General features: G+C 37.1%; 4 protein-coding genes across 6 annotated transcripts in view; 3 read left to right on the forward strand and 1 right to left on the reverse strand.

The window, feature by feature from the left end:
* Positions 1-2,785, forward strand: part of LOC135635615 (ubiquitin-conjugating enzyme E2-23 kDa-like) — a 3,806-nt gene extending 1,021 nt beyond the window's left edge. For both annotated transcript variants that reach the window (XM_065146816.1, XM_065146817.1), the window contains exons 3-6: positions 4-118; positions 271-323; positions 458-586; positions 2,553-2,785. In XM_065146816.1, coding sequence (XP_065002888.1) covers positions 4-118; positions 271-323; positions 458-586; positions 2,553-2,683 — 428 coding nt within the window. In that variant the 3' untranslated portion in view covers positions 2,684-2,785. The remainder of the gene's footprint in view (positions 1-3; positions 119-270; positions 324-457; positions 587-2,552) is intronic.
* A 4,180-nt stretch (positions 2,786-6,965) lies between these two features.
* Positions 6,966-9,206, forward strand: LOC103982320 (silicon efflux transporter LSI2-like). The gene is made up of 4 exons (XM_009399330.3): positions 6,966-7,049; positions 7,124-8,303; positions 8,409-8,598; positions 8,680-9,206. Exons 2-4 carry the CDS (start codon positions 7,248-7,250, stop codon positions 8,943-8,945), a joined length of 1,512 nt encoding a protein of 503 aa, XP_009397605.2. The 5' UTR covers positions 6,966-7,049; positions 7,124-7,247; the 3' UTR covers positions 8,946-9,206.
* Positions 9,207-9,568: 362 nt separating this feature from the next.
* Positions 9,569-57,157, reverse strand: LOC135636577 (protein SHOOT GRAVITROPISM 6-like). Of its 2 annotated transcripts, none has more exons than XM_065148369.1 (51): positions 57,018-57,157; positions 56,843-56,933; positions 56,698-56,752; positions 56,459-56,590; positions 54,433-54,504; positions 52,821-52,911; positions 52,623-52,718; positions 52,471-52,549; positions 52,316-52,379; positions 52,024-52,127; positions 51,817-51,922; positions 48,216-48,305; positions 45,547-45,624; positions 43,771-43,838; positions 43,377-43,476; positions 43,077-43,253; positions 42,907-42,996; positions 42,655-42,720; positions 42,320-42,418; positions 42,147-42,221; positions 40,836-40,895; positions 38,569-38,658; positions 38,017-38,138; positions 35,154-35,283; positions 34,993-35,072; positions 32,442-32,574; positions 29,605-29,686; positions 27,232-27,377; positions 27,063-27,143; positions 26,868-26,968; positions 24,785-25,023; positions 24,591-24,700; positions 24,358-24,486; positions 24,201-24,275; positions 23,988-24,121; positions 23,846-23,918; positions 23,591-23,722; positions 21,696-21,877; positions 21,479-21,601; positions 21,327-21,387; positions 21,109-21,204; positions 19,680-19,780; positions 17,730-17,835; positions 17,022-17,135; positions 16,843-16,917; positions 14,053-14,151; positions 10,771-10,842; positions 10,603-10,688; positions 10,420-10,513; positions 10,240-10,347; positions 9,569-10,100 (listed from the first exon to the last, which is right to left on the reverse strand). In XM_065148369.1, exons 1-51 carry the CDS (start codon positions 57,049-57,051, stop codon positions 9,936-9,938), a joined length of 5,166 nt encoding a protein of 1,721 aa, XP_065004441.1. In that variant the 5' UTR covers positions 57,052-57,157; the 3' UTR covers positions 9,569-9,935. The 2 variants fall into 2 exon arrangements, with proteins under 2 accessions (XP_065004441.1, XP_065004440.1); XM_065148368.1 differs by having other exon boundaries at positions 42,907-43,011.
* Positions 57,158-57,309: 152 nt separating this feature from the next.
* On the forward strand, positions 57,310-59,168 carry LOC135636034 (pentatricopeptide repeat-containing protein At2g33760-like). Its single transcript, XM_065147564.1, has one exon. It carries the CDS (start codon positions 57,344-57,346, stop codon positions 59,117-59,119), a length of 1,776 nt encoding a protein of 591 aa, XP_065003636.1. The 5' UTR covers positions 57,310-57,343; the 3' UTR covers positions 59,120-59,168.
* Positions 59,169-60,948: the final 1,780 nt, after the last annotated feature.

The raw sequence follows: 60,948 nt of genomic DNA on the forward strand, positions 1-60,948 counted from the left end.
CAGGCCCTTATCAAGGAGGAGTGTGGAGGATAAGGGTGGAACTACCAGATGGTTATCCTTACCATTCTCCATCGATTGGCTTTGTTAATAAGATGTATCATCCTAATGTTGATGAAATGTGAGTGTTTGGGTGATACTTTCTGTTAGTTCATTATATTGTGGCAGTACTTTTCCATTTTCTTTAGCCTTCTTTTTCAGTGATCTAGATGGTTTAAGCAAACTCCAAATATTGGAATTCATGCCCATGTTTTTCTCCTGCCAACGTTTCAGGTCTGGTTCAATTTGTTTGGATGTTATCAACCAAACTTGGAGCCCCATGTATGGTAATAGAAAGTTGCCCTTATCATTTTTCCTCAAAGAATTTCATCATTGGCAGATAATATGATTAATATGATGTGCTACATCTAATAATTAGACAGGTTCAGTAGATGTTAATTTTCTGCAATTTTTCTGTCAGATCTTGTCAATGTATTTGAAGTTTTCCTTCCACAACTTCTTTTATACCCAAACCCTTTGGATCCATTGAATGGGGAGGCTGCAGCATTGTTGATGCGTGATGAACCTGCTTATGAACAAAAAGTCAAAGGTGATGGAATTTTATTTTATGCTTAATGTGTTTGTTTCTAGATTTGGGACAAAACATGCTTGTTCTATCTATCATCTGTGCATTGTCTTGGATTAATCAAATTATCAATAAAATGAACTTAGTCTGTATTGGCCTCCTAGCAATGTCCTGTTGAAATTTGCTCTGCAAATGACCCTATGGGACATATCTTTGATCCAGAGGAAAACTTCTCGTATGTAGGTTTACATTTGTGCCTAAAGTGAGCACACTAGAGTGTCTAAAAGATCAGGTAGCACATGAGGTTGAAAGGATAAATGAAGAGCAAGGATCAGGATCAAGATCTACAAGAAATAAATTTAGTCATGCATAAATTATACTTCTCGATAAACATGTTCATTCTGATTTGCAATCTTTGCACCAGTATTTTGTTTCTAGTGCTGAGTTTCTAGCTTGGGTAAGTTCTGGTTATGATGATAACACACCTAAATTATGTCTGGACTAATGGGAAGCCAATGACAACAAGAGACCTGCAGTTAAGCTAATTTACTTGGATGTTAAGATACATACGAAAGAGTAGCTGGTTATTGATTTTTGCTTATCAATTGGAAGATATAGGTCTGGACAATTGGGGTATCAGATCTCTCTTACCAACATGTATTCTAGGGACTTAATTGATCTTGTGACCGTGGAAGAATATTCTGATTGGAAGGATCAAACTTTGGAAGAAAATCTTTTTCTCTAGCCTGTGGTAGTTCAACCTTGTATATATTCTACTAGGTCGTTATCTGGAATTTGCACTTGTCTTTTGCTCCTATGGCGGTTGGAGCATTGGGCGCTTTATTGTGCACATTCAAGAAAGAAGTTACTAAGATTAGAAATTTGTTGAATAAGAAACAGATTAAGTTTTTACATCAATCAAAATTTAATGATCACCGTGGTTCTGATTCTTATAACTATTCATATATGATTTCTCTTTTGGTATTTCAGGTACCTTCTTGGTTATCGGTTTAAGCTTAGCTTGTTATTGTCTATCACTAGACATAATTAAATTGCTTGAGTACAGTTTACTATCACCAATAAAGAAAAAGGAGTGCAGTGGTTTTCCATTAGATTAACCTATTGCAACCAATCTCTGAATGGACTATTATCTTCAGTTGCACATTTTGGAAGATGTCTTTTTAGGAGTCTTAAGTTACAAAAGCCACTGATTGATTGTTTCAGATGTATGCTACAAAGGATTTGATTCATCTATCTGATTGATCAATAAATTTATTTTATATTACTTGCCTCCTGTGAGTAATTTGTAGTTATAGCGTAATTCTCTTTTCCTCACAGAGCTACTTATTGAATCAAACATATGATCTATGTTCGGAATCTCTTAATATCAATTGTGTTTACATTTTCTTTCTGTCAGTAGACACTTGACATCCAAATCTTTTAGGATTGTGGGCATTTGTTTTAGACTTTTTGTTATTCCTTTGGTCATTTCTGGCTCAGATTTTAGTTTCACTTTTAATCATAGTTTGTGGTATATCAATTCTGATATACATCAGTGTCGAATTAGTGAACATTAGCTGTTTGTACTTATGCAGCAAATTTAGTTCTTGTATGAGCTACTTCTGTGCATAGCACAGTTGACTTTAAATATTCTGTTAAGAGTATGCACTAGTTCTTGTGTCCGGGAATTTTGAGGCTTTAGAGGTTACTGAAAATGAAGCAATAGTCTTAGTTTTGTTGTCTCAACGCTTTCTCTAGTGTTGATTATAGAAGGGTGATAGCAGGCAGTTTCTTAATGAGAATCCTTTGTTCTACCATTAATTCTTGTATCATATGTTCAATCCTTCAACTTTAGAACCTGTGCAGTTGATTTCTTCTACTTAAACCAATTTATGTTGTCGACAAGACTACATATACTTTGATATTTGTTGATGTTTTTTAATCTGTATTTAGTTTTTTTTATGGTCATTGTTTGTCCCTCTTTATCCAGAATACTGTCTGAAGTATGCAAAGCCGGAAGACATTGGTGCTTCCCCTGAAGAAGAATCCAGTGATGAAGAGCTGAGTGAAAATGAGTGTGATTCAAGCGACGAACAAATGCTGGGAATACCTGACCCTTAATGGGGTTTTGTTTCGTATACATCTTTGTTTGAACTACCGAAAGAAAAAAAAATTCAAACTCTTCATGTCATGTGCCATTGTAAATAAGCATACTAAAATCAAGTTATGTGTATTGTGTGAATTGACTCAGTGCAGCCAGGTGATTTGGCACTCGGTAGTAGATCGAAGACTTGTATCAACTAAAGGTGGCCCTGCGGAGCACTGAATTCAACAGTATAAATATGCATCAGTTATTGATGTGGCCTTGTTGATTGGCCAACAAGCCATGACAAATCTTTTAACACATGAAATCACATCCTTAGTGAGCCATTAGTGGTCTCGAACTTTCTCCTGCAATTCCTAGCAGTTTATGATATGGACATTGAAAGAACATTACATTCCTATTGATCATCCTGATAGATCTTCCCCTTCCATTGCTTCAAGTCCTGATATGGATTGGTAAGATTCTATGCTGCAAGGACTCAGTGTAAGTTCTGCAGTGTATATGATTCTAAATATTGAGAAATTTGTCGAATAAGTGGTGTAAAAATATTATATTCCCAGTATTTGCTTTCAGTTGACATTCATGAGATTAGATATCATATAATCTAAACTCTTTTAATATTAGTAATATTGATCTATCTTTAATAATTTTGATTTCTATTTAACACATGAATATTAGTGATGAAGATCAATTTTGATCTAACAAAGTTTTTACTAATTAGTTATCAACTTAAAAAATATGTAGGATAAGATTTTAAATACACAACATTAAGTAATTATGTCATTTGTTAGCATATATACATGCCCCACAAAAAAAAAAAACTCATATTATTAGTTTATTTTTATAATTCTTTTTTGTTTTTTTCATTCAATGATGAGCAATTTTTTAGGATATAATACATGCTAAAAATCATATTATTAGCCTTCAAGTTTTCTAGATAGCACCCCCTCATTACTAAAGAGTTTTTGTGGATGCCTAACATGACTAAACGGGTGTTGTCGGTTTAATTATTTTTTAATAAATTTATAATATTTTTTTTATTATTGAACTATAATTATATTTTTTTTTAAAAATACTAAAGTAGAATCTTAATTCATTTAAATTCTCAGTAAACATTAATTATTTTCCTGTATTAATTTCATAAACGATTTTATTTGAGAGTTTTTTTTTAGAAAATTTGAATGAAAATTAATACTCTAAAATATTTCAATAGAAAGGATGACATAACCTTAAATTTAGATTTATAATTTTAAAAATCATAATATTTATTTATAATAAACAATTCTCTTCTATAATATTTTTGAATAGATTTACTATGTTTTTTTATCACTGAACAAAAACATTATAACTCTAATAAAAGATATTCTAACTTAGTTTTAATTAATTAAATTTTCACTAACAATAAATATCAATTTTGGAGGTATTGTAAAATTATTAATATGAAACTTTGAATAATTTTGGTTGAAAATTATGAAGATCTTTATATATTTCAAAATAAATCATTTTAAATATAGGAATGAGAAGTGTGATCCTACAAAAACCTAAAACATGAAGAATTTCCATGGAATCGCCTTTCAATGATTATATGAACTCAAATGATGGGAACATATTCCCTAAATTGTCTCATCAGTTTTGGACGGTAGCGTTACTATTTGACAAAGCCATTCCGCTCATCACTTCATTTATGTCCCCATTTGTGTGCTTCACCCCATGAGCAAAGAAAATAGCCCCCAAGGAGATGCTGCTGCGTACGGCCGCGTCCGCTTGCGTCTGGACCGACGTGGATGGTGCTGGACGCGCCACATCGTCCTCAGCAGAAGCGACGAAGCGTGCAAAGCAACGAGTAAAGCAAGTCGCGGCTCACACCACGGGGACGATCTGAGCTGCTATTGCCATTACAGGAGGGAACGGAGGTGCCATGGGACCCATGGTTGCCTCCCTCCTCCAATGGCTGCCCATCCCCGCTCGCTGAACTTTAGAAGAAGAAGAAGAAGAGGTACTGCACTTGCAGCAAAAATTGTTGCAGCGGTCTCCTCCATCCATGCCTCCGTCACATCTCCGCGAACTGTTTCTTCCATGGCCGCCACCCCAAATTTATTTCTCCAAGACAAATACCACGTAAATTGGCGTACTGCTTTGGATCTGCATAGATCTTCCTGTCCTTGATCTCGCGGAATGGAAGTCCTCCGAGGACCATTAGGCTCAGCTCAAACGAAGTTTCACTTCCCACGGACGTGATGATGAAGTCTGTATGATCTGATTGTGATGATGGTCCTCTAACGAATGAAATGGAGTTCGGCATTGCATGGGCGTCTGTTTGATGAGAATGACGACGGGGACTTCACACGATCCTTTTCTTCCCAGGATCGTGACTGTTGCTGGTGACTGTTCAATTCATGAAAGCCTGGTGAAATGAATGCTTCGTCCTCTTCGGCTGTGATGCATCGAAAGAATCAAGGCCCGGAAAAGGTTAAGCAGAAGCTTCTCCATTACAAGCATGCATGTATTGGGAGCAAAAATGGAGATCAACATGCGTTTGATAGATATACACACATGGCTCGTGTTCAAATACAATTACCGAGGAAGAGCAACTTTTTCGTCACCTATTTCCTGCCTCATCCTGAGAACAAACTAATGAGTCCAATGCTGAGTAGCTCACACCAAGTAAAAAGTTTCACCAACCTATCTCGAACATTGAGAATAACAAGGCAAATCCGATCATTGATCGTACCTAAAGCTACAAAACAAGATAGCCATTGTCGTGCGATATCTTCAAACGAATAATGGTGCATTGAATCTCTTCCCTCTCCATAAGACTGCCGGTAGATAAAGCATTTGTGCAATGACTGACTTCCTAATTCTGACGATTGTGTTTCTGTCTGGCATAAGACAAAGTTGATGATGATATATAAGGTCATGAAGAAGACTACAATGTTGATGATGATGATATATAAGGTCATTGATGATGATATATAAGGTCATGAAGAAGACTAAAATGTTGATGATATTTATTGTATAGGGTCATGAAGAAGACTACAATGTTGATGATGATATATACGGTCATGAAGAAGACTCTGTAAATGTAATGGTTTTAGTTAACTGTGACAACGCCAATTAACTAGCTATGATTAACTCGTTTCTAACCAGACAATTACTAGAACATAATTGAGACTAACATAGTTATGACAGGCACATTTCCTTCAAATTTCATGGAGGTGGAGGTTGTCATTCATGTAATTTTCAGTAAGCAACTGTTATCATTTTACTGCCATAAAATTTGTAGCCAACGAGGACATTAATTTCCTCAGCTCTTCTCATGCTAACGAACATGATGAGCTACAGAAGGAGAGCAGGAGAGGTGATAGAGATGGTGAAACTTGAAACAGTCGTCTGCAGTAACTATGACATCCAATGATCGATCCGAAATAATTAGGACAAAAAGGCCCAGATGTTGAATCAGGAGGAGCTCACATAAGGCAGTGGCTCCACGAAGTCAAATTCATACAATGATTATTCATATTTGGCCTACTCAACATCTTGTTTACTTTTGTTTCTTTGTGACTTCTAGCCACCATGCTTATTCAAAAGATAAGTCTAACCATTGTTTATACATTATTTACTACTTCGTCGGAATGTAGAGAAGGGCACTATTCATAACTATATGTCTTCAGTCATAAATTACTGCAGTTAAATTATACAGAGAGAATTAACAATTATGCAGCACAATGGAGAAAAGGCTGTATACAAACATGGATCTACATGTGAAGCAGAACTGCAGACAATTTCTGCATTAATGATTAGCAACCAAGAAATTAATTATTATGATAAATACACAACTATATACAAATAAATGACAAAGACACCATTTTGGCATATTTATAATGGGAGACCATCCATCCATCCATCCATTAGTTTTGACCTTTTTATATTTTGAGCAAGTTTGGAGCTTCAACATCTGCACTGCACTGCACTGCACATCTAATATAATCCAGTGATGCCCTGACACCTATTACTGTACATGGGACGTAAACTAAAAGGAAGTCCACATTTATTGGGTTTGTTTCCATGTGTCCATTAAGCAATAATGGTGAAATCCATGAGGAAATTACCTTCGGCTGTGCCCATCACTGCACTGATCACTGAAGGTCCCCAGCAAGGACTAGTCGTTGGCTGCTGAGGTACCATGATTTTTGGCATCTCCTTTGGAGGACATGAGGATGTCAACAAGCAGAAGAGGAGCCTACAGTAATTTTCTTTTTGGCTCAAGGCATTTGGTTTTAGCTTTCTGGTTATGGAGTTTAAAGCCCTGCCCGAGGTTCTCAAGTTGCAGTGGGTTCTCATCCGAAATGATAGCTGATGTTTGCTTGTTGGCAGGGAAAGAAGGTAACGCAGTTGCTTGCCAAACTTCGTCTGCGATTACTTGCTGTCATCATCTGACATGCTTCTTCCTTCTCCAGGGAAGATGGAGAACGAAGTAGAGCGAGCATTATAGATCACGGTTTCTGTTCTTGCAGAACTTGCAGTGCAGTGCAGTGCTTTGTTTCTGGTTCCCAAGCATTTGGCCCATCAGAGATTGTAACGATGGCAATGGAGGCCCCATTAAAAGTTGCTTTGGGCACAATTGCTTTTGTAGTTTTCTGGGTTTTAGCTGTGTTCCCCGCAGTTCCCTGCTTACCCATTGGAAGGACCGCAGGCTCTCTCCTCGGCGCCTTGCTCATGGTCATCTTCCGAGTCATATCACCCGAGGAGGCCTACAGCGCGATCGACCTCCCAATTCTTGGCCTCCTTTTCGGGACCATGGTCGTCAGTGTCTTCCTCGAGAAGGCCGACATGTTCAAGTACCTGGGCCATTTGCTCTCTTGGAAGAGCCGAGGAGGGAAGGACTTGCTCCTCCGGATCTGTCTCGTTTCTGCAATCGCGAGCGCTCTGTTCACCAACGACACCTGCTGCGTCGTGCTAACGGAGTTCGTCCTCAACGTCGCGAGGAAGAACAATCTGCCACCCAAACCTTTTCTTCTGGCACTGGCGTCCAGTTCCAACATTGGATCCGCAGCTACTCCGATCGGGAACCCGCAGAATCTAGTGATCGCTCTCCAGAGTGGCATGTCCTTCGTCGAATTCCTGTCGGGGATCGTCGTTGCGATGCTCGTGGGAGTAGTCGTGAACGCGGCCATTCTGCTCTGCTACTTCTGGAGGTTGCTCTCGGCCGACAAGGACGAAGACGTGGACTCAGCGGCGGCGGTGGCGGCCGAGGTCGATGTGAACCTGCATCGGTTTTCGCCGGCCACGATGTCGCACCTCAATATCAAGAATTCTCAGGCATCGGCGAGTGATGCTTCGGCACAGAGCTCCATTTCAGGTGCTGCGAACTTGAGATGCAGGACTAGTAGCGCTGACGGTGGTGTAACGGATTCTGCAATGGCGCCGAATCCATCGAGAGATGGAATTTGTGTAAGCGGGGACGACGGTGCATCAACAACTTGGAGGACGCAATTGTGGAAGACATGCGTCTACCTCGTCACCGTTGGAATGCTCATATCGCTCTTGCTGGGGCTGAACATGTCATGGACAGCCATCACAGCGGCTCTTGCGCTCGTCGTCCTCGACTTCAAGGACGCACTCCCTTGCCTTGAAAAGGTAATGCATATATATATATATATATATATAGACATGCATGCATGCTTTCCGAAGGCTTAGCTCTGCTTGGAGAAGTGCTGATCGCAACGCTCGTTGCTGCTTCAGATTTCGTATTCCTTGTTGATATTCTTCAGCGGGATGTTCATTACGGTGAACGGCTTCAACAAGACCGGCATACCGAGTGCCTTGTGGGAGTTCGTGGAACCATACGCACAGATTGATACCGTCGGAGGGGTTGCGTTGCTATCCTTGGTGATTCTTCTGCTCTCCAATGTCGCCTCCAATGTGCCCACCGGTACCTTCTATCTCTTTTTAACTTATTTGAGAGGAAACCAAAAAGAAGAAGTCATTCTACTTCACACTCTGCTTGTTTCAGTTCTGCTGCTGGGAGCGAGGGTTGCGGCATCGGCTGCAATCGTTTCCCTGGCCGAGGAGATGAGGGCGTGGCTGATACTGGCATGGGTCAGCACAGTTGCAGGAAACCTCTCCCTGCTGGGCTCCGCTGCCAACTTGATAGTCTGCGAACAGGCTCGGAAAGCTAAATCTTTTGGATACAACCTCTCCTTCCTCGGCCATCTGGTGTTCGGAATCCCTTCCACGCTCATCGTCACTGCTATTGGCTTGGTCTTCGTCCGAAGTTGATCGAGCGAGCGAGACGAAAGCTATGTGGATCCGACAGGACCAGAAGAAACTGGTTCTAGCCCCACTACTAGTGATTTCGAAATTGTTGCAGAACAAAATAATACTAGAATGTAAATTAGGCCTTCATCGGTTTAAGGACCGGAGATGATTAGCTTATCCTTATCCTAATAAGACTTCATAAATACGCCATTGTGCACTGAATTGTATGAATTTCTATTCTCTCCTCTATAAAATCTTTCGGATCTGATATCTTCCCTACTATTTTCCAATAAAGGTACTAGTGTCGTAAGAGAATGTTCTACAAAGCATTTAGCGTTCCATAGAACATATACTTTTATCATTGTTACTCCCTCGAAACTGTACGAAGATTAAACTGCATTTTCAGAGTGTGTGAGGTGGATTAATCAAAGGCTCCTCCAATGGTCCACTCTGACACAATCACCCTAAACAGCATAGAAGACACGGAACCATGCATCTAACATTATTTCAAAGTAGTTTGCTTAGACATATATAAAGTAGTTAGGCTGCCAAATTAATTAGCGTCCGATATTCAATTGAAAATTGTTACCAGTATTAACAGTATATTATTACCATTACTCTGGATGGTAACCACTTCCGGTTCATGACGGACAGAAAGCACTTGATTGAAAACGCAAGCTTCCGGTGGATCCAATAAAGATACACCGCTAATTCACATACAAGGGTTTTATTTTTTCCACATACACACCCCAAAAAATGAAAAAACAAAAAACAACTATGCAACTGTATATGTACATCGGATGAATAATACAAGGAATATGAAACAGCAACTGTGGTATGCTAAAAGACCGTTTGTGAACTCCAATCACCCTTTAATTTTGATCTGAATGTTGGGCTTGGCAAAAGGGCAAATCGAACATCAATATCTTCTGGTCATTTACTGCACATCATCTTTCTTGAGCCACCATCTTTAGCTCGGTGTGACTTCAAGGAGGTTTAAAATTAAAAAGCTTACTCTGTAATATTACTTCTACCAGAATCTGTCTGATCGATTTGTAATACTGTATGTGCAAGTGGGTTGAAAGCCTTCAACAAAAGACCCAGAGCAAAGGAGCATGATGCTCGAACAACTGCATCTGGTGATCGATTCATTCGGGTTACTAATGCTGCAAACACCTGGTAGAAAAAGGACATTAAGTTTCTCTTAAATAGATCCAGACACCATGGATCAGCAAAAACAAGAATTTTTATATAACCGGCCAAGGTGACAGCAAGCAATGGTGCTAAGTAACCGGCCAAATGCAGAAGTAAAAACCTGCAAACAGTAAGGAGCCAAAGACCGCTGATCTTCTGAAAGTGACAGCAAGCAACTGGAGAAGTAAATTGCATTTGCTTGTATAACCGGCCAAGGTGAATCAAAAGCCTGTGGCAACAATATGCAACGCATAAGTGTTTTACTGTAATCAAATGCAACAAGAATACCTCCCAACTATACCTGGATCAATGGTGCTAAGTAACTATCAACTCTAGAGGCCAGGAGTTGATAGACATGCCTTGATAGATCTCTTATGAAGTCCTCATAATCGCTTCTGATACATAAGGAAAAAATGGCTCACATGATCATTTAGAAGTTGTAGTTCTTGACTTCTTGTACGAGATTGGACAACCTAAAACTGACCTTCTTTCGGAACTGAAAACTTGTTTGTTAAAAAGGGCAGAGAAGCCATCAGCTTCTATCAAGGGTGCAAGCTGTCGAAGGGTATTCTAATCAATTGAAAAGAAAAAGGTCAGCTGATCACTGAAAAGCAAAATAAACATAAAGATGGAAAACTCTATAGCATCATACCCTGCATGCTTGACGAACATTCAGATCATCATCATGAAGATGAAGAATCAGGCGAGGGATAGTGGCATGAACCTAAATGATATAAAGAACAATGAGTGGGAGACAAATGAACTATGACAGCCTCCAAAAATAAAGCTACATTAGCCACTCGTTCTTTCACAGAAAGGACATTTTGCAACAGAGACTAATCAAGCGTATATTCATGCAGTCAGCAGATATTTAAACAAGCAGCAAGAAGTCATAACATCATTCAGTGACACTGAAATCCTTGATAAGCACATTAATAAATTTGTCAATATCATGTTACTAACCCCATACATGAACTTCTAACTAGCTTTAAAAATGGGAACAGTTTGTCTTGCACTATACTTGTTGACTTAGTTGTTCAGCTTCCGAGTTCCAGGTTAAGGAGATTGCAAGCTCATCTATTAATCAGTCAGCCATGGTATCCTAACAACATGCTGCATCAAAGAGAAGCCCCCTCTTTTTTGTTTAGTGGATTAAAGAATGCTATCATTTGGCCTAATTAAATAATACAAGATTTCCTTATAGACTTTATTTTGACAAAAATAATTTTGATGAACACAAAAGGTAGAACACCTACTCATGAAATTTCACAGTACTTTGAAGACGAAAGCAAATCTGCAGGTGTGTTCCAAGAAGATTATCATTTGCTTGTCCACCCTTAACAAACTTATGCTGTCTAGATATTTCTCAAACTCATGAGATCCTTCCGGAAGAATTTGGAACATCCATTTTGCATATGTAAATTCAAGCAGGTATAAGAAAATAACACTTTCTTGAGACATCACAAATACAAAAAACGGATTCAAAATTCAAGAAGATCCTCATACAATGCGTCACCATTTAATGAGCACCCAGACCATGAGTCAACTGAATTATTTTGTATGATATACACAATCTTATAATTCTACTATCAATCAAAACTCAGTTGATCCTAGTACAATGAGTTTTATCCAACAATTGATCCTGGTACAACGAGTCAATCTCATCCGACAATTTTAAACTTAGTACTAGGATCAATCTTTAGATAAAACCAAGGTTTTTAATTTCGAATGACACCACTCGTACCGAGCGATACGTATTGGTCCGCCGACAGACTGGTACGCGGACCGCCCGCTAATGGGCGGTACTGTTGATTGGGGTTGTTTCCGCCCCGTTACCACCCGAAATTGGTCAGTGACGGTCGATTTCGACCGTCGCCACCCGCTACCAGGCGGTATTAGCCGAGGGAGAAGGAAGAAGAAGGAAAAGAAAAGGAAGAACTTGGAGATCCGATGTCGCTCTCCCTCGACGATCCCGATCAGTTGCCGCCCTCCCTTGTCGGACACTATAGATGAGATGTCGCTTCCTCCTCGCCTGAGGCGACGAGGCCTCGGCATCGTCGGCGACTTCTCATTCGGGCGAGGAGAAGAAGCCTCGGCGACATCGTCGAGGCTTCGCGGGGAGAAGAAAATGATGTTTCTTCTCCCCACGTGGGGAGAAGAAACGAGGCGATGTTGCCCCTTTTTTTCTTTATACACACACACACACACACACACACACACACACACACACATATATATATATATATATATATATATACCGCGCAATATGCCAGAGCGTATTGCTCAGTACTCGTACCATACCGTACCGAGTTGAGCTCGATACTCCGGTATAGTACGAAATTACGAACCTTAGATAAAACTCATTGTACTAGGATCAACTATGAGTCAACCTTATCCAATAATGTTTACAACAAAAATATTGGTATGGTAGCAGTGTATCACACACTTAAGGAATTGAAAACTCATTCGACAAATTTTATACCTTTCTCGACATTTTGCTAAAGATCAAGTTTTGTCCATATATACCATTTGAACATCCTAATCGCATGTGATAGTTGTACATCTAGTATACATACCTCACTGAGGATAAATAGTACACCTTGTTTTAATTAACCATCTGCAAAAATTGTGTTGTGGATGAATCTTCACAAGAAAATCTCACTGACTTCACTAATTAGGACATTGCAAGGAGACAAATCTTGGCAACTCTATCTTTTATTTGTATATCGACGTACAAGTCAACTAGGAACTTAATGGGTTATCAATAAATTGTTTTTAGAAAAGGAAAAAAACAACAAAGAAGGAACGCATTGGTAACTCCTCCGGTCTTAAGGTAAGAAGAAACTAGGTTGACAGAAAAACAAAGAGAAATGCACACAAAGATATGTTTCATGTATTACGACAGTGAAAATATGAACTCTCAATCCCAGTATTGCCTTTCAGTGTACTTGCTATCTTTTCTGCCTTGATCTTTAAAGCTAAGTTTTTAAACCTAATGTCATATAAACCAAGGTTCACAATTTCATACCGTACTGGGGTATCGAGCTCAGCTCGGTACGGTACAAGTATACCGAGTGGTATGCTCTGACATATCGCTCGATATATTTATAAATAAATAAATATATATATATATATAATTTAAAAAATAAAGAAAAGGGCGATGTTGCCTTGTTTCTTCTCTCCGCGAAGCCTCGACGACGTCGTTGAGGCTTCTTCTCCCTGCGTGGATGAGGAGAAGTCGCTGATGACACCGAGGCCTTGTTGCCTCATACGAGGAGGCGACAACTCATCTGCGACGTCCAGCGAGGGAGGGCGACGACAGATTGGGATCGTCGAAAGAGAGCGACACCGGATCTCCAGGTTCTCCCTCTTCTTCCTTCTCCCTCGGCTAATACCACCCGATAGCAGGCGGCGACGGTCGAAATCGACCGTCACCGATTGATTTCAGGTGGTAATAAGGCGGAAACAGCCCCAATCAATGGAACCGCCCGGTACGGGCGATATCATTCGAAATTAAAAACCTTGATATAAACCATTCTAAAATGCTGCGATCAATTCCTCTCTCTAGGAGCTGATCATAAAAGAACTAAAAATCAATCTGACTACATATATACTTACACATACTGGTTGAATTGCTTCATATAAACATGTATTTATAACAGCCTGACGAAAGGCCAGTACCATTCCATATTATACCTTGGTACAAGTTGGCATCTATTTCATACTGGATGGTACCTATTGGCATAATTACCGAGAATGCGAATACCATATTGGTCCAACAAAACACAGAACTGGCATCAGACAAATTTTGAACCTGGGTATATCCAAATCCAACGGTGTCTAAGGATTATAGAAGCTAAGACAGGATTAGTAATCATATTGGGAACAAATAAAATATTGCTTTTCAGTTGGTGACAGCATTTGAGTGAAATACCTGCTCAAGAAAAGCCTGATGTTGTGAACCCATTCCAAAGTTGCTTAATGCTCCATAGGCTGCAAAAGCATTCGAACGCATTTTCTCATTCATGGAGATCTGTTCACAAAAAGCAAATATTATCCTGATGTTAGTGTCATGCTTTATGGGTAGATACTTAGCTGACAGGAACATGGACAGAAAGAATGCAAAGTATCTTATGAAATTAAAGAGAAACAGAAATAGGGTTTCCAACACTCATGTTGGCAACACCTGGTCACACATGCACATATTTATCTAGAAGCTAGATCACAATGTTATAATTATTTTAGCATTAATTGGCATGCGACCGTCATGAAGGTAAATTTGCAACTTCTATTCAAACATGAAATGAAGGAATCTCTAAGTTACAAATTTCATGACAGAAAGCCACAAAGCAGAAACTTAATATAATCCTTAATCAATACAATACTCATTTGAAATATTTTCACCTGCAAATGAGCAGTAAACAGAGCACTCACTGTATAGCAATCATTGCAGTATATTTCCAATTGCAAAAAATGCCATTATAAGCACACTTTTCATGTTAAAAATATTAAGATAATAAAAAAAGTAAAAGACAGAAAAGAAGACACTAAGCATAACATTACATATACATAAAGCATAAGCAAGAATGTCTAAACAAATACATGTGGTGCCATGTGACCAATTGTCACAGGTTGGACATGGTGCCTTGCTTAGCTAGGAAGCACGGACACATCATTTTGGTTGGCGTATCCGTGTCGGACATGTATCCGACACGGATACATCACCGACATGGCCTGAAACGTGTCCGACACATACCCTATTTATTCTTTTTTTTTTTTTTGGGACACGGCATATCCGTGTTGGACATCTCCCGTGCCCGTGCCCACGCCCTTCCTTGCTTGACACTTGCGTGTGGTGTTGAGTCGCGTGGCCTTCACATGAGGATGGGGGAAGCTAGAGGAATTTGGGGGATATGGGGAATTTGTGGATTTCTCACCAAACCTGAAGGCGAGGTGTGTGAACACCAGCGGCAAGTGGAATTGCAGCGGAAGCAGATTCAACAAACTTCAGTAGAAGCAACAGAGCACCAGATTGCAGTTGAAGTGACACTGTTGCGTCTTTGCCCTCGTGCCTTAAACTTGCTTTCGCTGTCCCCTATTGCACGATGCACGCCCTCGATGACCCGTCGCTTATCACCATATGCACTCGGTGTCCCTCTCGCCCTCAGGAACCCATTGCCTATCATCAGCACCCTCACTCGTAGGTTTCTCTTGGCATCCCTCTCGTCAATCCGTTGCCAACAACAAGAATCATGGCTTCCCTCAGCGTTCCTATTGCCGACCCATCACTGACCGTGTAGAACGAGCAAGCGATTGTGATTTCAATCCTTCTGTTTGTTTTTAATATTTTTTAATTAATTTATCACCTTTTATATTTGTATTTTCATGTTTTCCCAATTATATATTAGATATAATGTCTTACTATTATAATGTTTGCCTACTATAAAAAGCCTAAATTATGAATAAGATATAATAAATCTACTATAATATCTAAATTATAATGTCAGCTTCTTATTCATTATAACTCAAGTGTATAACAAGAGTAATAGGTTAGGTCTTAGTCTTACTATTATGATTTTTTATTACTGTCTCTTATTACTGCCTCCTATTCATAATAGGTTAGATCTTATTTATTATGCTATATTAGCCATGATATACGTTACATTGTGAATATATAATGATTATTGTAATATAATTTTTTATTTTACTTTTGCTTTTACGAAAACACATATAAAACACATATAAGGCTCATATTAACATGAAAATTCCACTAGAAAATATAATTAGATTTAGATGATTTTAATTAATTAAATTTGTGTGATGATATTTATTTGTTCACATTGTTGAGTCTATAAAATTTAAATATATATGCTATAAAACTCATGCTTTATATTATATTATATATATATATATATATATATATATAATATTAAATATACACATGTCCTCACCGTGTTTGTGTCCATGTCATGTACTTCTTAGTTGCTTAAAGCAAGGTTTATAATTTCGTACCGTACCGACGTTTCAAGCTCAGCTCGGTACGATACGGTATGAGCGTACCGAGCGGTACGCTTTAGTGTACCGATCAGAATATATATATATATATATATATATATATATATATATATATAAGCAACGTCGCCTCGTTTCTTCTCCTTGCTAAGCTTCTCCCCGCGTGGATGAGAAGTCGCCAACAACGCTGAGGCCTTATCACCTCAAACGAGGAGGAGGCGACATCTCATCTGCGACGTCCGACAAGGGAGGGCGGCAACGGATCGGGATCGTCGAGGGAGAGCAACGTCGGATCTCTAGGTTCTCCCTCTTCTTCCTTCTCCCTCGGCTAATAGCACCCGGCAGCGGGTGGCGACGGTCGAAATCGACCATTATCGACCGATTTCGAGCAATAATGGGGCATAAACAGCCCTAATCGACGGTACCACCCGGTACGGGCGGTATCATTGAAAATTAAAATCCATGGCTTAAAGCCAATATCCTACCTTTAATGCAGGTGCTGGTTATCAATAGAGTCAATAGGAATTGTTATGGCTAGACAGTCACTTCCTGCGTGTAGATTAAACAAACTTACAGATAAAAGATTAAAATGGAGATACAATACTGATCGTCCCGCACGGATAGAGGACTTAATACTTTTGAAGTTAGTATTTGGTTGCTTGTGTTTTGGTGTATGTGGTATTAATAGAGGATTCTCAGTAAAGGAGGTTACCTGTAGATTTCTCAGCCGCACAGATAGATTTATTAAAATGGGATCTACAGCCTCTTCAGATGATGAGCTGAGAACCTACAGTCAGATTTAATCCGTATGCATAAGACCATGAAGACTAAGAAATTGTAAATATTTATGTATGCTTCAAGGAAAAAAGTGGTACTACACAAGTATCTTACACTAAGCAAGCATTGTACTGCAGTTAATTGAACTGATTCATCAGGGTCTTCGAGTAAAGCTACAATGACTCCAAGAACTTGTGCGATGTAGTTAGGCATATGACTCTTTGGAATCTGCAATGAGGTAGAAGAATATAAATCAGTTATGGAAAACATTGCTGTAGCTGTTTGTTTTTCAAATAAGATTTCTTGCTAATACATGCAAAAAGTGTGACATATATATAAGAACTAATTACTGCATGAACAGGATTCACAAATAGAAAATATAAATGACAACAGAGACCATAACATGGTAATGACTGATAGGTATTCATAATTTATACTTGTACCAATCCAAGGCATAAAAGATAAGTATGGCAAGTTCCCTTCTGAGATCTGATAACTATAGCTAGAAAAGGTGAATTTGGAGTTTCTCAAACTAAACGAAGATACCCAAGCCATTCAGAAAAGAAGACACAAGAAAACATGAATACAAACAGCAAGAAAAGATTCGAAAATGCATTAGAATTAACATTACACCATATAGACCAAACAAATACTAGTATGCAGAAACAAAAAGTGCAAGCAAAACAATTCAAATTGTAATATTGCATATTTGCATGAACATTGAGTAGCAGAAGTATAACAAATAACAAAGAGTTCAGGATGAGAGAAAAAAAATCTACAAATAACAATTGGATATGGAGGCCAAGCAAATAGAAAATGTACCTGCACAAGACCGCGCAGACAAAGGCTTCTCACAGTTGGTGATTCATCTGAAACATGCAAGCACATTGCCTCTACAATATGTTCCAGCAATGAAGGTAATCCGTCACTGCATGAATCAATGAAATCATAAATTGAATTGTCTCATGAGTAGACATCTATAATTTGATAAAAACAACAGATGCATGAAAAGCAGTGTATATGTTGGTCAGATTTACTAGTAATGTGTAGTGAGAGCTGAAGCACTTTGAACAGAAAAATCTTAGAAGTAATGTGGTCAAATCTGCAAGGACGACAACAAAATTGTTTGAAGGTATATACTTTAGTAGATTGGTACATGGGGAAAAACAAATTAAACATGTTTAATTTAAGAATCATAAGGTACAACAATGTCATTTGGCAGTGCATGGTTTTCCTTTGAAAAATATCTAATACATCTTGATACAGACCAAAGAGTCAAGTTTCCATTGTAGTCTGGTTAGTTCGTATAAAAGTTACATTTTTCTCTTTTAGGAAAATTCAATGTACTCTATTCATATTTAATGCACTTGATTTTGCATTATTGGTCCTGTTATCATTTAATAGGGCATTATCTATTATTTGGTGTAAAAATTGGCCAAACAAGATAACATAACTTTAGGGAGTAAAATTTAGTGGACACTAGGAAAAGATTAGACAAATCCTTATCTTATTCAGTTTTAGTCATGGATTGCCACACCAGCCGAAATAGTATGAAAGGGTGGTACAAATCTGTCCGAGGGCTGATCGAAACCCAAGCCACCCTGTTTCAATCGAGCACTTGATTTGTGAGGCGTACCAATCATATTGCCAGCTGATATATATTGATGTCATCTCAATAGTTTAACTTGCTCAAATCTTAAGAGTTCCAACAACTAATCCAATATCTCAACACTTTTCTTTGTAGGTGATTCAAGATCTAAAGAAGCAATTTTCTACAACAAAGAATCATATGACAGTTCTTCCACGATGGAACTGAAAAAGAAAAGAATTTCAATTTTTGATCCCTATAGCCTAGAAGTTCTATTCATTTATGGCTTAGATATAATTCTTAGTTAATTTTAATTTATATAGCAAGAAATTAGGAGGAAAAAACCTTAAAATAGGTTTTTTTTCTTCTCAGTCTCGACTGATTTTTAGTTTTTTTGCTAATTGTCAACACATACAATCGATCTGGCCAGGGACCGATATGCGTGATCTGTACAAGACAACAATCTATGATTTTAGTGGTAGTTGAGTTATTTTAACTAATCTATATAAAAACATACAAACGAACATATGAATGGCACTATTTTATTATCTTCTTGATTATGTTTTCTTCTGGCTTCTACTCTACTTTCCATCGCTTTGATTGCTCACCTTTTATCCCATTTTGCAATTTTAGTTACCTTTAGTCACTTGTCGCATCAATTTGATGCAGTTGCATCCTTGATGCAATGCAACAGATCAGAACACAAATTTATACTACTGTTATTTCTTATTGTGTCAACTGATATCAAAGAAATTCATAAATCCTTGCAAAAAAGAATAACATTTTCGAGCTATAATTTTCTACCTTGAAATTCTATTCAAATTTTCTACCATTTTTATCCCACTCACAACCATAGATTTAATTCTTGTGTATGTCAGGCATATCGCCAAATTATCACTTAACATCGACTTCCTGACTTGGAATCTAGGAGGGGCATTATGGAATATGCATCATGAATTATTACATGGTTCCGAGAGTTTCAATTATGTAATGGTGCAATTGGAAGAGTTTCAACCAACAACAATGGACCATGCTAAAAGAAAAGTAATGTTTGATCGAATGTTTATAAAATAAACAATGTCTAATAGTAAAGGTAACAACTATCATAATAATCTATCATATTTTTATTAATAACTTCATAGTTAAACAGTGATGGTTGTGAAAGATATAAAGGTGCCAAATACCTATGACGAATGAACTCTGACAAAGCAGAAGCAGCAGCTTCCCTTTGAAACCTTTGATGCCTGTTTAATGCTTTGCTCAAAATCATACTTATCGGCGAAACCTATCAGATAAATCATCAACAGTAATCAAAGAGAACTCAATTAAAAAAAATCTAAAACTGTTAGTTAATATAGCTACTTTATTATCATATGTTTGCACAATTAATGAGACACATCATGCAATGGTGGTTCCATACATGTCAGCACGGAAGCATGCTTTCTCAGAATGTCACTCAAGAATCTATATACAGATGTCTACCATCAACAAGATTTCACTAATACAAATGTGTGAGCAAATTCAGAATTATTAAAAATCAGTTATTATGCTTACTTGGTTAGAAGGGTCAACAGAAAAAGGACTCAGCAACATAATTGAACAATTTGTCATGAAGAAATTCTATAAAAGATGTTGATACATTTTTCTTTTCAAGGCAAAAAGCAGGAGTAGCCACTCAACCTATTTCATTAAGAACACTGCAACTAAGTACAAGAACAATCAATAACATGGAACTTGATATATGAGAAGATATATAAAACCTTAGCATCATCCTTGTCAAATGTTAGACCACAGTACCACACAACTCTCAGGGGGCAAGAAAATGACAAATTTACAAAAGCCAAATGACAGCAAAATCTTTCATGGCTATAAATGGTCCTATAGTTGCAAAAGAAAAAAAAAATCATTTATTGCATATTGACACTTGATAGTAAGGTTCGCCATACCGAGGCGTACCACTCTATATGGATGATACGTACCAGTCCAACGAGGGAGTGATATAAGCGGTACATCAATATGTCCCACTGTATCATGTGTTAGTACGCTCGGTATGGCTCGTTATATACAGTACCAACAGTTAGTCGGTAGACTCAGTACATCGGTATGGACCAATAAGGCGAACCATGCTTGACACAATAGTATCTGATATTGAGAACTAGAATTTCAATTAGAAACTCTCGTTTTTCTTATTTTCTATTAGCTTTCAAATTGCCTCACGTATGCATAATGCACTCTGCAATAGAATACAACGTTTATATTATATACATATATATATACATATATATATATATATACATACATATACATATATATACATATACATATATATATATATATATACATATACATATATATATATATATATATATATATATATATATAATCCTTAACAAGTATTACTTGCTAGATGAATATTAAGTGCATTCTATGTGTTGCAATACATAAGCTTAATATAGTAAATATCATCAATAATTTCAAGGGTAGAGATGCATGAGATAACAAACAGGCTTGGAAATGTCTCTTAAAGCATTATTTTTGTTTTCTTCTCGTGCCTTACTAAAATGATATTTTAGATCAGAAACCAAATCACTGTTAAATATCTTAACTGATTACCTCTTTAGGTCTTTTCATGGAGGTACAGGAAGCAATCTCCTGAATCAGATCAATCAACTTCTCTTTGTCCTTGTGTTCTCCATCTCTAGCCAAAATCTACGAATGAAGAAATATTCACTGTTTCTTTTCACATTTCTCATAACTAGTTGGTAGTAAGTAGTTATAGTGCTCCAATAGTCAAACTGATTCCTGATTAACATGTTAAATAGGAGTTTTACCTTGCCCATCTCAATATCCCCCACACAATCACAGAAAGATTGAAATGCTAATAGCAACAACCTACAAGGAAAAATACAGAATACTCGGGCACCACTGACTTAGCCAACTAAAAGAGATAAAAGCAAGATAAACTTTAGGAAACTTGTAGTACCGTAAAGGTTCAAGTTGCCCCAGGCTGGCCAACCCATGGCAACTTCCAAGCTGCAATGTAAGCGCAGAAAGAACAGTAGAATAACTTTGTTCAACTGCTTTCTTTCCAATTTTACCACCTCCTCTGTCATGAATTTAAATTTTAAAATATATTTGGAAACTTCATACAGATGATACAGAAGGAAGAAAGTTCCAGTGAACATTTACATAACACATACCTGAAAAATGCAGTAATAGCAAGAATAGCTGCTTGCTGAATTTGGTTGTCATTTTGAAATTCAACAGAGTAAGCAACAATTTCTCCCTTGTCTACATCAGTCTTGGGTAGAGGAGTTCGATCAAGAACAGAAACCACATACTCAAGAAACGAAAAAGAAAGCACCGGATGCTGGGAGAATGCCTATCATGAGAAAAATAACAGGTGAATGAAAAAACAAAGTGGAAAAAGGAGAAACATGTTGAAGAGTATGTCAAGTTTTCTGGGTTGATAGAAGTGTCTTCAGGTTGCTGGGACTTTGTATCATAACCTAATAGAAGAATTAGATTTGAATCCAACCAAAAAATTTTGAAGTACTATAAATAAACATTTCTTGCAAAAATCTTCAAAAGTTCAATGTCCTAATCAATACAATTATCATTCATATAACTTGAAAAAATTATTAACAAGAAGGTTGCCTGTAGATCATATTTCCACACCATGATTGCTCATCATAACTGACCATTAAGCCAAAACACAAGATAAAAAAAAAATAAAATCAGTAAGCTTATCTTCCAAGATGGCTGTCTGTTCTATTAGCTTCTCACAAATCATCGAGCAGTTGACTAAAAATAAATAATGCAAAATATAGCAACACTTCCATCACAGGCCTCAATATTTACTTAACCAAGAGCTCATGATATAAGTATCACTTCCAGAGCGCTATCCTTATAATACATGTTTCACCTCACATTCTAATTCATCTTCAAGTCAATGATGTTCAGATAACCAGTTGATCGAATATAACATGCCTGTTCGCTGATTGAATGCACTTGAAACCTATGAGGCATTAATATGGGGATGGGATACCAGTACAACAAGATAATGCTCTGTAAATACGTCTATTTTCGAGAAAGTATGGTATGACACATATACGACAAGTACTTTAGATGTATAACATTATATATAGTATATACACAAACTTAACATTACATCCAAACCTCTTTTTATAGTGCATAGGAGATTCCTGATATCCAAAATTCCATGAGTTATGAGAGTTGATCTACACTTATCATTTAAGGAATACAGAAGGACAATGATGTCATCAGGCAAGATTTTTGATCAGATATGGCTTACAAAAATCTCAATATTGAAATCAAATCATCACTCTTGGTGATGAATGGCAGTCATATGCCCAAATTCTTGCAAGCTTCCTACAGCCTACAGTGTGTACCTCTTTCCTGAGATTGCAAGTGACTATTGGGAAGGTTGGAAGGCCAACAAGGATTTATGCATTCTGAATATAAAAACCAAACTATCATCTAGAAGCTCATTTATGAAAGGCTCCCCAATAATGATCTGCTGACCAAAATATCTTGTATAGTAATTATTCAAAGAAGTTGGAACCTGTTTCAAAATCATTAAAATATTAGTTCAAACATTGATGATGACTGGATCTGTACAAGGCTGACCACAGAAGGACAAAACCTGGAGACCGACTTTTTGAACTTAGTTGAAATCTTTTATCCTAGTCTTGCTCAATAGAAGCACCATATTGTTTTTTAATTATATTGTGAATCATATCAGACGTTTGGAAATGTACAAAGTTAATCAGACCTATAGAGTAACAAAATCACGTGACAAATTGGCTTTGATCATGCTATATCATCTTCAAGCACTTATTTCTGGGAAAACAGCTACAGCTAATTTATGTACCTTACTGGGTGATACAGCAAGAGATTTGTGTTCTGATCTTATCTTTTAATTATTATATTTTCTTAAATCAGAAAAAAGAAATGAGAAAATACCATGTATACAAATGGAAACCAAAATCTCGCGTTTGAATCAAGTTCCATGAGTCAAGATATCAAATGTGTAAGTAAACAAATAAAGAGAAGCAAATGTTAAGATACCCACAAAAAATGCATCCTGCATCGGCCAGCCACCCCGAATCCTGGTAACATCTTTTGTAACTATATCCCGTCCAGCAGCAGCCAAAATTTCATTAAAGACAATGCTTGAGTTGGTATTCTCAGCCAAGCATGATATCTTGTAAAGTAATGGAAAAAACAATAATTTGCAGAAAAACACACCAAGCTAATTTTCTGGCTTGGTATATCAAAAGTTCATATTATTATCAACTAAGAGATATGGACAGTTAAATAAGGATACAGCATTTAGAACTTCCTGACGTGTATGTTTATCAGTAATGGCAATAGTTGCTGAAAGCAAAGACTGGGTTGTCCTAAAGCCATAATATGATTAGATGATATAGTGAAGCTTTAAAAGATAAAGAAATTAATTGAATTCAGACCTTGAAATATCAGCTTCAAGTAACTCATTGCCTCGCTTAGAGATAAACTCAATGACAGCTTGAATAGCACCATCTGCCGACTGTTTGATCTTATCACATATTGCCGACGTGCATGTATGCAATGAGATAATTAGCTGTTCAAAGAATAATGAAGAATGAATTCGAGCAACAAGAACTCAAATTAGCAATCAACAAAAGAATATAGCAAGTCACCTCATCTCTTGTTAGGAGAACACAAACAGATGAAATAACCCTGTTAAAAGTTTCAGACTGGTCTATAGATGCATCCTGAAAAATGCATATGAAAATTTATTACCAAATAAAGATTGCAAGAAAAAGCTACATGACACGAATAGAAGATGATTCCAACCCTTCTTAAAATCGAAATAACATCTTCAAGAGATGACAAGGCACTGTATGAAACTTCAATATCAATATAACTAACGGATGCTGCCAGTTTTGGAAGTGATAAAGCGACGCTGAAGAATTGACCAATAATCTGGAAAAAAACCATGAAAAATAAACAATAAGAAACATCCCCAAATATCATTGTGTGACAGTGATAATAGTTTACAAAGCATCTATTTGTAATAACAAGATCACCTGTGCTGCTAATTTTCGAACTTCAGAGCTTGTATCTGCGCATCGTGGAAGATATGCTATTACCCTTTCTCCCAGGCTCAGAGAGTCCCGGCTTGGTAATACAAAAGCAGCTGAAAAGAATAAGGAAATTGAACACAAGAATGTTATATTCAATGTAAACATGGAAAGAGCTAAAAAGTATTAATCATCATTACATGGTAAATTGGAAAAGTTTCTTTGTGCCACTCTATCGATTTGTTTGCTGTGCATACAACTTGAGTGGCAACCCAGTCCACAAACTCCTCCAGAGAAAAGGGCCCTGAATTTGAGTAACAACTCATATACAGCAACACAACCTCTTCTTCTTTGGTGCTCCACAGAAGATGAAACATATAAATCCACCTGTCTAAGAATATGCAACAGCTGCTCTGCTCGACTTCGTCCATCTTCACCACTGACAAGACATTAGTGTGTAAATGGAAGCACAAAGAAACAGTGAAAAAATATATTAAAGTAAAATTCAAGAATATATGTCGTGTCAGTCCATAACAAGACAAAACAAAGGCAACATAACAGATATAACAGAGGTAATCAAACTAAACATTGAATGATGTGTGTGTGACACATTATCATTCGACTTTGTATGTTATAGGCATGCACAATCCAAACAAATCATCAATTTTAAAAACTTTTTCCTGAACACAAACATGGAATACAAAGTTAAAACAACTTTTGAAAGCAATGAAACTTTAGCATACATAAACTCAAAAATGAAAACAACTTATACTATTACTGGATTTTATTCTATATGTAGAAATACTTGACACTAAGTCTAAACAAACTTCTGGTTCTACTCAAACTTGCATCTAAATGGAATAGATGACTATAATCAAGTGATGGGTGTTTCTCATTAAATTTCATCTCAAACTTATAATATGCATAATCACTTCCTCCATTTTTATACAATTATTAGACACACACACATATAATCTATGGAAAGATTTCAGGTGTTTGTTAGTGGAAATATTTAACAAATGCTACTTAAGTCTGATTTAAACCATATCGAATAAGAAAAAGAACAAAAGTAGAAAAAAAACTAGTACAAGGTCACATGACATTACATGCCAGCTATATCTAGTGATAGGCATGAAATGTTCCACGAGCATGACATGACAAATCATATTTTTGCCATAAAAGTGCTGATGAAATACAAAAAGAAGAAAGAAAGAAGGGATGGTAAAAAAGAGAAGAGAAAAGGAACAAGCTACATTACAGGCCTTCGATTTGGTCTCCTCAAGCCTCTCCCCTCCTGATATCTCTAGCGTATAAGACAACTCAAAAATGACTTCATTCTGTCTTCCAATGAATTATAAAGAGGAAACATGTTACACATTCCTGGTCTAGCATGGGTATCTCTTCTTATCAGGTCATAGAACCATGCCAGCATGGGTTTTTTCTGTTACTGGTATGCCCAAAGAATATAGAAATTACCGAACATGTTATCCCATTAAAGGAACTCTCACAATTTTATGACTAGCCCATCTTGAGAACAGTCATGAATTAAGGTATAATAGGCAAACTTTTGTCTTCTAATGGGTACAGGAGGATTTCTCGGTGGACTCAGAACACGGTGGACTTGTACACTGAGTAAGCCAATTGATTATTTTATGCAAAGGTCAGTTCCACAATTAGGTCAACTTTCCATAGGGAGTAGAACAAGATGTGCCACATGTCTGCAACTGAAAGCTCTCCACAACTAGCAACAAAGGACCATCATCACATGCAACATAACAAGACCTCTTTGTATGTTACATATATTTTCCTTTTTTACATCAGTTCTTCCTCGGTTTCTATCTTTCATCCTGTTTTTCTCCTCTCAACAGCATGCCTATGTTGGCACGATGACATGTCGAACCATACCGACAGTATATATAATGCTAGATGATGGCAGCAAGATGGTTAATCTTAAGGCTAAGCTTATTCAAAATATTTGGAAAGAAGAGAATTCGAAGTCCTAAATTTTGTAAACCACAAAGAAACAGTTCTCTGTGAAGCCAAAAATGTATGGTACCGATTCAGTCACCCAAAAGATATTATATGATGTATATGCATGTGTGTGTAAAAGATAATATACATATTCATACATGTGCATTTGTATAACACATACCAATACACGATATTTGAATAGCATGCCAGAGGTAACAAAAGAAGATAAAAGAAATCACACACTCAAAGGAGAAACACATTGAATTATTATACACAGAAGCTATCAGCATGTTCAAGTGATACAGTCAATACCTGGTTAAAAGAATAGCACACAATAAAGAAATAAGATTGTCAACAAGTGGGTCGATGATATCTGAAGGATCACTGGGTAAAGCAAAGAAACCTAAAGTAGCCTGCAGGATGTTAACATATATTAGAAAATAATATAAAAACCCAGATGCAGGGGAAGCTAAAAAAATCTTAGGTATGGGTACTCAATCAAACTACCTTCATTACATGGTTTCTTGCTTCAACCGGTAATCTCGGCTCTACCAGAACCAATGTCTTACATGCACTCAGAGCAAGAGTCTGAAAGTGAATCTCCCACACAAGGCTTACATCAAATGCCAGATCACCAACAAATTGAGCAAGAAATATCTATAAGAAAAGGCAAAACCTGAGTATGGAGAAGCTCAGTGCTCGAATCAATTAACTCCTCTCTTTCATCTCTTCCCATCAACGTCAGCACATAATCGAGCATTTGATCTCTGCGTTTCAGTGGGAATGAAATGCCCATTTCAGCAGCATTGATAACTGCACGACCTGTATAGAACAAATGAAGTATAGATTGGAGCAATCAATGCACGTAAGATGTTGTAATGGAGCAATAATTCTCTCAGTAACACCAAGCAACAAAAAAAAAAGTCCCAAACTTGAACATGGAGCTGAAAACCTCTATTCCAAAGGTACAAAATGAAAAAATTATCTGTAAAGCAACAAAAAGAAGCAAAAGGAAGAATAAACAAGTGACAGAAAAGATGGCAACATAAAGGACTAGCAATCAAGAAAATTTTGCACATGAATGATCTAAGAATCGAGTGAATATATGCATTGTGGTACAAACGGCATCAACTGGCCAATTCATCCATGTTGAAAAATCTGCCTATGTACAACATGCAAATTGGATGAGATACAAATGATAAGCCAACAATACCATGGTTTAAATTGGCTAACATGTTGTGTGCAATGCATCAGACTTCCGATGGACTTGTCAACTATCTGGTCAGCCTCAACTGTGATCCCTTAAAAAATTACTTCAAAAGCTCCCACCAGGTGAAGCTAAGTACAGACAACTCTCTAATTTTCCTTAACACCTCTCCCACCAGTTTACCCAAATGTTTGACAGCCTCAATGGAGGAAGCTGGGTTGTAGGACCCAACAAATTCTTATTCCAAACCATGCTGAATGGGCTGCAGACGAGAAGAATATGATCTTATGTTTCACCTTTCCAGCCACACCCCCCACATGCTACATCCATCTAGCCTTTCTTGACCAACCTATGGCCTAACTGATTCTTTCCTCTCACTGTAGGCCACAAACAACTTGGTTTTATTAAACAGTGCACACTTTCATGAGATAGCACAAATCAACAAAGTTCTGAATTTCTAAAAGAAAGCAAAGGTCTAATCACCAGAAGCCTACCATTTCTATTTAATGAGTCCATAACTTTAGCAAAGAAAATAGGCTTAGAAATGCATTGGACTCATCTTCCTCCAATGGAAATTTAATGTTGAACATGTCCCATATTCCCAGGAACCCTCAATTGAAATTTTCTTGCGTAGAAGTAATATGTTAAAAGGTCCAATTGCACTGAGAGTCTCTCCCAGGAACCCACTAAACTGAAGAACGTGGCCAATGGAAGATCATCCACAAAGCACCAATTCAAAATCTGATTGAAGATCCCTCAACCAGCTTGTGAGGCTCTCCCAACTTAGAACTGAGATAACAATCCAAGAAGCCTTTGCATAAATTATGGCCTTCTTCACAAAGGCTTTTTCCTATGGATGTAATTTTCCCAAATGATGTACATCTAGGGCAGATTCTTGCCATTTACTTGTTTCGAGGATCAGGGAAGAAAGAGCAAATGTAAAGATAAAAAGAGGAAGACGGTCAAAATACTGCCGAATTGTTTTTTAAATTTAATATCATTACAATCACAATAAGATATGCTCAAAAGGATTCAAACTTTAAATAAAATAAATCAATCTTTCAAGTTGTTTCTTCTTGGCTTCCATTAACAGAAAAAGCAGGCATAGATATCAGACTTCCATTAAAATCAATCCTTCAAGTTGTTTCCTCTAGAATGTCAGATTTGGATAGTCCAGTTTTCAATGAATAAGACTCTGCATTTGTTTAAATGCTGTGCCAAGAGTAGCATGAGGTGTGAAATTAACAAGAACAATGGTGTATACATTGTCTCCAAGAGAGTAGTGCAAAAAATTCCAGTTCAACTGCATACTTGCAAGCCAGTTGATATGAGAATAACACATCACAATCTTCGTGTTATAAAAATTCGAAAACATGTCTCAGGAAGTACATCAGACACCATATCAAAATCAAAGTTGGAATTTGAGTAACACAAGCACATGGTCATAAGTTTTAAATACCAGTCTGACAATGATGTCAAAACATTGTGGACCAATAGAGTACCTGGATGGTACACCAACCTTCAGCACTTTTTATCAATACTGAGAAAATGAATACCAATTGGTAATGAGCCATATAATTTGGAGCCATCCCTTGGTCGGGCTGGTAAGCACCAGTTGGTATGTATTGGTCCGCCTAATATTTGAAATCATGCACAAGCTTAACTAGGCAATAAGAAAATACCGAGCAATAAAGTTTTCAACACTTGCTAAATTTATTGGACATCGACGACAATTATATTTAGACATACTAGAATATGACTAGAATTGGAGATGAAAAGAAGTTGAGATCAACTCAAGAAGAAAGATGTGAAAAAACAAATGCAAGTTAAGTGTAAGATCACCTAATAGATCAATTGCAGTTATAACAGCTTGCTTTGCAGTAGGATGTTGTACATGAAGAAGACGTGAAAGCATATTTGTGCCCTGTAGGAAAACAGGAACATATACACATTCATCCAAAATAATCAAAATATGACATAATAGAACTTTCAGCTTGAAATTAGAGCTAAAACCAGAAATATGAGGAGAGAAATGTAGAATTACTTTTGTAAACACAATCAAAAGCAATTGACCTTGTAGATATATTGCAACTAATAATCTTGTATCATAAAATGGGTAACAACTGCTTGCTGTAGTAGAACCCAACTATGGATTTCATCTGATGTACTGCTAAAGGAACCACCACTAAATTTTAGCATAGCTGGAAGATGTTAAGCTGTTTCTAGTTTTTAAACTTCCACCTCGCCCAGTAGTGGGGAAAAGATCCTCTCCAGCAAGCTGTTGTAATATACAGCTTCAAAATGCATATTACCAGCATTGGATCAATACTCTTCAAATCTTGAATGGCCTTGTTTTACACTAGATATATTAAGGCATCAGCGGGGACATGATAAGCATCATCATGTGTATCATGCTGGCTATATGCCCCTGGCATTTAGGTGTGAAAACTTGAGACTTGCACCCATGGAACTACATGATTTAGCATGTACACAAATACCATGGCACAAAATGGACAGACCAAATAAAGTGTCAACATTCCAGATCTGATCAGATGAAGGGTTGATAAAAAATGATACAACTTTTGCTGTTTGGTTGATAGGCAACTACAAGTTCACAAGCAAAATTTTTTGTTATGGAGAGAACAGCAAGAAGATTGCACTACTCTGCCAAATCACAAGTAAAGAGAGAAGAAAAGACAATCAACTGCTGGTTCAAACCTCAATGATCATCAAGTATAAGACCTCTTGCAATGAGCTACATCGCCCTTTATCTATCAATTTCTCAATACTCAATCCAAACTAAACTATGACTCTAGGAATTATTATGGAACAATGAACATATCTTTCCTTCACGGAAACTGTAAGATCTCAGAACTAAATAGGAAGGAACCACCAGCAAGGATTGTCATATTAGTGCGAGACCAAGACAGCCTATTGAATAGGCAAATACCATCATGACGACCAGTACGCCTGTACCAATAGAAAACTGGGGAAAAATAAGAAAAAGAAACTCATGTAAGGTTTATTCTTCTCCTTTTCTTCTACTTGTCTTCATTGGCACACAGCACACCACTGCACAACCTAGGTTTCATACTGGAATGGGGTTGTGATTCATGACCCTGAATCTCAACTGATCCTTGATTAAGATAAACAATCATGGACTGGCCCAAAAACTTAAAGATCCAGTCCAATCTAATAAAACCTGACCCATGATCAGCTTAGACCCGAATAGGACATATACGAAGTTGATTAAATTGGTCCCAGTGCATAGTGGTAGGCAATGTGGCCAATTCTTGTGTATTATTCATATTGACCATTTCAGTTCAATATGTTGATTCATCAAATCTGGAAATGACAGTCAAAAGATTCTAGGAGACATGATATGTACTAGTCTGAGAATGAATGACAGTACATAACGAAATAAAAGAATAACTTATGGGAAGAGATGTGTAACTGTTTATGATCTTATTTGAAAGTACAAGAATAGAAAGAATTGAAAAGAGTGGGATAAAAATATTCCAGAGCATAAGAATGGCTTTTTTATCTGGCAAAAATCTTTAAAAACATAATTTTCTTCCCAAAATCATGGTCTTCCACAGCCTGTACCAGTTGATTGCTGTTTCTTGGTTTCACCAGGTTCAGTGTGCTATTACCAAAATTTTGTTTGTCTCTCTCCTACAAAGGCCCAATGCTATACAGTAAAAATATTATGGAAACTCAATAAAGTAACAACTACATATCGCTAAGGAATGGCAAGGAGATACAGAAATCACAAAGGATGTTTAATAATATTAAATACAGGTACAAAACATGTGTAATTAGAGACATTTGATAGCATCAAGAACTTCGGTGAAGGTGACAGATGAGATATGATCAATTGACCAACTGAGAATTAAATAATGATTGCAGACATCATGACCATTTCCAAGATTACCAATCATCGGAACCCAAGAAATCAACACATAGTGGATTCTTTTACAGCCTGACTCAGAACAGTTTGGGTAATTTAAAACAGAGTAATAAATATTGATGATATTCTCAATTTCTCATCTAGATGTCCGACATTTTTTATTGCTTCCTTGTCACACATAATAGAATCAACTCTTTCATTGATGGTGTTCATTATTTTTAGCATTGAACTGCTGCACAATATATTTTCAACAAAGAACACCAAACATTCTTAGACCTGGTACATGTGCTTATACAGGATACATCAATTAGATTGATTTGTAGTACAGGAAGGTAGGGTTGGTTCATTCTGTTACGTTGTGATACGCCTTAAAGATTTAGTTTCCCTACCTTCTTAGGTAAGATATTTTCTCTTAGTTGTACAACATCCAATTAAAACAAGGCTGGTAGAAAATCTAAATCTCCAAATAAGTTAATAAATTTCTTGTTTAGTGCTTTAGTGTATTTTTATTCAGTTCTTTGATTGTTCTAATCCTTTCTTAAATCAATTACAGATTAGTAATGTTCCATACTGAATTTATACATCATTTGTTGTCCCCATTTTGTATCTTTGGCTCAAACTATTTGTAACAAGACGATCACAGTTTGAAGTGGGTGAGTGATCACCATTGTTATCTTTTCCCCGATGCTTGGTCATTTTCTTAATATCATTATATAACAACATTAAAAGGTACTTATTAATAAATAACATATCAGATTGAGGATCATACCACTAGTGCATTTATTCTAGCCTCTATAACTGTCGAAGGAGCATATCTAGCAGCATACCCATACATTAATGCTAAAGCTGCATATGTATCATCTGCATCCTCCAAAACTCTACCAGAAAGGAAGGAGAAAAACCTACAGCAAATGTTTAGACAGATGAGTAAATGGTAGAAAACAAAATCAGATGTTGATATCACCAGACTCAAAAACTCAACACTTAAATGATTGACAGATAAAACCAAGAAAAATAGTTAAAAAAAGGTTTGAAGTAGATTTACTTGGGAATTAACAATTATTATCTTCGTGTGAGAGACTTTAATTTCCAACATAATCTAGAAAATCTCCATAACGGGCATACATCTACATGTGTGTCTCCACTATTATTTAGTGTCACTTTTTTATCCAAGAAGCCATATATAAGTTCTCCAAAGCAAGGAATGCAATTTCGCCTAAAACAATATGGTACATGCGGTAGGTGCCGATCCACCCGACAACTGACATGTGGACCACCCCGAATCGAGCGGCATATTACAGGGAGGAATGTACGGCCTAATACACCCCATATCTTGAGCAATACAATTGAAACATGACCGTTACTGACATGTTTCGATCGGTAACAGTCAGATCTCGACCATATGGAATCAATGGCTCACTCTCTTCTTTCACTCACATAACTTTCCCCCACTCTTTCTCACTCATGCAGTCTTTCTCAATTAAGCACCGTAGTCGGTGATTGGAACTTCAATTGGAGGTATTCAAGTGGTCAAACATGTCACTTGGTCAAAGATTTTATCATGCTTATATCTATATTAGTGTATTTGTATGAGTAACTACAGTTGATTGGCTTAGTGTATTTCTCTTAATATTAGAGATACTTTTTCCTAATTATAGCTACTAAATGTTGATTAGTGTCATTCTTTATCATGTATGGTCAATTCGGGGACTAATGTCATTCTTTATAATGTAGGGCCAATTAGGGCTGTTACCTTAGTTTTAGAGACAATTTGGGATCATTAGGTTTAATCACAGCATGTTAATGGTGATTAGTGTATTTCTCTTGATATTAGAGCTATTTTTCCTAATTATAGCTAGTTAATGGCGATTGGTGTCATCCTTTATAATTTAAGGTCAATGAGGGTCATTACCTTACTCTTACGATTAAGTTAGGGGTAATTAAGCCTAATAATAGCATGTTAACGTTGATTAGTGCCTTATCTAAGGATCAATTTCCGGGTAGACAAATATATATACACCTATAGAAGTAACTGTACAAGATAGAGATAAGATAAACATAGAAGGAAAATATTTTCCTAGAAAATTTTCTAGCACAATTAATCAACTAGTAAAATAATAGAATTGGGCATTAGATATAAGAACTTTGTTTCTCTGAATTGCAATCTCGTATCAGGGTATTGTACTGGTAGTCCATACAAACTGGCACTATATCTCGAAGATTTGAAGAGGAAGAAGGAGATGAGAAATGGAGGGATGGTGGTGGAGGAAGAGGAGGAAGAAAAAGTCGAAAGATGAAGAAGCGAAGGCAATGGAGGATGAGGACAAGGAGGAAGAGGAAGAAGAGGAGGTGATAGGAGAAGAGAAAAAAGAATGAAGAAGAGGAAGGAGGAGGTGGAAGAGGAAGAAAGAGAAAGAAGAATGAGAACGAGGAACAAGGAGGTGGAAGAGGAAAAAAGAAGAGGAGGCAGTGGAAAAAGAGGAGGAAAAGGTTGAAAGAAGAGGAGGTGGTGGACGAAGAGGAGGAAAGTGCAAGAGGAAGGAGGAGGAGGGAGAGGAAGGAAGAAGAAAAGGCAGTGGAGGAAGATGAAGTAGCGGGAAGAGGAAGGAAGAAGATAAGGTGATGGAGAAAGAGGCACAGGAAGGAGGAAGAGGAAGGAGAGCAAGCAATGGAAGAAGAGGAGCAAAAAGAAGGATAAGAAAAAGGAGGAAGAAGAAAGAGGAAAAGGATGAAGAAGGGGAGGGGGAGAAAAGAAGCATACATGGTTGGCGATGATGGCAGACGATGATGTAGGCGACAGCAGACTACGTGTATCGAGGCTCCTCTTGTGATTAGGGTTAGACCACGAGGAGGCACACAATTTTCTTTTTATATGGCCGAACTCGACAGCCCGAGATGGATGGCGTCCATATACCGATTCATGCCCAGATAGGCAAATATTGCCCTATACGTATTGTTTTGGGCAAAAAGAAACAACTTGGTTTAAACCAAAGCAAATATATGCATTTACATATATATATGTACATACACACATACAGAAGCAATTGTATAAGATTATACAAGATACACAGACAAGGAAATTTTTAATGAAATTGAATTGATCAACTAGTAAAAAATGCGGAGATATAAGCAGACCAAATAAGTAGTGATCATATTTAGAGGCAGTCTATTCTAATTTCTGAACTAAGAGAATCAGCTTCTGAAGTAATGTGTTCTCAATTTGGTATGACCAATCAGATGACATGGTACAACATCAAGGATATACAAAAAGAGAAACAATTAAATATAAGAAATTTTCATTAGATAGACCATACAAGTACCTTTGAAACCTGCTATATCCAACATTGTCTAAAATGCATTTCAATTTTTCCAGAACAGTATCTAGATGTGAAGCAGCAATCTGTGAGAGGCAAAAGTCTTGTAAAGTTCAGAAAAGGAATTTACATCAAGAAAATTATACAATTCTGCCTTATCAACATACCAGCCCCATGCCTTTAGCAAGACCAAGCCTATTTGTAGGGACTGAGATGTTTGCATGTGCATACATCCATTCTATCTTTCCATTAACATATACTCTATCATCAACTTTTTGAAGAAGCATTCCAAGGCATCTGCAGAACAAGTATGAAAGAAAACACAAAAATATAGAAGTAATATATACAGCTAGAACATTATTATTGCCCTGAAATTATTAAACTTGTATTACATAAATTAGACCTGCAAAACAAAAAATCTATCTAGATAATTCATCTGTAGCCAGACACCTAATCAGCAGAAATCTTATTTAAAACATGGTAACTAACAATATAAATTATACTGTTTTTTGTACAAGTAGCAAAGAAAAAGATTATATGCCAATCATACTACATAATCACCTTAAAAGTTCCAGTAAAAAAACATGAATTAGAAACTTATGCATCTGTTTTTATCTCAATCTTTAAAACAATAAAAAAAAGACTCAAGACACCAGAAACCCAAGCAATGACAAATAACACAGCTTCCACCAGCTACAATGCCAACAGAAACCTAGGAATGCCTAGTGGATACAGATGAGCAGCATACTCACCGTTATATTCTAACAGTTGCTTCCTAGTTATTAGAATATAGTGAGAAACATGTAGATTACAGCACTATGGATCAAGGTTCAAAAACCCAGTTGCGACATGCTAACCTGTATTGACCAGTTCGACCTGGTTCCAGCAAGCGAATCAGGTGGTTTTGGCTAGTCTGGTTCGAAACTGGGAATATTTATTATTATTTTAATCTCTACAGCTGAAAGGAGCTGCTGACAGCTGAACAGCTATCAGCGGTCAACAGCAGGTTCTCCTCCTCTCCTCTCCCCACCCTCTGTACTCTGCCTCTCTCTTTGGCCTATGCCAGCCGGCAGGTTCTTCAAGCTGTTGACAGCAGGTTGAAGCTGTCAACCATGGTTTCCTCTCTTCTGTCAACAGCAGGTTATTCTCCTACTCCCCAACCAGAGCTACCTGCAAGGTTCAAAAACCCAGTTGGGCCAGTACATGCTAACCTGTAATTACCAGTTCGATCTGGTTCCAGCACACGAATCAGGTGATTTTAACTGGTCCGGTTCAAAACTGGGAATATTTATTGATCTTTTTTTGTTTAATCTCAACAGCTCAAAACAGTTGCTGGCAGCTGAACAGCTATCAGCGGTCAACAGCAGGTTCTTCTCCTCCTCTCCCCACCCTATGTACACTGCCTCTCTCTTTGGTCCATGCCAGCTGGCAGGCTCTTCAAACTGTTGACAGTTGAAGCTGTCAACCATGGTTTCTTCCAAGGTCTGCAATACCGAATGATACTGCCTGTACCGAGCAGTACATACCGGTCCGTCAGCAGACTGGCACACGGACTGCCGCTACCGAGCGGTACCGTCGATTGAGGCGTTATTGTCGACGGTGACCGAGGGAGAAGAAAGAAGAGGGAGAAGGGGAAGAAAGAAATAGGAAAAAAAGGGAGAACCTGGAGATCGTCACTCTCCTCCTCGTCTGTCAGCGACTTCTCATCCGCATGCAGGAGAAGAGGCATCGATATCGTGGGGCAGAGAGAGGCAAAGATTTTTTTTTTTTCCTTCTCTTCTCGGGTGACGTCGCCTGCAAATTTTTTTTTTTTATCTACGACGTCGCCCGAGAAGAGAGGCGACGTCGCCTCGTATAGAGGTAAACCGAGCGATTTACCTATATATATATATACATATATACATATATATACATATATACATATATATACATATATACATATATATACATATATATATATATACATATATACATATATATACATATATATACACCGAGCAGTATACCGAAATATATCACTCGGTATACAGTACCGAACCATACCGAATAAGTCTCGAAATTTCAGTACGGTACAAAATTTCAATCCTTGATTTCTTCTTTCTTCTGTCAACAGCAGGTTCTTCTCCTCATGCCCCAGTGCAACAACCCCCCTCTTCTCTCTGGTCTGTTGCTGGCTGGCACGACCTGTACCAGTTCAGCCAAGGACCAAAATGGGCCTCAGATTAGAATTTGAAACCTTCCCACAAACTAATACATATTAAACATGCAAAAGAACTCTATAGAAATCATCAACCACCAAAAGACCTACCCAAAAAAGAAAGAAAAAGAAGAGGCGGATCTAGCTAAGAATCTAATTAAGTACCCCAGCTAGATAATGTTAACTAAATGGTCAATGACTTGACTAAAATGATGTACCCAGGGATTTCTTTATCAAATTGCAAGTGTCTTGAAAGTTAGAAGTTTAATATTGTTCACATAAGAACCTCTAACTTAATATTTCATTATGTTACAAGTAATATGTGCTACTGAATTCTGGAAATGAGCACGTTTCTGACTTGAGAAGGGCACCAAGCATCATAATAACTTCCAAAGGTTCTGATAGACAAATGTGGCTATTATATACATACTATCATGTAAGCTTATAAACATGCCCTGAAAATTCTTTTATATTACTGCCCTTAAAATTTTAGACTTTCTTCCATATATGCCCTCTCTTTGTAAAATTATGTGAAGGTATTCATAAAGTTCGTACCTTTAGAGAAGGTATATATGATATCTGTAACCCTATTTACAAAAGGTTGTGAACCTTAAAATGAAGGTATTTGTAAGACTTTTAAGTGTTCAAATCAAATTACAAATGAAAAGCACCTGTGAAATAGCTTCTAGAACAATAGATCCATGAGATTATTATACTCAAGAGAGATAAGCTAAATGTTATATTCACCATTCATAATGGCTGTTGATACTTGATAGTATCGACAATTTATACTACATAAAGCTGAACTGGAAATGACACCTCTAAATCCATACCTATGAAGCAGTGCCAAATGCTCATCATCGTCATCATAAAGAGCATATTGTCTTGCAAAAGCATTGCCCAATGAAAGGATCCATTCATTGTCTTGGACAACATCCAAAGATTCCGATAAAAACTGGCGAAGGGACGAAATGTTTTCAGTCCAAGTTAAATTTGCAAATTATGCAGCACAATTAATATGGGAAGAAACAAAATGAAAATTACTTATGAGAGGTTATTTTAACGATAATATAAATGTATCACCCTTGCAGATGTATCTGGTAGGTTAAAAAGAAGTAACATTGTCAAAAAGGAAAACCAATATATTAAGTTACAAGCCTACATGCAAAAAAAAAATGCAGCACCATAGTATACCACTGCAATAAAGACAGGAGAATTCTACACCAATGTAACATGTAGAATGATAAGTTTCAGAGATCATATTTGAATTAACTAACATATTATTAATCGAAAAATGCAGCATTAAATAGTATCATTGAGATAGAGACGGGAACATTTTACAACAATGAACATGGAGGAGGCAATGCTTCAGAGATCACACTTACATTGACTATCATGTCGTCCCAAGTCTCTTGGTAAGAAGAATCTTGCCTTAAGTCATCGAGATCACTTATGTATGCCTTCATTTTGGGAACCTAGTACTTGCCAAAAGGAAGACTATATAGAATGCTTGTAAAGAAAGACTATATAGGATACTTGTAAAGTAAGTCTATATAAAATATTTGTAATGATTAATGAAAGACTATATAAAATGCTTATAAAGAAAGACCATATAAAATTCTTGCCAAGAACAACTACATCAGATGATTGTATCAACAAATCTCAAATAAGCTGCAATAGAATATGGAAAAAGCAACATAAAAAAGTTAAAGACATTGAAACTAGCAGGCACCATAATAACATATCCAACAAAATCCCAAGAATTTCATAGTATCCACAGTTTGCATAATATCTCTGTGGTGACATGAATATAACCACTTTGAAGGTAGCTACATATATATTGCTTCTACACTTAAACCATAAGAGATGATTGCACAACACTTTAGAAACCATAGGCAAATTAATCAAGTCAGCGGTATTAAAAAAGACATGCCTGGATGTGAGCCTGGCTGCAAGGTGAACCTAAATGCAAGTTTTGCATCCTGCCTCAGTCAAGGCTCAAGGGTAACATCCTTTAAAGCTTTAGGCATCACAAATAAAGGTGCTTGAAGAGGTTAATATGGTTGATGTCCAATCATAATCCAAGCCAGCACAAGATTGTATCAAAAGATCAACCAATCTCAGATTGCAATCCAACATCAGGTTGGGTTAAACTAAAAAAGGTGGGTCAAGCTAGTGAATGTTGGGTTAAACTCAAAAAGGTGGGTCAAGCTAGTGAATCATTTGCCATGACCAGGTCACTAGGGTTCTACACAGCAGAAGCTGATGAAGCTAAAGTATAATTATCAAAAAATGATAAGAAATAATATTCTGTATTATTATGTAGCAACACCTCATAATGCCAAATGAAATTGGATTATGTTTGAATTTATTAAACCAGTTGCCTTTGGGTTTCTCAGCTTGAATTTTTGGGAAACCCCAACCCAACCGAATTTCATTCTAGTTCCTTGATGAGATCAAAGTTCCAGGAAATCCAACAAAACCTAGCACATTGCTCAGGTTGGGTAAAGCAGGTTCAGTTTGAAACCAACCCAAGTTGCAACACCATTTGAAAGGTGTGCATACCTTAGTTTCCGCTTGATGTATGGACAATTTCATCAAGATCTACATTTACTTCTTAAGTGTTCTACAAGTTGCTGGTTACTGCCATTATCCATTTCATTGCTCCTTTCATTTCTTGCCCTTCTGTTACACTATTACTACTTTAGCAATATTACTTCTGCCTTGCTTTGCTGCAGACTCAGCTTCTTATTAGTTTACATTTTTCTTCTGTTAACTCCCAAAATTCATCATTAACAAGCTATTGATCCTTGTCATGGAAACTTCTATGAATTTCCTGGATGTACATAACTGTTTTTCGTTTTCATTAAACATAATTTCCAGCTATTGTTCAATGAATACATACTTTAAGTGAACAATTAGTCATTTAAGTGTTAATCACCAACCAAAGCACAATCAAAATTGAACAACTATTCTAGACATTTAAGTGAACAATTAGTCATTTAGCCTACACACAAAAACAGATTCATACCTCATTTCATAAAGGAAATGAAAATGTCAGAAAAAGCAAGAGAGAGAGAAAACAAAGAGAAAAGCAAAAGAGGAGACATAAAAGATAGGGCTTCAAAGATAATGACTAGAGATTCAGTAAAGAGCAAAACCTCTAAAAAAATAACAGAAAAATTTGAAGAAATCTCCATGCAGACATGTTTATCCCCCACCAGAAACACCAAGATGCACTCTTAATCAAAGCCACAATATTTGAATCAAAAACCCTCAAAGTTTTGGATTCTGGTATTTACAGATCATTCAACAAAGAATGAAAAGTCCATCCCAAAAAGTTTCCATCATCAACATTAAATTCTTCATTACTTAAAATTTCTAAAATTTCACCAAGATTTTATAATGAGCAGATTCCCACAAACAAGGAATACCAAGATTATTAAATTACATTCAAAATGCAAAAGAAAATAAAAAACAAGTGTTTGTCGGTTCAAATTTAACAACAAAAAGATCATTTTCTTGCCATGTAAATAGAGGTTTGATTTGAGATTACTCCAAGTATATAATGGTAACAAACTACCAGGAATGTCAATTTATAAAAGAAAGATGACTCCAACACATTTAAAAGAGTACCTTACAAGTGTTATACCTCATCTTGCCAAAAGAAACTCAGGTTTTTGGGGAATAAAGGACCTAAGAAACATAAAACCTGCAATAAATAGGGTACCCGTAAGAAAGTTTACCGTTCATGCAATATAGCTCACTACATAGACAATACATTCTACATGCATATACACACTTCAAAAAGTTTAAAGATAAGGAACACATTTGTATTAAATACAATGTAGTTCTAATCAAATCTCTAGACAAGACTCAATGAATCAATGTACTGTTAGCATTTATCTTTCTAAACAGGATTTGTAAAAATGTTGTGGTATACCGTATCAGTTGTAAGAAAGTTTACCGTTCATGCAATATAGCTCACTACATAGACAATACATTGTACGCACATATACACACTTCAAAAAGTTTAAAGATAAAGAACACATCTGTATTAAATAAATGTAGTTCGAATCAAATCTCTAGACAAGACTCGATAAATCAATGTGCTGTTCGCATTTATCTTTCTAAACAGGATTTGTAAAAATGTCGTGGTATCAGTTGTTACTCTCGATAGATAAATTGCATATGCCTTGCAAAGTCACATAACCCTGAACTATAACATGACCCCAATGATAACTTTTCTCCAAACATAATCCCTATGATCAGCAAATGAGAAGAATAGAAAAAATAATCACTGAATATTCTGCTTTTACACAATTCTAATCTAAAAATTTGGTGTTTTTAAACAATCATCATCAGCTCATCTATCCCCTTATAGCTGTAACATCACATCCAATGCCACCTCCACCATTACCATTCTAAAGCTTACAAAAGCACCACCATGATCACTGCAATGACCTTCTGTTGATCATCCTCATCCACCAGTTTTGCCACAACTTTACTAATACCATTGCCATCATTTGTTGCTATGAACACAGACCTCACCTCTCCCCCACAGCCAACACCATCTAGCAGCAGTCTATCTCATCCACCAGTTTTGCCACAACTTCACCAATACCATTGCCATTATTTGTTGCTATAAACACAGACTTCAGTTCTCCACAGCCAACACCATCTAGCAGCTGCGTAGGCACATTGGCACAAAAGTAGATATCTATCTGTGAATTGATGGATAGGGAATGTGTCATCGTAAATATCAATAAGATGGGGAGTTTTACAATTTTAGCACACGCAGACATATCAGCTCAGAAATAGAGTTGAATTATGAACTTTTGACAAATCAAAGAACCTAACTTTTGACAGATCAAAGAACAGTGACCCTATATGACCACAAATCCCATTGATTATCATTAGAAATACAAGAATTTCCAAGATATAGAAGAGATCAGAAAAGGACCGTCAAAATTTGAGTTGCCAGCTGCTCCCTCGCAACAGGGTCATGCATAAGAACAATTAATCGAGCAAAAAGATCCTGCACAAACAAAAAAGCTTGCACAGATAAGTTATTAAATTCACAGGAAATAAATTACAATTTTAAAATACTCAGACATAAAAACCAACTTGCTTTACCTCAGGGCTAGGAATATCATTTGAATTATTAAATTCACAGGATATCATACTTGTGTGAAATGACCTGTGCCTGCACAGCTCAGTTATGCACTTGCAGACCTGCCAGAAAATCAACACGAGGAGACCACTAAATATTAGTCCAAGCACAGAAAACCTACAAACCACAAAAATGATATTACCAAATCTACTAGTATCAGTATCAAAAAATAGTGATCTGACATTATATGCCCAAGGCCCCAAGGAATCTCAGATAATTCCTTTGATCAACAAACCACGACACAAAAGCAAAGAGCTTAAACCTATGAAACTCTCCAAGTATAAAAATATATTTTTACCGTTGCAACTGCACCTGTATATTCTTTTGGTAAAAGCATCTTCAAGATGAAAGGCCAGAGTATATGCTGGAGAATATCAGTAGACAAGGGACCAACTTATCAGAAGCATAACTATAAGAGATAGCCACTAAGGAATTAGCAATAAGAGAACCTCAACAAAACTAGAACATACTAAACTAATGAGACAAACCACGAGAACAAAATGCACATCTAAGTAAAAGAAGTTTTAAATGTCACTAGTCATCTCATTACCTCCATCTCAGGAATTGTGATAGCCAATAAAAGGAGACCTTTTTCACAGATTACCCTCAGTTCTGATGGACTAACTGCACCTACCATTACCTGAAAAACTGAAGCCTGCTAAGCTTCTGTTAAATAAAAATACGCCAGCCATAATTACTCAGTACAAGCCCAGGTCTTACCTTAAGGTTCCTATTCTGAAATGACTGGAAAGGGCTGCCCCTAGAAGAGGCTTCCTTCAAAGACTTGAATATTTTTATTTCCTGGTCTGAAATAGCACAATGGCGTACAAGGTACTCCACAAAAAGCTCTGCAGGAGGCCCACTTAAGTAACAGTGCGAAGCCATGACAACAATTAACTGAAACAACAGTTGTATTTGTGTGAATATAGAAACATAGCTAAATCAAAATCCATAATCTAAAGCTTTGATATAAAAGAACTTGAAGGAGTAAAAGAGTAATAAGAGGAAATAGTGGCTTACTTCTGCAAGTGCTTTTCTAACACCTAAGCTCTGCTCATCTACCAGCAATTTGACAACTTCAACAAGTGATACTCTTTTTCCATGCCAAGCTTCCAACAACCTACATAGACAACAACCGGGGATTAAGATGGGATTGAAGCCAGATTAGAGTTTTTCTAAGAAAAGATTGAATTTCATATTAAACCCTATGTTTTTGCTATATTACAGTTTGAACCTCCACCTGCTGAAGATAACATTCCACACACTCCCTTGGTTTCCCAAAGTGAATTAGATATTTTGGTCAAAATGGAGTGCAGGATGTTGTCTGCCATAGAGGGATGTTGGAACTTGGAAGCATAAAATCACAAAAACAAATGAAATCATCTTTAAAAATGGCTAAAATTTGGAAACAAACCTGGGTAATAGATGCTTTACTGCATAGAGTGCTCCAATTGTTGACAGTTCATCTTTTGACTGACATTTCTAAAACAGAAGCACAAGAAACTTTAATCAGGAAGAGACAGAGATATTTTTTCTAATACATGATCCCAAGAATCATAATCTTATAATGTTAAGGATGCTGATTTCAGTGCGATTTAAGTGTGTCATATCTAATAGTCAATCCTAAAAGTTATTGCCATAAAATGGTTGAAGGTAACTATTTAGTTGGTATTTAGCTTTTAAATAGACAGTTAATATGAGTATATCCATGGACTGCAATTTCACCCACAACGGTTCAGTACAGGTGGCATGTACCAGTTCAACTGCAACCCAAAACCCAGAGCAAACAATTTCAAGCCAGATCAGGGTGGTATAAGGCATACCGGCTGGGACACCTAATGTACCAGGCGTATGGCAGATATTCAACCATTACCGATCAATACGATATGCCAACAGTCAAATTTGACCCAAATTTGACCGTTGGCCCACATTTGGGGGTAATATAACCCCCTCTTGGCTGCCTCCTCTCCCCCTTTATCACTGTCACTCACTCTCTTTCTCACTCTCACTTCTCACCCTCAGTCTTTTGATTTCAAATTGTGATTAGTGGAGGCTGATCGGGATAAAAGAGGCTTGGAATCTCGAGATTGGGTGGAAGTTGTCTTCAATTTAAGATATACTGTATGTCTAGCATAAACTAATTTTTTTCTGTAGGGCACAATGCTTGCAAGAATGTCGGTCTTAAATGATTCATGCAGGTCTTAAATGATTCATGCATGAAATCCCTTTTAGATCCAAATATTGTATTTCACAACTCCACCTCAAATATGTTTTTGGGTAAAAACAAAGCAGAATTTGTTCCAGTCTAAAAGATGAATCAATGAATCAATTCCAATTTAAATTACTTTGAGAAAACTATGGTTTTTTTAGTTGTGTTGAGCTCTATATCAGATGCAGTAAGGAAATTTTATTAGTTCAGTAGTCTTATTGTGATAAAGCATAATTATATTACTAGTACATCAAGGGTTCAAAAATGACTAGGATAAATTGTTCTAAAGTCTATGAAATTAACAGTGAATCTGAGAATAATTGATTGATTGCCAGATAATTTTATTATTCACAAATTGTACTATTGATACTTTGATAGTTTTCTTGTATCATGAATTTCAATGACAATTATGTTCTGGTACATATTGCTTCAAAGTTTGAAGTTCAAACTATGCATTGGCAAATAATATTTCCTCATTTAATTTGACAACCTTTGAGACAAGCTTCATATTACATTTTAAGTATGAAACTTGGAAAAGATTTTTCAGACAATGATTCTGTTATCAATTTCCAGGCTAACATGAAGCAAAATACTGAATCATATGACTCTTGTATTACTAAATCAGTAAAAAAGGTAAGGTTGATAATCTGTTTAATATCATGATGACTTTCTCAAGCACTGCAGAAACTATTGAAACCATAATGATTCTAGTTGGCCTTGAAGCTTATTATAATTAATGAATACACTCTATTCCAGAGTGGAACATGTCTATATCTAAGATAATTTCATAAGATATGTTATTCCGATTTCCAATCATTATACTCACTCGATGGGGAACTGTGTAAGGACTAAAGCTTGTATGCTTCAATGTGTCTATTTTATAATATATGTCCATTCCCAAACGTAACCAGACAAGTTACTATTTCAAATTACCAATATGTCGATGCAACTACAAAACATTGCACTTTAACAACCACTCACATTCAGAAGGAAGACACAGAGATCCTCAGGATATACAGAACCAATTACAAGAAAGCAATGCTGAATCTCATTATAAGTCTGCAAAAGAAGAATAAACTGATCAATATATCATAGTTTAACAAAATGTCTTGCGTTTAAACAAGTAGATGAATAATGCAAAGAAAAAAAGAAAGAAAATAGAAGAGCAGCAAATTGATGATTGTAGCAATGTTATGTAGCAGTACATTAATCATGGTTTGACATTTCAGTTAGGAGACCCATACCGGTCAATGACCAGACCAGTATGGGTCTGGTCAGTGCCAGCATGACAGCATGCAGTACACTGGAGGAGAGGTAGAAAGGGAGAAGAAGAGGAGGACAAAGAGGAGGAGAGGAGGAATTGACAAAGACGAGGAGGCAGAAGAGAGCAGTATCAGTCCGAGCAGCGGACAGGAGTGTTGGTGGCACTGGGCAGGCAGCACGAGCAGCAAGTGGTCTGTGACAAGTGGTGCAAAGGAGATGAGTGTGGAAGGAGATATCATGAGACAGAGAAAGCGGAGGTATTATGGTTCCTATTTATTGGAGTTAAAAAGAAAAATAAGAAAATTCATGCAATAAGCCTTGTACCGCAACTGGACACTAGAAAGGGGCAGTCCACATCTCGGTGCACTCCCAAACCAATAGATAATGGCCAGTACATACTCGTCCAAGCAAAATGGAATTCCTTGAAATTAATTTACTATCCATGAATAGCAAGAAACCATTCTCCATGAACTGATACTAGACGAATGACATGTATTTTACTCGCATAAATATGCATGTCTAAACACAAGAGTAATAATTAACATGCAATGGCACATGGCTCACTATCTTTGCCAGATTTCTTCTATAACCATTTCTGTTTTGATGGGGGCCTCTGGCCATTTAATCATATATCTAGAATCCCCTAAGTCCAATACGTTAAAATCTTCATGCAACTACCTCTTAGCTATCACATTCACAATGACAAGTTCCTTGTTAAAAAGGTTGGTTGTCCAATCCTCCTGGCTTGATCCATAAATCTTCTTATCATATATTTTCTAACTATTAGCCTGCCTTCGAGATTTGGAAGGTCATTCAATAACTTACGCTGTAAAGGACATTGGGTTTTTGGGGAACCCATTTCATTCTTTCCTTACACCATTTTGTTCGAAATGAACTTGTGAATCAGGCAAAAATTATAGGCTTTTCCAGGATGTTTGACCTAAAACTGGAAATTTGCTTAGAAAGCTTTAGGTGGTTTCCTCTTGAAGGGTTGATAACCTTAAAAAAGGAATTGCTTAGATTTCACTTTTTTCTTGCTTCATGCAAAGAGTTCTTATTGTTCTCCGAGTTATTGAAGTGTTTGATGGAAATTGAACATTAACTTCAAATGAAAAGAATAAATAAAAGGCTATCTTTATCTGTTTTGTAAAAGAAAAAAAGTCTCAAAAAGGAAAAGAAGAAAGAAAAAAAAGGAGAAGAGAAAACAGAGGAGCATCATCTATTCAAAGCAAAATTTTCTAACAAAAAAAAAGAAGAAACAGGGAGTAACTAGAAAAAAAAAAGGAAGAGCTACTCTTTAGTAGATCAATGAAGGGGCCAATGCCAGAGAACCTAAAGAATCAACCTATAGATTAAGAGATGATCACGAGGATTGCTCTTTAAACAAAGAGCAACAACTAAAGGTAGTTAGATGAAAAGGGAAAATCAAAGTGGTTAAGAAATCTAATAACAAAAACAGACACTTTCAAGTAACTTCTGGTGTTGTGGAACAAATCTTAGCCCCAAATATTAAAAGACAAATTGGTGAAATATGTAGGTAGCTAAAATAACACACAAAAATCTCGTAAAACTGTGAAAAATTTGGGAAAGCATTATCTAAGAAGTTACAAGCTTAAAAAATGAAGAAGTTTCAGATGATTTTAGCAATGACCATATGCAGTGGAGAACTATTACTTCCAATTCCTGAAAAACTTTGTATTAATCAAATTGTAAATGATGCTTTGATATGTGGTTTTCCTCTAGTAGCAGTGCACCTAAAGTTCAGAGCATCAAATCCAAAAGAAGGCAAGTGAAGAAGATGATGGCAGACCCAAGGTTATTTTTTTTCCGAAGGCTGACTTTCTTATTAAGCTGCTACCTCATCAAGACTTTTACCAAATATTTTCAAATGTAATCTAATAGTGGTACAACATTTTGAAACAAGTGGGTCCAATGCCAAAAGTCGTCTCAATAATCTCTGAGGTAGACCTATGACCAAGAAGCTTATCGTTATATGACTAATAGTGAACCTTGTGCACTAGATTACACTCTTCAGTGCTTAAAATCATTTGGTTAGAAATTTCATGAATGGTTATTCCCTTGTCCACTTTCCATCTAAATCAAAAGTTCAATCAAATGTCATCGATCCCATAAACTAATGAATGTGGCTATGATGAATGTCTTGTGCTTTTAGTATATTTGAATAATGCAGTATTAAAAGTTTAACCATCATATCATCATAATATTCCCCTCTATCATATAACATGAAATCTTACAGGTTGCGTTTCAGAAAATGGTTTGATACCTAAATGTGGAAGAGAAGCCAAAGAAACAAATACAGTGCTAAGTTGGGATTCTCATTTCTGGCATAAACAAATATTAGTCATTACTTCAAACTAAGGAAGCACCTTTAGGCCCATCGAGAAGTTCAAACGGTGATCAGTCTGGCTATTGATGCATGCTACGGGGAGAAGCGTGCACAAGATTACTGTAAGTTCCTGCAGAAAACAAATTCACATTTACGAGAAATTGAGCAAAACAAACAAAAGGATTGAAAATTCTAATGTTGCATAATGCCTTAACTACACGGATCACATATAAACCTAATACAAAATCCCATATAAACCTAAACATAAGCATCTAACTTAACAGTTAGATTTCTTTAATGAACAAAAATTGAAACTCAAATCATCAAAATATTCATCTTATTATTTTCTGATATAGACCCATGTATTGAAAATCGTTAATTAGAACTTAAGCCTTCAAACCACTCAAGAATAAACAAAGTCAAGTTTACAGTTTAAAATGCAACTACAAGAAATAAAATCTCTTGATCTGAGTAACAAAAATAATCACTCTACAACTCCTGACAGGGTCTAACTGCTTTGCAGATTCATTAGTAGAGAAAGGAAGAGTGAACTGTTTCCAAAGAAGCATTTCTAAGCACTGATAAAATTGTATGCAATGTGGGAAATATCTGGGTCCTGCAGAAGTAACAGATGCCAGAAAGATCTGGTAAGGTCTGACTAGATTCAGGTGTAGCAGATACATTAAAATCCTGAGGAGACATAGAGCAGACAGTAGCCAAGATGATTTACAACCAAAATATAACATCAGATATGAGGATGATAAGGCTTAGAAAGAGTGTCAGAGAGTTGCTTCCAAAAAACAAGTACAGAGTGGATGGTAGCCAAGATGGTACGGTAGTATAGTACTTTGTCAGACATGGAGTATAGTACTTTGTTGGACATGGAGACACATATTTGAAAACAAGCTGGGAGCAGGTATAAAATCACCTAAAAGCAAAGATAAATTAACTAGGATCACCATGTGCTTCAACCATACTAGAAGAACATAGATCTTCAAAGCAAGCAATCTCTTGAGGATGCAATTGATATCATTTCAAAATAAAGCATTAACCACTAAAATCAACCAGCAAACCAGTCTATTGAGTTTTTCTTACACAATGTCAGCCTCATCTAATTAACTGACAATGGCTCTATAGAATTTAGTTTCCTTACTTTTTTGCTTCTCAAGGTGAAGATAGGCCAAGGTTATCAATTTATTTACTATGACAAATGTAAGAAAAACAAGATGAGATACAGTAAAAAAAGAGAGAAGAAAGAACGAAAGAAAAGAGAGACAGATACACAGCAAGAAGTTTTCTCTGGAAAAAAAGAGCCAGAGATTAATGTTGTGCTATTAGGCTCACATGGTCATGGAAAACAATAATAATGCTAACTAAAAGTGCACCTTAATTACAGCAAGCAAGCCCTAGGATGTTTCTTCTGGACACTGAAATGGTGTTCCTCGGGCTTGTATCAATGCACATGCATATTATATCAACTGCTTAAACTTCAAACCATGCAATGGATTTTGGCCTTCAACCTTGGACCTCAAGAAAGAATCTGCCCATATCTAGCCTATAAATGGTCAGCCACATTCTTGGTCAAAACTAGGGACTAATTTTTCAAATGGTCTGGAGAGAATAATGATAAGAACAGGCCCAAGCTTGGCCCAGTTCTTCTAATCAGCAATTTTTAGCCCTACACAACCATTTCCAGGCATACGCGGTGACCTATAATGAAGAAAAAGCACTCATGTAGGAACAAGCAAAAGTTCGGGGAAAAAGCTTAGAGATCCAGAGCCTGACAAAACGTTTTTTCATTGGCCATTCAAAGGTTGATTGTCCCTTATCACATAAGTTGATCCCCTCAAGCACCAAGCAATCAAGAATTAAGTAAATGTATGTGCACCCTCAGCCCCATGCTTGGCTTGCCAGGCATACATGAATAGAAAATCAAAGTTATAAGGAAGAAATTTTGAAGTTTTTCCGATTAGGAACTTTAATCATTGATCTAGAGCTTGATTGCCACTAATCACCAATTAGAAACTTTAATCACAAGAGTATGAGAAAAAGTGGGAATGAGAGAGTGCACTAAAGTTAGTGAGAGTGAGTGAAAAATGGGGGAGGGAGGGAAATTGAAAGCCCCAAAAGAGACCCCAACCTTCAATTTGACCATTAGGGCTAGATTTGACCAGTTTTGGGTTGGTACCAATCGAAATCCAATGTGTTTTGATCATATCAAACAGGTTGATAAGGGTCGAACTTCAATCATATCGATCGATACACCACCCATATCGACTGATACTAGATCAGTTTTCCATGTACCGCCTGAAATGGTTAGGTAACAATCAAGTTTGAATGTATCATATGGGTCGGTAATGGTCAAGTTTCCACGTACTGCCTGAAATGGTTAGGTCACAGTCTTTGAATGTATCATACGGGTCGGTAATGGTCAAGTTTCAATTATATCAACCCATACACCACCCTACTGACTGATACCATGCCAATTTTCTATGTACCACCCGAAACCGATACATACAACTCATTTCATACCATTTCAGGTCGTACGTCAAGCCTTGGCCATACCTATCTTGAACTTAGTCAGCAATCAATAAAACCTATTCAACCAAAGGAAAGGGCTCGCCATTATTGGGCTTTATTTTACAATTGAAAGCCTCGTATAGCAGGTGCTAACTCCAATCTTAACCCAGACATCATGCTCGTTGACCAAGAAAGAATGTTTGGAGGATCTTCCATCCAAGACAACGATCCCAAGCCCAACAAAAAAAAAAAAGTGGCCAATCCATCTGTGATTCAACACTACAAAATATATTCCAGCTCAAGATGGAAAAGGCAAGGATCAAGAGTAATAACCCTGAGCAAGCCTTGTATAAGATAGTATAATTCTTGATTCCTTTCCATTTATTGTGATTTTAAAACTATTCCATTTGCCATTATTTATACTTTCTAGTAGCTAAAGAGTCATGAGAGTCCTAATTTTAGTCTAACTAATGTTCAAGAGCCCTATTAGGAACATTGCATGGACTATGAGTTAGAAAGGTTGTTTCACTATTAAAAGACACATTTGAAGTGTTATAATCATTGTTGAGTGATAATTTTTTCCATAATTGAAAAAAAGAACATTTGATCTTAATTCTCAAGGCATAATTGTTTTTTATTTCCAGTATTAGCATGATTCCTTTAATCTCAGTTGATCCCAAGTCTCTGGAAGTTTTCACCCTTGGAATAGAAAATCAAGGGGCCAGTTTCTAACAATATATAAAAAGCAAAAAAGAACCAAAACATAATCATCAAGTTATTCTGCAAAGTTATATACTACATGGTATGCAATTTCGAATGGTACCGCCCGGTACGGACGGTACATACCGGTCCGACGGTATACCGGTATGTAGACCGCTCGCTGCCGGACGGAACGTGCTACAGTGCTATAGTAGAGAGAGAAATATTTAAAATTAGGTGTACCACTCAGTATGCCCTGGTGTACCGCTCGATACACAGTACCGTACCATACCGAGCTAACCTCGAAACACCAGTACGGTACGATATTGCATACCTTGATATACTATATATCTTTACTGATACAAGATCATATCATAAATGCACGATCAATCCTTCATAAAAATAGGAATAACAAAATCTACCTCAAAATCAAGTAGGGGAGGACCACTCTCTGATAGCAAACAGGCAGTAAGAAGATTATGCAGACTCTGTGTAGCAAGAAAAGCGATCTCTTGATCTTTCTTGTATCTGACACAGGTAAAACAACAAGCATATAACCACGTCTCATGTTTTACACTCATCTTTGGAAAAATAAATCAATAAAAGATTGTTGTCATCTTAATACACACAAGTCCAAAATCGTTGGGATTAGCCTGGGCAATCCTGCCTTCAACTGGGAACGGGTAATAAGTCCAACCATCTGTCCTAAAGCATCTACTGCAGAAAGTCGTACCTGTACCAACAGATATTATAGGGATATAATATACATGCTATGAGGTAAGATAAATTGATATCTTACCCAAAAGAAGAGGGTACACACATTGAACTTGTACAAGTATGCGTCTCTTTGGAGTTTCCACCTTATGACTATTCATTTAAATTTAAGGGAGTATTTAGAATTTAGATATCATCATTAAATACCTTTAGGTCTCGTGAACCTGCCCAAACTCTCAACAATAACTCAAAAACAGAGTTCATGAATGACCTGAAGTATATTTTAGTGTCAGGCTGATGAATAGCTGATGAGTACATCCAATAATCCATAACACATGAACAGAAAGATATCAGAAGCTTACATCACATCACTATCAAGAAGCGGATCTGAAGGGAAATCTCCAATATACTGCCAAGCAGCCTGACACCAGCATTTAAATGCTGGATAAATGTTTGTCAGTTATGTCAAGATGGTCATATAAAAGCCCTAAAAAAATGTTTAACAAACAAATACCATTTGCAAAAACTGGCCGTTGAGTGTCCCGCACACTTCCAAGAATAGGTAACACACGTAAAAGGACATCTTTCAAATGTGGGGTGAATTTCAAGGCTTGGGGAACAGTACACAATGTTAGCTAAAAGTGTGTAGATACCATCCAATAAATTCAGTTAAAGAAAAAAGAGAGAGGGGGGGTGGGGGGGGATTCTACACCTTCAGCAGATGCAAAATCTGCTAGTATCTGCACCATGGACTGTAAAGCTGAATTAGGTCCGGATAAATGGAGAAAAACTTCTTCCATCATCTAGAACATGAGTTTAGCTCAAATCAGATAGTTGATATCAGAAAATGATAAAAAAATGGGAATAAATGAAGAGCCAAATAGTACCATCAAATATTAGTATCAAAAAGGATAAAGCAAAGTCTAAAGATGGTTACATTCAAACTATTTGAAAAAGAACAAAGACAAACAAGAAACTAGAGTTCCAACAAGAACAACATATTACACGGCTATATTCAACTTGCGCTAAGTTTAGACCACAAAACCACAAATGAGGTCTTACTATGGGAACCAAAAATGACAATAACCCAAAAAAAACAGTTCATAACAACAAGGATTAGCAAGCACATGTAGCCCTGCAATGTTTAAAATTTGAATTTCACCCGGCAAAACTTGTATTCCCATATATGGATTGCCATCTCGTACTGACCATGTGTATCATTCTGATGTACCAACCAATACCAATGTACCAAATGGTATACTGATACATATCAAAGACTCAAAGTGGAAGAAGAAGGAGAAGGGGAGATGGTGGAGGTAGAGGAGGAAGAATAAGATGGAAGAAGAGGAGGCCACGGAGGTGGAAGAGGCGAGAAGATGATGGAAGAAGAGGAGGAGGAAGAGGAAAAGGAAGAGGAGCAAGAGGAAGAGGAGAACAGGAGGAAGCATATCCAATAATGACAGCAGACAACGAGTGGCAGCAGGCAGCTCAGCGTGTATAGCAAAAAGGGCTCACAAACGCAAGCTGTAAACCATATGAGTTAAATAGGTTTTTTTTTTTATTAATAGGCCAGACCGGACCCGCCGAAATGGGAGTGGTCCGCATACAGGTTCACGCCCAGACTGGTACATGCTGCCCCTTGCGTTCCGTCTGAACGAAACCACAGCCCTGATTCCCATAAAACCTTTTTAAAAAGATAAACATTCTTAGGAAGTTGTAATCTTAATCATACACCACTTCAAGTATATTGTAAATTATTTATTTTGATTCAACAACAACAATAAAGCTGTAAATGTCCCAACAAATTTTTCATTTTGATTATGTCTGTTCAAAAGAACATATATGGGAGTTTATCCTAGTGGTATATCCACAAGATCAATATACAGGAGCGCATTTTCAGTATGTATAAACAACTATTTCTCAATCAATATAACAAAGCATTGTCATGCATATGCATCCACTCCAATCAAATAAAGGTTAATCTTTCGGTCTAACACCAGTCAAAACAGTACAGTTCCAGTACAGCTCAGGACTAACCTAAAACTGTTATAGAAATATTTTGATGTTCTATAGTTACAAATCAAGGTATTCTAATAGAAGAGAAAAGTTAAGAGAGTGGCAAATTTCCTAGGCTGTTTTATGTTGAACAGCACAAAAAATGCTGTTTATCAAGGTATTTTAGTGTCTAACTTGGAAAACAGAATTTTAGGACTTATTAATAGTTACCAATGTTAAAGGTTTCCAAAAATCTTTCCACCAATCAACTACAAGATCAAGACAGAACAGTTACTATAAAATACTCAAGCTCATCAAAAAAATCTTACCAAGTCAGGGGCATGATATCCAATTGAAACAAGTAGACCAGCTGCTGCCCTTTGCCAGTCAGCATTAAGTTCCTAGCAGTACATAAGATAAGCCATATGAATATCACATAATATAAGTTAACTAATCATTACAAACAAAATGAAAAAACAAAGTAGAGCAACATCAACTTTCTTCTTCAATTTCTATTTTCATCCATGTATCAGAAAAGATTATTCACTGTTTTATTGTGCACACAGAAAAAGAATAGAATATTGTTCTGAGATTCTCAGGACCCTTGAGAGTTTGAGATCTACTGTTAGATTGTTTGCTTCAGTGGCAGTTAATATTTCTAAAAAGAATATTTCCTTTTCTTTGATGTGTTAGCGTGTGACACCCAAATTTAGTCCCACATTAGATGTGGGAGGAAATTTGAGTTGGTTTATAGAGTTAGATGGGTCTACTACTGCTAACTTAAGCTTAAGAATTTTAAGCTATGGTTCAGTTCTATCAAGTTAGCAACTGTTATTCTATCGGCTCACGACTTGGAGCTTCTCTATCACCCGAAAGAGTGAAAATAGATCTCTCTTTATTCCACTTTCTCTTATTATGTAACCTTCACGGTGAAAGTCAACAGGCAGTCTGTCTTTGCCAAGAGAAGGTCCACAATACTTTTCTAAATACATATAATTGATCTCATGTTGGTTGCTCCTCTATGACAGAGCGACTGTGGTTTAAGACAATGAAATAACTCCCCTGCTTCCTCCCTAAACATCGCACTGGTGGAAGCCTCATGCAATAAGCAGTCCTCTTAAAGCCTCACTAGGATTTTGTCTCAAAAGTTCAATATTGATTAAAAATTAAGATGATCACCATAGATAAATCCTGTAATTTCATTCTAGTCCAATGTATTTAATAAAAGGCCAAAAGGGCCCTCTCATGTTCTATATCACCCAGACCATTAAGCTATTAAAGTTCACAAACTTCTCACTACTACAATCATTAAGCCTTCATTTATCACGGAATACAGGTCTTCTAAGATCCAATGAGTAGCACATTTTCTATGACACACACTCCTTCAAAAGGGCTAGTAATTATCTGTTTTTGGTTAAAGAATTGAAGAAGTAGCTGCTTTTTCCCAACCTCATTAGTTTTCCTACTCTTTTCTTTCTCTGGTCTCCATCCTGATCCATTTCCTTCATCAATATGTTGTTCATATTGCTACTTTGCTCAGTATCACAAACAAGGTTTTATATACCCCTAAAATATCAGTTTATATGCCAGTATGTATCATCTGGTGTAGTTGAAAAAAATGAAATAAAACAAAATATTGAAATGTATCGGTACTGGTTCAATCAGTATTTGAATCATTGATCACCAACTTATCTAAAACCATTAAAAGTCAACAAGATATTTCAATCTAGAACCTATTCAACCAATCACAATTGTAAAACATCTTTAAGGATAGCAAGCAATGCCTCATTTTCTTGTCAGAGGTTACAGATGAATTCGATTTAAGTTCCAGTAATCATGTAGCTATAAGACTTAAGAAATACACTCTCAACATAGAGGGCCGTTGGCCCGTTAGAACCATGTGCTTGAGGATCAGCACAAAGTGGACCGTAGTCCGAGAAGGAACAAGTAGAGAGAAATGAAATTTACTTAACCATCTACATAAACCTTCTAATTGAATCCGGAGAAGGTAGGGTTAATATTATTATTGCATTAGTTTATTGGTTTTGACTTCTGTTTTGAGGCTTTAGGTCTTGTTCTCTTAATTCATATTAAAAAGTATCAAATTTACAGACACCATTTGATTTAACAACAAAAGTATATTTATATTACCAGCATTTGATGTGATTTACAATAAAAACATATTAAAAAGTCACTACTCACAAACCTAAGGTATCACAAAGTCAAGGAAACAAATATTCTAGAAGAAATGATATGGTAAAGTCCATATCTAACATGAAGAAGTAAAAACATAAAATCAATTAAATCAAAATTACGAACAAATCTTTATCCAATGTACATTCAAGGTATTCATACCTTAGAGGTTATAATCTCTGAAGTGGCTATCTTTGCAAGCTTAGCCATATATGTAGAGTCGACATCCTTCGGGTCCATAGCCCGAACTGCCCCCGCCATAACAAGGAACACTCCAGCCATGTTACCAAAACGCTGAGCAACAGACCGATCCCAATCAAACCAATTCAAGATACACGATCAAGAATCAAAGAAAACAGACACAGATTCTTGAATTGATTAAATTCACGGGAATTACATACCCGACGCCCTCCTTTGGATATTGAGACACAGCAATCAATGACCAAAAGGGGATTCCTGCGAAGAAAAGCCCTTCAAGATTCTGAAGCAAGAAGCAGGAGGAAAAGATCTCAGGGAAGGAACAAGAACAAAATATAGGGTAATTACAGCGGCGCGATTTCTCTAAGAGCAGCCAGAGATGATTCCCTCACGACAAGCGATTCGTCGACCAAAGACGACACCAGCACCTGCACGGCCTCTGCGAGGAAGAAATGGAGAAAACGGAATGAAGCCTCAAGAAAAAGAGAGAAGAAGGGTTGGAATTGGGGGGACAAAGGTTAACCTAGGGCGGGCAGAGAACCGGAGGAGGATGCCATGGCCGACGAAGCGAAGGAGACGAACAATAGGCAACAGAAACCCAACTACGAAAATAATCAGGGGGCGGTGACAGCACAACCGAAGGAGAGTGTGGGGTCGGGCCTCGGCAGCGCAATTTACGTTTTCCCTTATAAAATAAAATAGGGAGATGGGAGTCCGTAGGTATGGACTCCACGTGGGCTGTGCACCAACAAATCTCAAACGTCGCTTAGTTCCCTTGCGACCTATCTCAACCGTTCGCGCACATTGATCTCCTCACACCGACGTTTGGGCCTCTCCGGCTTCGCTCTCATGATACGAAGAGCAACCGTACATCCCTGCCCGCACTCACCAACCTATGAAGCCCTCCTCCGTGCGGGACGCCGCGTTCGCCCTCTTCAACAGGTCCATGCCCGCATCGTCGTCGCCGGCCACCACCGCACACGCTCCTTCCTAACCAAGCTTCTTACTCTCATCCTCTGCTCCTCCTCCTCCGCCAGCTGTTCCACCGCCGCCTATGCCCGCACCCTCTTCCTCTCCATCCCCGAGCCGGACACCTTTCTCTTTAACTCCCTCATCACCGCAGCCGCCAAATACGGCCGCCCAGCCGACGCCATCGTTCACTACCGCCGCATGTCCGCCGCCTGCTTGGAGCCCTCCAATTACACCTTCACCTCCGTCGTCAAAGCCTGCGCCGATCTCTCCGCATCGCGAACCGGCCGAGTTGTCCATTCGCGAGTCATCTCTAATGGGTTTGATTCCGATGTATTCGTTCAGACCGCATTGGTGGTGTTCTATGGAAAAACGGGCGATTTGCACCACGCGAGGAAGCTGTTCGACAGAATTCCCAATCGGACGGTCGTTGCTTGGAATGCAATGATTGCTGGGTATGAGCAGAATGGTCTTGCTGAGGAAGCTGTTGCGATATTCCAATTGATGCAGGTGGCCGGCAAGGAACCGGATTCAGCCACTCTGGTCAGCTTGTTGTCGGCATGCTCCCAGTTGGGTGCCTTGAGTTTGGGTCAGTGGGTGAATGACTATTTAGTCAACAAAGGTCTAGAGCTCAATGTGGTTCTTGGCACTGCACTGATAAACATGTATGCTCGATGTGGTCATTTAGAAAAGGCTCGCAAGATCTTCAATGGCCTCCAGGAGCGAAATGTGGTTGCTTGGACTGCAATGATATCAGGATATGGGATGCATGGTCACGGGCATCAAGCAATTAAGCTCTTCCAACAAATGAAGTCAAGTGGACTGTCACCTAATGATGTCACGTTTGTTGCGGTTCTATCTGCATGTGCACATGCGGGACTTGTTAGCGAGGGCCAAGAGACCTTTGCATCAATGAGGCGAGACTATGGGCTGGTTCCTCGTGTCGAGCATCAAGTTTGTGTGGTAGACATGCTTGGGAGAGCTGGACTTTTGGATGAAGCAATGCTGTTCATAAGGGAAGAGACGAGGGGGCTGCCAGGGCCGGAAGTATTGACAGCGATGCTTGGGGCCTGCAAAATGCACAAGAATTTCAGTCTTGGTGTGGAGGTGGCAGAACACCTTCTTGCCATTGAACCTGGGAATCCTGCTCACTATGTGCTGCTCTCCAACATTTTTGCATTGGCTGGCAGGATGGATCGAGTGGAGAAGATTAGAAACGTAATGATCCACAGGCATTTGAAAAAGCAAATTGGGTATAGCTTGATAGAGATCAATCAAACAGCCCATGTATTCCGCATGGGGGATACATCTCACCAACAGACTATGGAAATTTACAAATACTTGGAAGAATTGATCAACAAGATTAAGGAAGCAGGTTATGTGCCTGAAACCAGTGCAGCATTGCATGAATTGGAAGAAGAGGAAAGGGAATTTGCACTTAGATTCCACAGTGAGAAACTCGCAGTGGCATTTGGGCTCATGAATACTTCCAAGAACTCACTCATTAGGATTGTTAAGAACCTACGGATGTGTAACGATTGCCATTTGGCTTTCAATTTCATATCACTTGTTTCAGGAAGAGAGATAATTGTTAGAGATAAGCATCGATTCCACCATTTTAAACAGGGCTTATGTTCTTGTCAAAATTATTGGTAGTGAAACACTTTATTGTTTGTTATATTAACATGGCAATCTTGATATGTCATTTTTTAGTAAAGTTGAACCTAAGATGTTAGTCATTGCTTGATTGAGGAGATTGATGAACTTTGGCTTACCTGATCAGGTAATCTGCAATTTGGAAACCAAAATTGTAGGTCACTGATTCTACAGTGTATCGAGTAGAACACTCAATTCTCACATTGTTATTATCTTTCAGACTTTGTTTTCACAATTACATCACTCGGTTTTCATTGTAGCAACTCAAAGATATCAAAATATTAGTATGTTTCTTGAAGAAGCAGCTTTGATTACAATGTATACCAAGACATTAATTCACTGAAACATTTTGTAAAATTATTCTTGGTCATATTTTATCGAAGCCTCGTGTTCTCAGCTTGTCACAAGGAAGCAGCTGCTAGTACTCTACCAACATTGAGGTTCATGATTACGATATTATCATAGATAAAAGACCATTTTTTTCATCTTTATATTCCAAGGCTCTTTCTTTACATATTTAATATAATTTTATAATACTTTATATCAAGGATTGAAATACCGTATCGTATCGGTGTTTCGAGCTTGGTTCGGTATGATACGATACCGTATACCATACCGTACCGAGGCCATCAACATCATTGAGTCTTGCCCTTTCCTTATAACATATAAATCAAAATTTTCTTCTAATAACTTCTATTGTTTCACAACCAGTCTAGTAATAAAACTTATAGATTTTCTACTAAGTGTATCAGTTACAACATTGGCTTTACCCGGGTGATAACAGATGGTACAATCATAATCTTTTAGAAATTCTATCTATCTCTATTGCCTCATGTTTAACTTTTTTTGAGTAAAAATATATTTTAAACTCTTGTGATCAATAAAGACTTTAAATGTCGATACAAGTAATGTCTTCAAATCTTTAGAGCAAAAATAATTACTGCCAATTCCAAATCATGAGTTGGATAATTCAATTCATAACTCTTTAGTTGTCTAGAAGCATAAGCAATCGCTTTCCTCTTTTTGCATCGAAACACATTCAATGCCCTTTCTTTAAGCATCGGTATAAACTACAAATCCTTCGTTATCACTTAGAATAGTGAGAGGTACTATTCAAATCAAAAGGTATTACTAAAAATTCATAGTGTCCATATTAGGTTCTAAAAGTTGTTTGTGGGATATCTTCCTTCTTAATCTTTAATTGATAGTAACTTGACCTCAATTCAATCTTGGAGAATACTTGTGCATCTTGCAAATGATTCAACAAATCATTAATTCTAGGGAGGGGATACTTCTTTTTTTTTTTATCACCTGATTTAATTATATGTAATCAATACTAGCGTGATAGGAAGATAGTCAATCCATATCAAGTATAATATTTGGCAGTATGCCAGGGTGTACCGACCGATACACCTAATTTAGGTGTAAAATCCTCCAAAAATATCTAAAAATAAAAAAATAGGATAAGATTTTTAAGTTAGAAATAAATATAGTAATAGTATAAGCTTAGCAAAATCAATGTAAATTACGTAAGAATAGTATCACATATCTTTTTTGAGCTTTGAGGAATAGTCTTGTATAAGGTTCGTATTTCAGTCTGTTACAAATTATCCTTATATAAATATTGAAATATCTACAAAAAAATTATTTGAATTATTAAACTATTTTATTATAATATAAATTCTAAAATTTAAATGAATTAAATAATTACATATGTAGATATACTTGATTGTTGATTCTACCACCAAAATGAACGACGGGCCTCTACGGGTGGTGGATCAGGGTCCTCGATCCTATAGATCTACATATCAATATGATATGTTTGTTGG

The sequence above is a fragment of the Musa acuminata genome, chromosome BXJ3-4, assembly GCF_036884655.1.
Source record: "Musa acuminata AAA Group cultivar baxijiao chromosome BXJ3-4, Cavendish_Baxijiao_AAA, whole genome shotgun sequence".
In the NCBI taxonomy this organism is placed as follows: domain Eukaryota; kingdom Viridiplantae; phylum Streptophyta; class Magnoliopsida; order Zingiberales; family Musaceae; genus Musa; species Musa acuminata.

Excerpts from the sequence above, each read along its gene's own strand:
- LOC135636034 (XM_065147564.1), top strand. The coding sequence starts at position 57,344 with ATGATACGAAGAGCAACCGTACATCCCTGCCCGCACTCACCAACCTAT.
- LOC103982320 (XM_009399330.3), top strand. The coding sequence starts at position 7,248 with ATGGCAATGGAGGCCCCATTAAAAGTTGCTTTGGGCACAATTGCTTTT. Across the intron at positions 8,304-8,408 it reads CACTCCCTTGCCTTGAAAAG|ATTTCGTATTCCTTGTTGAT; the intron begins GTAATGCATATA and ends TTGCTGCTTCAG. Across the intron at positions 8,599-8,679 it reads CGCCTCCAATGTGCCCACCG|TTCTGCTGCTGGGAGCGAGG; the intron begins GTACCTTCTATC and ends TGCTTGTTTCAG.
- LOC135636577 (XM_065148368.1), bottom strand. The coding sequence starts at position 57,051 with ATGGCATCCTCCTCCGGTTCTCTGCCCGCCCTAG. Across the intron at positions 54,505-56,458 it reads CAGAGATTATAACCTCTAAG|GAACTTAATGCTGACTGGCA; the intron begins GTATGAATACCT and ends ATGTACTGCTAG. Across the intron at positions 38,659-40,835 it reads GTTTCTTTTGGCAAGATGAG|GTTCCCAAAATGAAGGCATA; the intron begins GTATAACACTTG and ends GGCAAGTACTAG.